Here is a 53,548-nt window from a genome sequence, read left to right on the forward strand (position 1 = left end):
TTAAAAGGGCGGTGCATGGCCCAAGCAATATATGAAAGCGATGCAAAGGGCGGTGCGCATCCCATGCATCATATGAAAGGCGGTGCTCAGCCTTATGCAGAAATTTAAAAGGGCGGTGCATGGCCCAGGCAATATATGAAAGCGATGCAAAGGGCGGTGCGCAGCCCATGCATCATACGAAAGGCGGTGCACAGCCTTATGCAGAAATTTAAAAGGGTGGTGCATGGCCCAGGCAGTATATGAAAGCGATGCAAAGGGCGGTGCGCAGCCCATGCATCCTATGAAAGGCGGTGCGCAGCCTTATGCGAAAATTTTAAAAGGCGGTGCATGGCCCAAGCAATATATGAAAGCGATGCAAAGGGCGGTGCGCAGCCTATGCATCATATGAAAGGCGGTGCACAGCCTTATGCAGAAATTTAAAAGGGCGGTGCATGGCCCAGGCAATATATGAAAGCGATGCAAAGGGCAGTGCGCAGCCCATGCATCATATGAAAAGCGGTGCACAGCCTTATGCAGAAATTTAAAAGGGCGGTGCATGGCCCATGCAATATATAAAGGCGATGCAAAGGGCGGTGCGCAGCCCATGCATCATATGAAAGGCGGTGCACAGCCTTACGCAGAAATTTAAAAGGGCGGTGCATGACCCATGTAATATATGAAAGGCGGTGCACAGCCTTATGCAGAAATTTAAAAGGGCGGTGCATGGCCCAGGCAATATAAGAAAGCGATGCAAAGGGCGGTGCGCGGCCCATGCATCATATGAAAGGCGGTGCACAGCCTTATGCAGAAATTTAAAAGGGCGGTGCATGGCCCAGGCAATATATAAAAGGCGAACGAGCTTAAAATGCCCTATTAAAGGCGGACTAGCCTAAAACGTCCTATTGAAGGCGGACGAGCCTAAATGTCCTATTAAAGGCGGACGGGCCTAAAGTGTCCTATTGAAGGCGGACGAGCCTAAAGTGTCCTATTGAAGGCGGACGAGCCTAAATGTCCTATTAAAGGCGGACGGGCCTAAATGTCCTATTAAAGGCGGACGGGCCTAAAGTGTCCTATTGAAGGCGGACGAGCCTAAAGTGTCCTAGTGAAGGCGGACGAGCCTAAATGTCCTATTAAAGGCGGACGGGCCTAAATGTCCTATTAAAGGCGGACGTGCCTAAATGCGGTGCTTTTGCGAACAATGATGATGTGCCTTTGCAGGGCATTTGAAAGTAATAATGTAATGCAGGTGCGGTTGCTTTTGCAGTGCGGGGCATTTGAAAACAGTAGTGCAGTGCGGGGCATTTAAAGCAATAGTGCATGCGCATTGTATTTGAAAGCATTTATGCAAGGCATTTGAGAGCAATAGGAAATGTTTGTGCATCGCCACGTTTGAAAAATCATTTGCAAGACTCAGGCATTAATTCGTTGCGAATCTCGTAAATTATTGATACTCGAGAGGCATAATTGTTATAAGCAAGATCAAACCGTTCGACGTACAATCCTTGCAAGGTTGCGAACATTATATATTTTGACTTCTGCAACTTGGAAACATGGTGATAAACAATTTCAGCCGAATTTGGAACTGTGATATATTGTGAAACAAAACGAGCGTCCTTTCTCCAAAGTATTCCTTTTGCCTGATGACTTTGTTGGCCATATACTCTTTCATGTTTCTCGATATCGCCCTTAAAATTTTGTCCCAGTTTCTGGCATAGGAGGACATTGAGTTTTACGATGACGCCCTTAAAATCTGCCCCAGTTTCTGGCATAGCGAAAGGTTGAGCTTTTACGAATGACGAAATCGAGCCTGACATAGGCTTATGCAGAACATCAAGAAGGCGGTGCTCAGCCTTTTGCGGAAATTACAAAGGGGCGGTGCACAGCCCATGCAACATATAAAAGGCGGTCAAGCCCAAAATGTCCTATTAAAGGCGGACGAGCCTAAAACGTCCTATTAAAGGCGGACAAGCCTAAAATGTCCTATTAAAGGCGGACGAGCCTAAAATGTCCTATTAAAGGCGGACTAGCCTAAATGCAGTGCTTGATTTATGATTACTAAAATTAGTGTGGAGCGAGGAGCTTTTGCGATGCTTTATTTGTATGCGGTGAGGCGAGTTTGACGCGGTGCGTAATTTGCAGCAGCAAATATTCATGATGTAATGCCGAAGATTTGGGGACCTTCTACCCTGCCAAAATTTGCATCTAAAAAAGTTCCTGCACTCAAAGAAATTTGTAAGTTTCAAATTTAATTAGTATTAAGTTGACTTTGCCCTTTGCTCTATCCGAATCTTGCAATTGCCGACTTGATACTGTGCGATATCCTTCAAAAATAGCTAAAATATGCCCCTGCGTTACTCAAAGAAGATTTGTTAGTGTAAAATAAAATGGTTGCCTTGCACTGAACACCAAAGCTTTGGCGTTGAATCTGCATTTCTTGAGGTGATTGCATTGCAACAATCTAGTGACGCTAATATATTGCTCGAGATTTCGATTCACGTTTTTGTCGAATAATGATAGGCCATTTGCAAAGCTGCCCCAGTGTTGCTTTTCGATTCGTGCTTTTATCGAATAATGATAGGTCATTTGCAAAGCTGCCCCAGTGTTGCTTTGTGGGAAAAAAATGGAATTTTTCACTATATTAAGACCGTGTCCAAGAATGGACTGCCTACTTATCCCGAAGGAATCAGGTCAAAAGTAGTTCATAACAAAGCTTTAGCAAAATTACAAGAAGGAAAGCTGATCATGAGTCAAGTGGGTGGAGAATGCTAGTGACAGTAGATCCTTTCAATCATCTTACTTAGTTCCGCGCTTCCTTTTCAAATGTCTCGGCGCTAATTTTGATGGATCACCGGTAACAATAATTGCATTTTCAACTGGAGGGTCATCATCGTTGCACAATTTATTTTGTTGCACGCTTATCTTATCCTTTTCGATCATGTTCTGGATCTTATGCTTAAGTGCCGGGCAATTTTCTGTGTCATGACCTGGAATATTAGAGTGGTAAGCACAACTCTTGGACCAATCAAAATCTGGCGGTAGGCTTTTAGGGATCCATCCTTTCTTTGGCTTCAGGAGTCCCTTGGCTTTCATTCTCTCAAATATGCTGGTTAATGACTCTTCAAACGGGGTAAAAGTGCGAAATTTTACGTGCTCTGACTGTCGTAAGCTAGATTGTGCTTGATCGGGTTGATATTGAAAGCCTCGTTGATGAAGAGATATATGATCACACGAACATTGATAGTTCCGCCATGATTGCGGCCGATGTGTAGACCTGACAGATGAGTCGGTTTCTCTGTTTTTTCCTTGCAAGTTGTTGAATGTCTCGGCTTGAAAAGTTGCTTGTACCGATGAAGTGTCAACAATTCTTCCTGTTCGAACGCCCGCTTCTACTTGCTTTCCAACTTGAATTAGATCAGAAAAGTCACGTAACCGCGCACATAACAACTTTTCGTAATATATGCCCTTTTGTATTTGGGTGAAAGTTGAAATCAACTCATTCTCGGGCAATGGAGGGCGTATTTTTGAAGCTTCCAATCTCCATCGGATGGCATATTCCTGAAAAGACTCATGTGGCATTCTTTCTATCTCCAGCATGTCATAAAGATTTGGACTAACCCCGATGTTAAATTTGAAATGTTCTACAAAGTCGCGGGCCATGTCCTCCCATGTGTACCATTTGCGAAAGTCTTGATCTGTGTACCAATCTAATGCTAACCCCGTTAGGCTCTGAATGAACAATTTCATTCGTATGGCTTCATCTTGTCCAATTCCCATTAATCTACTACAATAGTCCTTCAAATGTGTAATAGGATTTCCTCTGCCATTGAAGGTGTTGAATTTTGGCACTTTGAATCCTGGCGGCAACTCAACATTTGGGAGCATGCACAAGCTTTCATATCTTAAACTTTGGACATTTCTTGCCCGCATCTCTTCTTCGACAATTCTCCTTAAATTGTGAAGCTCTCCATCCGAGTCATCCCAATTGATTGCATTTGTTTCATTTCTCAATCTCTTGTATGGGCATACCGCTAGCTGATTTTGCTGGTTTTCTGTGAAGGGTGCTGCAAGTGCAGGCTTTTGAACATTAGGCATCAACGTGACTTGCAAAGCTTCCGGTTTAATAGAGTATCTTGGCGGTATATATGTAGGAGCTGGGTGAGGAGAAATAGTGAAGGAAATGTTTTGGGTTGAGCTGGAAGCTGAACTTGTGTTAGGAAGAAGACTGAAGGTATTTCCCAAATTGACCAACACGTTTCTTTGTACCACATTTTTCTCGCTATCCTCATTTTGCGCTTGCACCAATCCCACACCGACGTTGAATGATTCAAATCTTTTTTCCATTGTATTTTGTCCTTAAAGCAGATTCGCAGCCGACCCAATGTTCAATGCTAGGCAACCTCTAAAATTTAAAAACTAAACAAGTAGAAAATAAATTCAAATAATTCTCTTAGCATCCAGTAATCACAAGTAAATTCAAGAGCGAGCATATTACAAATAAATTCAAGTAAATCACTTAGCAAGTAAGCAAGCCAACGACTTACAAAGTTTTAACACAGACATTAATAACACGTCCTAAGATGCAGGGACCTCTTTATGCCAGAGGTCGGCCTAACGCCAAACATTCGAGATTATGATAGAGTGATCCAAGCCATTTCATCAAGACACTTGAGTTTGGAAATAAAAGGCTAAATTTCATTAAAATAACAAAGCGAGTACATTGATGAAACAATAAGCCAAAATACATAATGTAAAGACAATCCTAAGACTTAGCTAAGAGCTTTCGCACTTGATCATGTTGGCGGCTGATTAGTAATCATTTCAGTTAAATAGCTCTTACGTATGTTTCCAAATCCAAGATAAAGGATTGGAAGAATTGGAATATCTAGTGAATGACTTTCGAGATGCTATTGATAACTAATAACTTTTCCAAGGCAGTCATACTATTGGTTTTTCCTGAAATGATCGTTGCACCTTTCCTTTTCTTCACTTCTGCATGGAGGTTGATTAGTTATAATGACTTTCTAGCCTCCTTGTATGCGGCAAAAATTAATTGATTTTAGACAGATAGCGTTTGAGGAACTGTTAAACTTTTGTCTGAACTCGATTTGTTTTGAAAAGTTGCTGAAAACAAGGAATGTTTGTTTGCATGTGCTTGCTCATCTTTAATACCAAAGTCTTCTTTCGATTCTGTTTCCAGTTCTTTCTATTAGTATGCATGGAGTATTGTTACCGAGCTACTGTAATATGATAGCAAGCGTACGCACTAATATGTTTAACATCATTTATAAGAAATAATTCACTTCATGTAGCTGCTGATATCTTAATCCTTCAACTATGGATATTTTTATTTACCATCAATAATATGGACTATTATAGGAAGTCAAATGAATATCCCAAACATGAATGAAGAATTTCTGAACACATTTTTTGCAGCACAAAACTGAAAATTTTGAGCACAACAATTTCAAGAATCCCATGCCAATCTCAATCTGAACCAATCAACACATTAAAAATTGAATCTCTTTGGGACCCATTACACCAAATAAGATTTCAAACAAACCCACCCTTATCTTTAACTAAAACTTAACCAGAATAAACACCACCCCATAAGTGTAGAAATCTGCTCTTTTAAAGAACATAGCAGCAACAACTGCTTTGCTTTCATCAAGTGTGGCATCTTTGTAGTAGCAATTTTCAGCAAAGAAATGACATTAGTTGGCCCAAGTGTAGTATCAAGTTCAAATTAGTAAAATTTCATCAGGTGTAGCAATCAGTTTTTTAAAGAACATAGCAGCAGCTGAATAAGCTGTTCTTAAGTATAATAGTTGAAGCATCAAGCCTAACAAGTATTCTCAAGTGCAGCAACTATTTAGCTTAAAACACAGCAGCATTTTGGTTCAAATCAGCTCAATCGAAGCAGTAGTGGGCACAAAATGCTAATGATTCGGCTCAAGATGTGGCAGCTACTAACACAATAACTCAAGTGTAATATCTGTTCATTTTCCCTCAAAATACAGCCACCTTTTGGCTCAAAAGTACAGCAATATAAAGGCCAAAATTAACAGTAGTTTGGCTCAAGCCATAACAGCAAACTGGTTCACAGTTGGCCGGCAATTTAATTTGAAATGCAGCAGCAAAAGGGCTTTTAAAACACAACAACAAATGGTCCAAATGCACCAGCAGCAGCAACTTACAGCAGCAGCAACAAGATAGCAATTCAAGGAGATTTTAGGATGTAAACTCCCCAGATCATGCAAAGAAAACATAGGTAAAGGATGAGTATCAAACAAACACAAAGGAGTTTTATCTGTTATTTCATGTGCTGGAAGATAGCCGCTTCTTGATGGTTCAAGACTTTAACTTATGCACAGAATCTCAAGCTTGAGGAGACTAGGCAACAATGGGAGTCACTACCTTCATATTTTCGATGCCGCACAAGATCAAACGGTTTCTAGAACCCCAAGCATGGCAGGCTATCGGAAAAGGTCTAACCAATCCCATAAGTGTTCCTCGACTTTCATTTAAGATCTTAGTAAAAAAAAACTTCAGCCAAGATGCACCAGTGAAACACCTTCAAGAAAAGGTGTAAACGACCAAAATCTCAGCAGCTTCTTACAACAAACATAACAGCCAAGTAGCAACTCAAAAGTGCAGTAGTATTTTAGCTTAAATCTACTCAGTAATGCAGCCATTTTCAACCTCAGAGCGGCAACCATTTATAACCACAGTTTGCCTTCGAATAGGCAGCTATTTAGCATAATGTGCAGTGATGGGCTTTAGCAAAATGTGCAACACCATTCATACAATCATTATCAAATGCTTATGTTTCTTTAAAACTCAACAGCACCAGAAGTGCATCTTTTGTGAAACAAAGCAATAACTCAAGTCACACACACAAAAAAAAAAAAAATACATTTGTTCTTTCCAGAATTCAAAGTATAGCAAGTGTGATTTTAATGCTCCGGAACACAGCAACAATTTGTTTGCCAATGTAGTTTCATCATATTTTACCAAGATAATGCACACAGAGCAAACCTAGGTTGACAGGACCAAAGCAGAATTTTTTATGTATTTTAAAGCTAAGAGATATAGTCACACAAGGTTTAATATTCAGATTATTTTAGCTTCCTTTAACTGGGCTGAACATAATATTCATTTCCTTTACTTTTCACAAAGCAATTTATGCATTAAAGGATAAGAAGAAACTTTATTCACTTGGTCATATTCAATGGAAGCTAGAGATTGTGAGGCATAGGATGCTGCACATATACATAAGTTAAGGAATTCAGATATCACAACATAGCACCAACAAACAAAGTGACAGCTACACCAAATACAAAATGGAACAGTGTCATACTGATGGTGGACACAGGGTTGATCAGGCACCAATGAAAATTATCTAGGCATGCTAACTACACTAGAAACAAGTTTAAAGAAGAAGGAAAGTAATGGGATCATGTCCTAGTCAACAATCACTCAAGCAGTTTGAAAAATTGAGAAGATGTAAGATTTATGTCTTCAAAAGACCTGTGGTCCATTAGAAGAGGGCTTTGACAGTTTTAGACCTCTTACTCATATCTAATGTTCATTTTTCAAACATATATATAGGGAACAGTAGGTCAAAAAACTGGCTTTATACCTGTTTATTGTGTCTAGCAACTCAGCAGATTGAAACATCTCAAAGAGTAAGACAAATACATAGTAAACTAACTGGACATGTCTTCTTATAAACACAACAATTAAACTAGGCAGTCCATCAAGAGGGGCTAGCATAGCAAAGACTTAAGGGAAATTCTTAACATGGCATACTGCATAGATGTGGTACCCAACACTTAATCACAACAACAACAAATCAGTCAATTCTAACTATAGGAATTGGTTTTCTCAGAGCTTACATTTGCTAACACACCTCGATTGGAACAAGCCGTTTCACAGCCCTATCTTTAAAACTTTAAAACTTCATTAACTATTTCTTGAAAGAGAATACGCACCAACGAGAGATCTATAAAATAAAGTCAAAAGCGGGTATCTTGAAGCCTTGAGCATGCTACAAAACAGCCAGTTTCCTAGCTAAACCTCTTAGTGTAATAACTTTATAATCCTATGTTTGGCATTCAACCCTTATCAACCACATCCTACCTTTATAAAGATAAAAGAATCAGCAGCCCTTTCAAGCCTCTTAGATCCCAAACAGGATGATTCATTAACTATTAGGGCGCCTGAGTGATATAAATAAACCACTACCTGCAAACACTCAATATTCTGAAACTAAAAATGACATATGGATCATGCCCAGGCTTATTTACGACCAAAGGAGACAAGCAACTAACTTCCTCCTCTTTATCTAGCATCCAGCTACAAGTGCTCCTGATCTCTGCTACTATTATGGAAAATTACAAATAATGAAGTGAAACAACTTGCTTCTCAAGATTTTGGAAATAAGAAAATGAAGCATGAACTTTACTAATTCATTGGACATAAACAAGTAGGAGCTATGAACATCCTGTTTAATGGCTAACAAACAAAGAGTTTTTCCCAATAATAGTTATCACAACAAAGATCATCTCCCAGAAAGATGTTAAACATTAAAATAAGGGGATGGACCACCCCAACTTCATCAAATAGCTTAAAAGGAATGAATTAGTTAAAACATTTCCTATTCTAGGATTGGTTAAAAGACAGCCAGACCAAGAAATGCTCGCTTACACCACAAAACAACCTGTTTTAAATACTTCACTAGGCTCACTTATCTAAATAGCTTGTTTCATATCAAGTCACCTTAACATCTCTAAGAGCATACTTAGATTATAATGTAAATAGGAAAAGGCTGATTATGTCTCAAAAGAATACTTACATACAAGCAACATAAAATAATAAGCAGGATCTACCAAAATCATTAGGTACAAATGCTTGCATGCAAGAAAAGAAGGATTATAGTTAAACATTCAGAGTTCTTTAATTTCAAGTTTTTTTTTTCTAGTAAGATTGCATATCACAACTGCAAATTTCAAAAAATGAAGCGGGGCAGCAACAGAAGTACTTGGGACTTCTAGAACATATTACCAAACTCAAAAGCACTGGGAAATCATTCTTCAAGCAGGCCATTGGAGAAAAAATAATTTTGAACTCAAGTTATGAGCAATACCTATCTAAACCATCTTGAACTTGAGCAAAATGGAACTGAAAAGCTAAACTAGACAATAATCTCCATTAGATTGATATTTTACTGATTCACCTTAAGTTCAAGATCATTACAAATGAAATAGCAACAAACACTTACAAAATTAAGACCATCTAAAGACTACTTACACTTAAACCTGAAGCAGATGGTTCACGACTGATCTTTATTAGTTAAAATCTAAGGAAACTATGCTAAGTTAAACCAACAAACTGCCCCAATCAGTGCACGAGACTTTTATTTTTAGCTAAAACAGGACCAACATTAGCCACTAAATACCAACAAACCAACAGTAGACTGTCCAACACAATCAACAACAACCACTCAAAATAGCAGAACAATACTTCACGATGTGATTTTAAAATAACTCATGCGCATATTAGGATGCCAAGATATCTAGACACACTTCACAGAACATTTTGAACCTTTGAAGCCTAAAGCAGCACCTAATAACAAGAGAGAATACTTGCCTACAAACAGCATATGAAGAGAAACCAACTCATAACAGCAGATCTGCTAAAGCCATGTTCACATAACTATTCCCGAGGTTAAAACATAGGCAGACCATGTAATTTAGGATTGACTCTACCTTAAACCATTTTGGGACCAATCACAAGATAAACAATCCACCAAATCCTCTCTAAACTGTTATATTTTAAATAGGAATCTCAACCAAGCTTAAGCAGCTAAATAGCCCCCCTAGGTACATACTTAACTGTTACCTTTGGTTAAAACAGAGTGCGACTCAGACGACAACACTAAGAATATTGTAACTACTAATCCACAAACTCCACTAATTATCAGAATGGACTGAACAAGGCAACCATCAGCTAGAGACTACGTAAGGAGCACTTAATCAAATATGAGATTCATGTCAATCATTAATCAAGCTACTCAAAACTGGAGCTATGTTACACCAGCATCTATATCACATCAGTGCACAAACGATAGTTTTGTTTTCCTGATAAGCAATTTCAACACTGTAACCTATTCTAATTCAAGCAGCTAAGCAAATAAGTACTGAAAACTCACTACTAACATGAACATCAAACAGAGATGGAACTAATCAAAACTGCCCCAAACTAAAGCTGTGAACCTGAGGGAAAAGAGAAAATGAAGGAAAGGTGATAGGCTCATAATGTTGAGACACATAACCAAACAAGCAACTCCAATTAGACTCCTAACATTGAGACACATACCCAAAAAAGCATTCTAGTTCGAATTTAATCGATCTCCGGCAAAATACATATATGCTTGAACAAAGCTAGGCTAAACAGATATGAGGCATGCTAATAACCTAGCACTAACTTGAACTAACACATAGTTAAAGAAGGAATTTGAGCTCTACTTAGCATACTTGTAATCATTTAAAAAAAGCACACCATTGACTACACAACCAAATTAAAACTAACATATATTAATCACATAAAAAGGGTTAGTTAGTACAGAAACCATACGCATGATAACCAAATTTATCTAACAACCAGCTATACTAAAAAACAATCAATGACATATTGAAGATTCGTAACTAAATAGCCAAACAACTTCAAAAGCCTAGACGTGGTGTAGCTTAATAGATAAACACTCAAAACTTCATAGATAGATGCTTAAACTAAGGCACTCAAACGAAAATGCAAACAGAATGAACAAACGTTTACTGGACTGAATAGCTAAACTAAGCAAACATGCGACAAAAACTGACATAGACTGACTGACAAAGCCAATGAGCACACCAATTTAGGTCTGATTTGTACTAAACAGGTCTGTTACGATTGGAAAAGTAAACTAAGCAATCCCTATCAGCTGAGTACTCATCTAATTACAAGACAGATCAAAGGTTTCAATTGTAACAGACCTGGAACTCAAGCTAACTCTTCCTTTGCATTTAAACACGTCGAAGTTGTGACTAAAGTGTATTAACATTTGAAAGAGTATTCTTATCAATTTTAAGATATTGCTAATCCTCACAACTTTAAACTAAAGAAGCCTCGATACTATGTTGAATACTGTTTCAAACATATGAATCTAATCTAATCTAAGACACATTAAACAAAGCACATAAAGAACACATAATGCTACACTATGACAGAATTATCCTACAAAAAGAAAATGATTCCCAAACTCGACATGTCATGGTTAGGCTCGGATCCTTCTATCATTATCACGGTACACATAATATGCTTGCTGGTCGGTGGGTTATGAAACCTGTCGACAATTTGGTAGGTTTCCTAATTGTGGAACCGATACCTAGGATCGACCCACCTAAGGCTTATGCATGCATGACTTAAATAAAATTGGTGGCAAAGCTCTATCTTAAGTTTCTAAGATTTGGCTTGCTAGACACAAGGTTCCCGAGCGGACTACTCGAGTGAGAAGGCTACGCAGTCCCCGTTACTCGGGCACCCCGCGCATACGCCAACTCTCCTAAAATTTGGATTCTACGAAGAAAAATTTGCGGGTGCGCAAAACACACCTCGCGTGTACGTGTGATAGTGTGAGTTCTCCAAAAGTGGAGGAAATATGACCGGAATGCCAATTTAAGGAAAGCAGTAACATATTATTACATAGAAAATTTCACATAATAAAGCAATCACTTAAAAGAACATAAAAGAAAAACAAATGAAGCAACAATAAAAGTAAACATAAAGAAAACAACCAAACATCCAACAAATTAATTATTAACCTAAGTTTGTTATGATTAGAACCTTTATTATCCCCAGCAGAGTCGCCAAGCTATTATACCCCATTTTAACCCGGGTTAGAGCGGAGTACAGCATATTGGAGATTCCTATATTGCTTTGTTTTAAGGAGTCGCCACCTAATTGATTTTACGGTGAATTAGGACACCTGATTATTAACTAAGGTAAAGCCGATTATACCTCCGTTAATAGCCTGCTTAACCAGTGTGATTCTAGGTAAGGGTTCTATATTATCCTAAAGGGAAGGGGTTAGGCATCTTTTAGAATCCGTTAACTTACGGTTATCCGACCAAACTTAGGTTAATTAAATAATATTTAAAATTTAAGAAAATAGCCTTGAAAGAAAAAGAAAAAAAGATGACTTATAATTAACAAAGTTTGAAATATTATTGTGTGAATGAGGCGCTCTATATGGTGAAAAGCAGGTATTTAACGTTCAGAGCGGTAATCCTAAATGAGAAAATCTACCCATTCTAATCCTACGTGAATCATAAGTTACACACATACTTTCAAACCACAGACAAATTAGCAATCATAAAGATGGATGAGAAGAAATGAACGATAAGAAAAAAAAGAGTAAAATGTTGCAGGGGATCTCTAACGAGTTTCGCCTGCCCGAGATGATTTAAGAATTGCGACACGAGAGGACCACGTGGAGGGATGTGTCAAGTCTCATCTTGAGACTTTGTTTCGATAAAGTCCCGAACTAAGACTCCGTTTGCTCCGATGTGTACATGTAAAAGAAAGGGAAATAAGATCAGTATCTGAATCGAGACCATTTAAACTAGTCATTTCTCAATCAAAGTTAATGAGAGAGCGGCAAAAGAAAGGGTCAAAAATACCACATTTAGTGGGCAGCAACATGACACTAGAAAGTACTTCAAACAGAATATATCCGATATTGCTAAACCACTACAACAAGGACTTTAACCGAAACAGACATATGAGAGCATGCTTTATATCGTATTGGATTCAACTTCTTCAACAAAATCATAACTATGCTAGCAAATAATTCAAGGATTTCAAGGGAGATACATACAGCATGTATTCATAAAATTTGACCAAAATAGGACCTCAAACGGGTATCACAAGTTTCCCAGAATATTAGATGGATTCATAGATGCTACAAGTTGCAATTTAACAATCTTTCTATGCATACTCTGCGACTTTGGAATACCGAATCAATTGACTTAGACTCATATCATGGATATAGACTTAGCAAGAACTACAATAAGACTATACACTGAACAGACGAAAGACCAGAAACTTGAACTACTCTATCATTTAACAACCAGGTTTGAAGCTACACCCAGAGGTTATTGAAAGATGGGTGTTCAACTGCCTCTTAACAAAGTAAGCATATATTCATGACCACAACACACATTTGACATAAATTTTGCAATGACACAGACTTACAGGAATATGCTTGATCGCACAAGTTGAATCAAAGGTAAAATCATGGTTGTCTAGGACTGCTTCAAGCTATAATAGCACATAAGACGTGACTAAACTAATTAAAGCAGGAGTATGCATAATGCTACTAAGCTAAATTAAACTGAGACTAAACCCGCCGAGACCACAGACAGGTATAAACACATAAACACATTTTGATTAGATTAATAGCTTCTTCATTATACCAATCAGTCACAGGGCTAAGATCTAAGGAGACAGCCAATTAGCAGGACTACAAATCATACATTTAAAGCGGGAATGAAAACTAATTGCATGCTAATCGTACAGGCACCAACAACAGAGCTCTAAAACTGGCAGTATTAGCTAAAACACACGATGCCAAAACTAGCATAAAATCAAACCACATATTTAACTAAAATCTAAAACATGTTGATTACTCGAACTAAACATATAATTAACACTTTAGATAACACAAAAGCTACAGAAAATACCTTCTTCGGGTGCAGCGAAGTGGGTACGGGGTTTCGATATCCGCTCGAACACTTTTAAAACTCAATATCCAGAAGTAAACAAGACTGCTAAAATTTAATTTTTTGCTTAAGGGATTTTTAGCGACAAAACGAAAGCTTTCAATTTCTATGGAATTTGAAAGGATAAAGGACTCAAAAAAAAATTAAGGGATTTTGTGCGGCTGAGAACTTAGTTTCTTGGGGAATTTCATGAATCAAAAAAATCTCCAGATTCTTGGGGGGTTTTCCCTAATCCGAAAATCCTCCTCCTTTCCAATCTCTCCCCTTTCTTTATAGTTGTTTGAAGGAAGCGAGAGAGGGAAAAGCGTGGGGAACAAGGGTAGTGGAAATGGCAGAAGACGTGGGGGAACAGGAAGGAGTGGGGTGACAGTGGCGCGGGGGGACAGGGGTAAGTGGAGAGGAGCGGCAGTGGCGTGGAAGAGAGAAGGGAGAGAAAAGAGGAAGGGAGAGAGCCATAGGGGGGGTTGGCGGCGTGAAGGAGATTAAAAGGAACCCTAGTGGTTCCTTTTTGTTCAAATGGAATTGGGTCGGGTCAAATGATTTAATGGACTGGGTCGATTTTATTTTGGGCTGGGTATTAAAATGTGGACTGATTTGAAAATTGAGTTCAAAATATGGACTGGTCAAAAATGTTTATGAGTTGATTGGGCTACTACATTTAAATGAAAGACTAATTTAAATTACTTAATGTGCAATTATTAATACTCGGATAATAAATTATGCCGTCATAATAGCAGTGCAATAATATTTGAAATTCAACAGTAAGTAAATGCAGTTATTTAATTATGCGAAGATAAATGCGATGCGTGTGCGTAAGGCGGTAAAAATATTGAAATGATAATTATGATAATACTAGTAATAATAAAAAATAGTAACAAAAATAATAATAATAATAATAATAATAATGATAATAATAATAATAATAGTAATAATAATAATGGTAGTAATGACGGTAGTAAAAGATAATGACAGGATAATGAAATGCCGGTATTAATAAAAGCTAATTATAGTAAAAAAATGCAAATAATTATTTTTTAAAGTTGCCAAAATATTAGAAGCGAAAAATAGGTATTTTGGAGGAAAGGTGGGACAAAATTGGGTGTCAACACATGCCACACCTCTTTCCACTAGGGGTGGGCGTTCGGTTCTTCGGTTCGGTTTTCTCATACTGCGGTTTAGCTATTTCGGTTTCGGTGTTTTGAAAGTGAACACCAAACACCGAACCAAACTAATTCGGTTCGGTTCTTTCGGTTTCGGTTTTTTGAAGTTTGGTTCGGTTCGGTTTCGGTGTTTTCAATTCAGGCTTTCAGCGGCAGCAGCAGCTGCGCAGTAGACAGCAGCAGACAGTTTTCAATTTTTAGTTCAGCAATTTTCAGTTTTCAATTCAGCAGTTTCAGCAGCTCAGCAGTTTCAGCAGCAGTTCAGCATTTTTCAGCAGCAATTCAGCATTTTTCAGCAGTTTTCAGCAGCAATTCAGCAGTTTTCAACAGTTTCAGCAGCAGTATTTTTCAGCAGTTCAGCAGTAACATAATGTGAACCTGAAGCCTTTACGGTGACCAGCAACAAACAACGTACAAGACAAAAACAAGCAACACAAACAACATAACGATAAAATGAGTAGCAGCCAAACGGCCAAACAACATAAATGTCCTAAATTTTAGCTCCAAATACAAAACATAAGTTGTAACACCAAGTGTTAAATCCGTCGTCTCACATAACAATCATAATTAAGTCCGAAATTTACCAAATTCAAAACATAAGCTTAAAGTTGAAGGTGAATCCGCATATCTTCAAGAGTCAAGACATTTCTTAATATGCTTCATTAAGCTAGATGTGTCTTTTGCTCTATTACAATTAAGTATCGCACCGCACAAAATGTTCCCAAACTTGTGAGCGAGCTCTAGAAGGCATGGTTGAACTTGAAAATAACAAAAAATAGATAAAACCAAACGTTAGAAAATAACTTTCAAGATAAAAGAACAAAACTACAAAATAAAGTATTGAACTTACCACTAGTAACAAAGAAGCAAATTGCAATCATACATCAACAATGCAAGGATCTCTTCCACTATTTGCCATGTCTAAAGATAATTTAATCAAATATGTCATACAACATAAAAAAGTATGTAATTTTTTCACTAAAACACATAAAAAAAATACAAAATCTTACCAAGTTCAAGTTCCTCAAGATGATCCAAACTTTCTTCCACACTAATAGATTTAGTCTCTTTCCTAAGCCAATCTTGAACACAAATAAGAGATTGGAAGATATATAGATTTCATGCATCTAGCTTCCAGATTCTCTTTGGTCAAATCAGTTCTTTCTTAAATCGACTCTTTTCATAAAAGTTGGTGAGCAGATATATAAAGCTTGTACATATTTCTCGAACATGGAATGTGCTAACCTATGATCTAGCTAAATTCTCTATTGTCCTCTTATCTAGTGTTTATTGGAATTATGCTTTTCCAGATTGGATTGTAAATAATGCCTATGAACGTTTGACATGGAAGTAATACACTGAAGCAATATAATTTACTGAAAAAAAAATCCTATGCGGGGTCCAATTCGGAAGCTGGAGAAGTAGTTGCTATGTTATATTAAATTATATGTCAATACTGAATCCTAAAACATGAATAAATAAACTGAAAATGGTCATACTTATCTTTGAAAGCAATAAGAATCATAACTAATTTAGATAAGGTGTCAGCATTTTTAACAACAACAGCAGTAGTTTTCAGTTTTCAATTCAGTTTTCAGATCTCAAACAACTACTCATTTAATTACAACAAATTCACAACCACCACATATCATGTTACAACAATCAAAACAGTAGCAAGAAGCTCACATCAACTAGTGAAAGAACAGATGAAGTCGATTAGGAGAAGTGTGAGTGTCACGACCCAGCCCAGTGGGCCGCGACTGGCGCCCTTCTGGGACACCCCAAACGAACTCACACCCAGACCATCGTAATCAGACTCGTCCAAACTCAACGTACGTTATTCGAACTCAACATCGTAATCAGACATCTACCGAACACTTATCCTAAGCAGTCGCCCGTACAGATCAGACAAATCACAAATCAGAAAGGAGGCGGAATATACATCACCAAATCTCACACACACACATCAGAAGGGTGGCGGAATGTACATCGCCCCCAAATGCATACACCTACATACAACTCAGGGGCCGACTTGGCCATAGTAGCGTACGGGCCGCTTAAGAATGCAAAACAGACTCACATGCAAACACACCGGACCCACGACCCACCAATCTGACTACAGGCCTCTAGACAAAACAGAACATACGAACATAGGACGGGACAGGGCCCCGCCATACCCACTCATCCAAATATACAGAATACAGACACAACAAAAGATATGTACCAATCGTTAGGCTCCGAATCAAAGGGGAGCTCTCCAACACAGCAGAATGAGTAGCCTAGACTGGAGGACCACCCAAACGAGCTTCTGTACCTGCGGGCATGAAACACAGCCCCCGAAGAAACGGGGGTCAGTACGGGAGAAGTACTGAGTATGTAAAGCAGAAGGTACAGAAATCACAAACACAGCTGGAGTCAGAAAGAACAAACACACCAACATCGTAAACAAAGCAAACCTACGCGGGAGGCGAACGTACAAATGCAAATCAAATCATGTATAGGGTTTAGGAACGTGGTCACCCCCCGACGCTGGTGCCACAACACATCATAACTCCAAAAGTTTTCAAATATCCGTACAGTCTCCAGACACATCATATCACACACACATCATATCATCAGAACATATCAAATGCCATATCACATCATAACTCCATAAGCGGTAACCGGCCCTATGGCGAGGCCTCGGAAACCGTAACACATCATAACTCCCGAATATATTTTAGCGCGCACGATCACAAAGTCGGCCCGGGTACCGACGAACGAAGTCATAGCAGACAGCACGAACAGAGTAGTGCAGAAACCATATGCATATCAAAAATAATTTGTCGGACTCAACATATAGTTTACGTATAGGTATATACTGACGCCAGAAGGCTCTGAGCAGGAATCAGATTGATCAAAGTTTATGTGTAAAAGTTACGAAGTTCCAAACTGCCAAATTCTCAAGAAAAAGCGTTCATAAGTCATTTTCCGAAAATCTCACATCATTCAGAGGGGAAAACGTACATTAATGGCATAGGAAGTTTCAAACGCATCCTTGGTCATAAACAGACGGTCGCAGATTATAACGGACACAAACGGACCAAACAAACTGAATAAGGGGAGCCTCGGGGCTCGCGGGCCCACCTCGGGTCAAATTGAGGCGGCGGACACAAATCACAGACTTTCGGCTCCATAGGGCCATCTACGAAAGTTTCGAGGAGTTTCGGACACAACAGCACAAGTTATGGAGGTACGAACATTCTTCTAACCAAATGCGACAAAAAGGGTTCAATCGCGCTGAATGAATAGTGCTCGAACTTGAACTTCGATTTCCAAGAGCAGGGTTATTCCCGAGGGGCCGATCTTAACCTAGTATGTCTAGGACATGCCAAAAGAATGATAGGTAGGCTTTACATACCTGGTTGGCACCTTACGCTCCTCAAATCGCAATTCCCGTTTCGTCCAGAAACTGCAAATGGTCACTTTTACCAGTTACTATTCATGAGAATTAACATTTTAGTCTTTGGGCTATATTTGGCTACCGGAATTTCGGCAGCACTTCCCCTATAAATCTAACACCCCCGAGACTTAGCTCGGCTCAAAATACAACAACAACAACAGCCCAAACATCATTAAACCATACAAACCACAATCATACTACATTAACTTCAAAATTTCACTTTAATACATAAGTTGGCAAATTCTTGATTCAACTTCAAAATTCCAAATCTATTTCCACATTAGTCCATTCATTCACTCATTCACAATTATTCAAACACACCACCAACAAGTTCCAAACCACAGACAAACATCCCCAAAGTTCACTACTTTCCAATTTTCATTCAAAATACCAAAAGTTACGACGAACGCTCTAACTTGCGTCGTTTCATTCCAAATTCGTTATCATCAACCATAAATCTTATTTAAGGTCTTTAGTATCATAAATATACTATGATATACACAAATATACCAAAGGTATACACTTCCCGATAACGTCCGAAATTATTTTCTAACACCAACTCAATTCTTTAATCAATCCTTTACAACATAAAGATCACAACAACACATTATTCAAACTAAACAAGATAAAATTCTTATGCCTTGCACTACATGGGACTCACGGCCAAACACACCCTTTATACACACACACACCATGCACAAACACAACACCATCCCACAATCCTCATGCAACATCAATCACTATAACATGTAAATCCATTTCATAACACAAAAACATAGATTTCTTACCTTAATCTTAAGATTCCGATTCGCCGCAAACGTCGTCCTTTCGTCGAACTAATTGTACCACCACGAAGAGGGTCTTGAGTACTTCACCACTAGGCAAAACTCAAGATTTTTAAGGCTAAGATCAAAGCTTGCCAATTTTTTTCTCTTCCTAAACCCACTTCGGCCGAGAGCCTTATTTGATGCCCCTTCTCTTTTTTTTTTTTTTTTTTGATCTTAATTCTTGATAATTCAAAGGGTAAGTTGATATATATCCACATCTAGTCATGTGCTTAGCACATGACATTATAAATGGGTTTGGGCCAAAGGCTATGGCCGGCCACCCTCAAGGACTTGGGCTTCAATTTTTTTTTTGTTGTCCAATTCTTGGCCCAATTCCTTAAAAGTCCCGTTTTGTAATTCCCGAAACTAATTCTAAAATTCCAAATTTACCCTCGGCCTTCCCCGAGGTCTTGACATCAATGATTTCATAATCAACATGAGCCTAGCAACTTGAATCAAAATATCTCCTCAACACACACAAGTCTTATTTATTTCTCGATTTCCCGTTATACGAAAATACGGGACATAACAGTGAGAGAGAGAAATACTTACTCTGTCGCCGTCGGAACTTGGAAGAGAAGTCGCTGCCGAGCTTGGAAGAGCAGTCACCGCCGCCGAGCTTGGAAGAGCAAACTTTGAGCTCTGAAGCTTTTTTTTTTTTTTTTTTTTTTTTTTTTTTTTGCAGTGAACCAAGCTCTGAAGCTTTGAGAAATGAGAAGTGAAATTAGGGATTGATACATTGATACGTTATGTCTGATTGATACAAAAGATGAAAAGAATGAAGTGGGCTTGGGTTATTTTTGTTTGGGCTTAAATTAAATAGGGCATGGGCTTGGACTATTAATAATTTTAGGCTAAGACATAATATTTCGGTTTAAACCGAAAACCCGAATACTAAACCCCGAACACCGAACCGAATCCCGAATTTTTTGCAAAGTGAAACCGAACCCGAACCGAAAACCCGAACACCGAAAAACAGAATTAATTCGGTTCGGTCCGGTTTTTCGGATTTCGGTATTTATGCCCAGCCCTACTTTCCACAGCTACCACAAAAAGCAATACACCTCTTTCCACAGCTACCACAAAACTAAGTCCTAGCCAAAGAGACAATTTTTTTGCCAAATTTAGGGCATTACCCGTGCTGCGCCCCGACCCAACATGAGGCGAGAATTTTAAGATTTTGACACAATTATCGTCCCTTTTGGTCATAGGCAGGCAATGGATTTGAAACGAATCACTGTAAAGGGATTGGTTGTAAAATTATAAAGCTGTTGGTTTAACATTTTAGGTACGTATGTCAAATTTCCTCTAGTTTTAGAGATTGAACCTCTTAATGTATTGATGCACAAATCTGAGAAAAAGAAAATTTATGATGATTAAAACAATGACTCCACTAATACATTCCAGCAAGAAATGTGCACAGATATTCTTGAAGCACCAATTTTTTTCAACAAAAGACAGTGATCAACTCTGGGGACATCAGTAGGAATAAAAGGTGGGGGCTCAAGAAAGTTAGTTACCGACAACAACAACAACAACAACAACAACAACCCAGTGAAATCCCACATCGTGGGGTCTGGGGAGGGTAAAGTGTACGCAGACCTTACTCTTACCAAGGTAGGACGGCTGTTTCCGAAAGACCCTCGGCTCAATAAAAGCATAAAAAGAAGTCAGATAAGGTTAAGAGATTCAGATAAGAGATTCAAAGCGATATGGAAATGAAATAATGCAAGCGACACAGATAACACAGGATAATCAAAGCACAGGAAATAACAGATAATAGCAGAAATCGGAGCAGATAACACAGGATAATCAAAGCACAGGAAATAACAGATAATAACAGAAATCGGAGCACAAGAAATTATATTGCAATAATGCGACTACTAATAAGAACGGATAACGAGACTATATACTAGCCTTCTACCCTAATTTGGGTCCTCCAAACCCTCCTATCTAAGGTCATGTCCTCGGTAAGCTGTAGTTGTGCCATGTCGTGTCTAATTACCTCTCCCCAATACTTTTTCGGCCTACCCCTACCTCGTCTGAAACCATCCATGGCCAACCTCTCACACCTCCGCACTGGGGCATCTGTGTCTCTCCTCTTCACATGTCCAAACCATCTCAATCTCGCTTCTCGCATCTTGTCTTCCACCGAGGCCACCCCTACCTTATCCCGAATATCCTCATTCCTAATCCTGTCACTCCTGGTGTGGCCACACATAGAAAGTTAGTTACCATCTTAACAAAATAATCAAATGCGAAAGAGCAAACACACTTCCTTGTAGTAAAACTACAGTCTCAGTCGGAGGAACAACCAAATTGAGGCTCAGAACTACTATGTTGACGATCCAAAGGGGAAGTTATGCCATTCGACAACAAAGCATAGTACTAACAATATACTTTTTATTTGAATTTCCAGTGAAAATAAATAATGAAAAGTCATATACATAAGATGCATGAAATGCTTTGACATGATACACCAGCACAATGTAAGTTAATACTTTGGTCTTTCACAATTAATGGTAAAATGAACAATTACTTCTTCATAAACCATTCATAGAAACCAACATATTTTACTCTTTCTACTTCCCGTCGAATATAGCCTATTCTAATAGCTGGATTGCTACATACCACCTATAACATCACTCTTCTTGCTTTCAATAGCTTCAGTTTTCCTGTAATCCAAGATCATTCCTAGATAAATCGAAGAAAGAGGATTTTTGCAGGTTCGAAAGTGTAAATTCTCTGTAAGATCATCATGCCAAACAATTGCGCAGTTTGGCATGCTTTTAGTTGGAAGAAAACATGTTTAGCATTTTTTTCCCACACCTTCATGCACATAATAATGACAGGATGGATTTTAGCAGGAATTATTTGCGTACATCAGGATTTCAGATTAGAAGTTTGGACCTTTCAAGCATATGATACGTTAAGTCGATACGCCACTAACCTTTGGACTTGCCTTTTGACCACAATTAATCACTTGCTTCCTACAAAGAAATACAAAATGGTTACAAATTATAACTCAGTTTCCCTCCCGTTCTTCTTTTTGCAACTAAGACTTTTTAGTAATTATCAAGTAATCTGTACAATTTCATAGCTGAGTTAACATAGCTTGACATTTGTCAAACCGATTTCCCTCCCTTTCTAAGAGGTCAAAGATAACAAATCATAGTACAAGTATAGAACCATAATGAGCTTTTCCTGCTAAGACTTTACCCGTTTTTCATTGCTTGATTCAGAATTCAAAGTACACGTGGACTAAATGGAATTAGAAAGGAAGAGAAGTCAGAGAAAGAAATTATTGGGAGGAAATATTAAAAAATGATTTAGGAGCCGCTTGGATAATTTGAAACCATATTTGGACATGTAATTTAACCAGCTCATCAGTATCTTTCAAGACATGACCCTATCTATTTTAGCTTTCTCAAAAATGGAGAAAGAAACCCGCAAGGGTGGCTCAGTTGATTGAGCATGGGGCTTTGACAATGGAGGTCTCAAGTTCGAAACCCCCTACCTACGACAGCAGGAGATTTTGCCTTATGGGTCGAGCTCGTCGCACCGGGCTTGCCTAGTGCGGGTTACCTCTCTTGTGTGGTTTGCGAGCTATTGCACGGGAGCTGGGTTTACCCTGTGCGCACCCGAAGGGTAGCGGCTGCGGGTTCCCATGCCATAAAAAAAAATAGAGAAAGAAGATGCAACATGTTAACGTTACAATCTCAGTTTGATATAAGATACCATTTCAAATCTTTTGTCCCCAACTCTGCAAAAGGTCAAAGATTGAAGCACTAGTAAATTAATACATATAGTTTTTTAGTTTTTTGTCCATGTGAACCACTGTGTCCCTCGATGTAATATAGCTCATGATTTTTGTAAAGGAAGAAATTTACAGAAGGATACAACTAAGCATATTAAAAGAAGCACGGACGGAAAGCTCAAAAGTTAAACTAAAATTTGACAGGAACACTGATACAGCTGTAATTAATAAACTATGCTCAACCCAAAAAAGAAGATATAGCTACATTTCAAGTGTCATGAGAAGTTTGTACAGGAAGTGTGAAGATGAAATACAACAGAATGTAGTTGTTTCATCATTCCTACAGAGATACAATATTCAGTTAAGAGCAGTAAGAACATTAGCAGCAACAGTAGTACAAAGTTGGCATTTCCTTTTGCTGTAGGAATGGTCCATTTAAGTTCGACCAGAAAGGAACATTTATCAAAACTAAAAGCATAATGCTTCCTAAATAAGCATGGTCTAATCTGTATGCTTATAGCTGAAGTGGCTTGGTGGCAGTTTAGATGGCCTGTATGAAGTCCCTGGAAAAAGTCACAACAGAACAGATCATTTACGCACCTGTTCTAAACGTTTTTTAACTTGAGGGTAAAACTATATAGATCAGAAGTTTTAGTATATCCACTAAATAACCCTGTTCGCATTTTCTCATGCTTTTGTTAAAAAAAAAAGTAGATGCATGCAAAACTCATTGAATAACACCAATTCACTTATATAAGAAAACATATCCATGGATCCAAGACTATGAAAATGCATTTTCAGTAGCTAGAACGTGTAACTCATTACATGAAAGTCGATATGTCAAGGAAACTTTACTCACTCACTTATCACTTAACCACCAGAACAACATCAACTACATGGAGTGAATTCTATTCTACTTACCAAGTCTAGTAAACACTTCAAATTTAGCCGCTACACATTAATAGCAGTAAAGAAAAACATCATCAGTATATTTCTCAATTACCACTTAAACCACCAGAACAACAGTAACTACATGGAAAGACTTCAAATTTAGCACAAATTCAACAACAACAGCAAATACATGGATTGAATCCCTGCATCATCAGAGTAATAAAAACTTCAAATTTAGCACAAATTCTACCAAAAAATCAACTACATGGACTGAAAAACGCCATTTGGTGGTAAAGGACAGCCATATATAGAATTTGCACAGACAGAAAAGTTGCACACGAAGAAAAATAATCGTAAAACTACACAAGTTTATACACTGATATAATTAATGTTAATCAATTTTAAGTTGTCAATATCAGTTAAGTTGTATTCAAACAAATACCCTCAAATAAGGAGAGATCCATCAAATTTAATGTACTTGCCTGAAGATAAACAACTATAAACATTGAAAGAATCACACGTTTAAAAGCTATTTCAAGATAAATGTTAATTGACCTTGGGATACAATATGTACTACCCGTCCTAAAGATGGTTTAAGTCGATGTATGTTTCATATATGTGTCGCAGCTCCAAGGAAAAAATACAACTTAAATGACCGCTCATTTATATTCCAAAGTTTGCAATCATTATCACCATTGAGATTAAGTAAAAGAGAGAACCTCCTCAAACCATGAGAAAAGATATCTGAGAAGCATAATGTCCGAATCTTAAAGGTCACAAATAACATAATGCACAAACAATGTCACTGGTATGGCATTATCTTCTCTTCTAAATATGGTAGCTAGTTACATAAGCAATGTTCTTCTCAAGATATATTTTGTAGTAAAGCTTTAAAATAAAAAATAAGAACAATTTGATTATCACCAGCAATACGATCACAACCCATCAGAGATTAAGCACACATCACCCGTATCAACCTACATCGAAAATAATAAAAAAGTAAGCACAATTCTTTTCCAATATTTTGACAATTTGAAACAAACCTTTGAATATCTGGGGACAATTTCAATAGCTTTAGCTCCGTCCTCTATTACGCTGCAATATTCCTTCAATTTGATGTGAGCAAACACACGATTAGCCTAGTACACCACATTCTCACTGTTCAACTTAATCACTTGTGTGTACAGAGCAATAGCTTGTGAATACTTATGCCCTGAAACACATTGAAATCAGAAATAGACTTACTATTTAGGAATATGCATAAATGCCGCACAGTGAAATAAACTGCAAAAAGTTCTCAAGTTTACCACTCTGAGTAACAATTAACAAAGTGCAAAAAGCCCTAATCAAGCAACTATCTGCTTCAGAGAAAAAATATTTTTTGTTGGGTTAAAAGTTGACATTAGGTGCTGGCCTATAGCTGATGATAACTTTTAATTTACTAATGAGTTGCAGACATGCCATCCCATGTGTGAAATATAACCTTGCACAAAAATTAGTTCAAGCACTAAATTATTATACCTCCACTAATAGGTCCAAAGATGGAAATGGACGAAAGTCAAGAGATGAGAACCAGAAAGTTACTTTTTTCTTCGTCTGAAACAACAACAAAAAAAAAAGCAATCAGATTGGGTATTCACATAATTTGAACTAACATTTGTGAAATTCGAAAAGAATTCTAAAGCAACTACTATTACAACAATAATCTGCCTCACCTAAAAGTTTTATCTTTCGTTCAATAGCCATGAAATTCAACCAAGAAAATGAGAAATCTGAACAGAACTTGAAAATGTAAAAAAAGATCAGAAGAAGAAATAGAAGATTTGGACAAAAACTTAACAGAAACATATACCTCAACTTGCAAAACCAGTTGAAGGGGTGAAAAAAACTCCGAGTATTTTCTGGAAGCAGGCAAACTGAGAGATGGGTTTGTTTGGAAGTCGGCAACTGTTATGGTAAAGTGAGTCTTCTAGATTTAAGTAGTAAAGTGAAATGACCGAAATGCCCTTGAGCTAAATGACGGATTTGCCCTTGGATGGAGGACGACGGACGACCAAAGGGACCCAACTGGTATTTCTAATATAGTAGAAATAAACTACTCCCTCCGGTTCAGGATGAACGTTCACTTAGAGTCTGTTTGGATGGGCTTATGCTTGTAAGCTGAAAACAACTTATAAGCTAAAAAAAATAAGTTGGGGTAGTCTAACTTATTTTTTTTGGCTTATAAGCTGTTTTCAGCTTATAAGCTGCTTTAGATAAGCTAAGTCAAATGGGCCCAATTATTTTTTTGAGCTTATTTTAAGCACAAAATGACTTTAAGCTGGCCGGCCAAACACTCAAAAAAGCTGAAAACAGCTTATAAGCAACTTATAAGCCAATCCAAACGGGCTCTTAGTCTTATTAATTTGGTCCAAAAAAGTGTCTGCTTATATAATCAAGAAGAAATAATTATTTACTTCCAAATTTGCACTTATTTAGATAAGTGAGTTTTTGTGTCATCAAGAAACTATATTAACTACACCTTCGTCCTAAAATAAGTATCACCTTAGTGAAAATCATGCTCATTACAAAATTAATAAATACGATGTGGAGTTTACTAAACTACCTTTATTTATTAGATGTTTTTTTGATAATTGAGCACTAAAGAGGGCTAATTTTTTCATAAGGTAACACTCATTTTAGGACGGATGGAGTATGCAGTATTTGACGAAAGATAGTTTAATAAAAAATCTAATTATTTTAGGTGTTAGTATCTTCTTAAGTTATGTTAAAGATTTAAGTGAACAATCACTTTGAACCAGAGAGAGTAATTAAAAGTGGATGTCGTACTTAATTAATTTTACAATAGGGCAGAGGGAAATTAAACTTGACCATGTCAAACTGGTGAATTGGAGTGAAACTTATAGAGATAAACTACTCCCTCCGGGTCAGGATGAACGTTCATTTAGTCTTTTTATTTTGGTCCAATAAAATGTCTGGTTGTATAATCAAGAAGAAATAATTATTTACTTTTAAATTTGCACTTATTTAGATAAGTGAGTTTTTGCTTAATCAAGAAATTATATTAACTACACCTTCGTCCTAAAATAAATGTCACCTTAGCGAAAATCATGTTCCTTAAGAAATCAATAAATATAATGTAGAATTTACTAAACTACCCTTATTTATTAAATGTTTTTTAAGAATTGAGCATCAAAGAGGACTAATTTTTTCATAAGGTGACACTCATCTGAAGAGTATGCAGTATTTAACGAAGGATAAAAATATCTATTTTTTTTTAGGTGTTAGTATCTTCTTAAGTTATGTTAAAGGTCTAAGTGAACAATCACTTTGAACCGGAGAAAGTAATTAAAAGTGGATGTCGTACTTAATTAATTTTACGATAAGGCAGGGGGAAACAATTCATCAGATGATGGTAGGATTAAAATAGTCCCTTAACTATGAGGGTAGGTTTAAAATAGTCCCTAACTATGAGGCTAGGATCAAAGTAGTCCCTTAACTATGCAATTAATAGTTTTGGTCCTTTAAATTTGCCACAACTTAACAAAAATGGTCCCTTAACTATGAGGGTAAGTTAAAAATTATCCCTTTAGTATGCACTTAACAGTTTTGGTTCTCTGAATTTGCGAAAAGTTATCGCTTTTAGTCGCCGATAAAATATTCATTGAATTTTGTTTGTTAATTTTGACGGTAACTATGAAAAAAAAAAGAAAATTAGTGAGAACTCACACTTAAAAGTATACACTGCTAAATAAGGGTCAAATACCTCGAGTAAGTTACATATATATAAAGAATTTTATACTATTAGGACCCTTTTGGCAATGAGATTTTTCACAATCATTCGTTTTTTGATGATTTGATCTTTCATCTCATGAGATAAAATTGCATGTCCAAACGCCTGCTAAGTGAATATAAAATGACCAAAACAGCCCCTTACCTACCCCAACCAGAAGAGTTTAATGACCATGAACCATGCCTTATCTTCATTTCTCTTCTTATATTATAAAATATAGCTCAGTAACACATCCATCCTATTTCTATCCACTTTAAACACACACACACAAAAATACACATCTGTCTGCAATTTTTTCTTTGGTAAGTTATTTAGTTTCTTGCTTAACAAAGATCATGTATTTTTGCTTGAAATTGCAAACAAATGTTTCTGTTTTTGTCGCTTGTTAGCTTAAACAGTGCATTCATCTGCAATTTACACAGTACCTTTCTTTTGTTTAACACCATCTTTTCCAGATCTTGGAAAACATGTACTCGCGTCCCATATTAGTTGTTTTGTTTCACTTTTTGAGAGCTCAGTGGACTAATTTTTGACGTTAAATAGAATTAGACTAATTTAATATTTTAAAATTATAATTTAAATTTTAAAAAGCTATATGAAAAGTAATATATTAGTAGAAGTTTATATAGCTTGACTTTTAAAAAAGAAAATTGGACTAAGTAATAAGGTTCGGAGCATTATCTTTTTTGATATAATTGCTGTAGAGGGTTCTTTCTCTGGGATCTCTTAGCTTAAACAGTATATTACTTTCAATTTTGATACAAATTTACTAGTTCTGTTCAATCAAAATTGTACCTTTTTATTCAAATTGCTATAAAGGGTTCTTGCTCTAGGATTTGTTAGCTTAAAAATAATATTTCTCTGCAATTTTGATATTTTTTCTTTGTGTCAAAATCAGATCTTTTTCTTCAGATCGGTAGAAAGGGTCTCTCTTTCTTGGATTTATAGATCAAGATTGTATCTTTTCCTTCAAATTTTCTCTAAAGGGTGTCACTCTCTAGGATTTCTAAGCTTAAATTTTTTTTCCCCCCGTTTTTTCTAAGCTTAACTAATGATAGTTTATCTGTGCATGGTAAGTATACATCACGTTACGATTCGATGTCATCTTTCTCCGACGACGATTTTGTTTTGCAGGCAGAAGAAGCTCTGATTCAGCGACAACATAGACATAGGGACAGTGTCTTCAAATCAATTACCATTCAAGAAAATATGGTCCTCGGTATCAAGTGCTCTGAGTACATAATGGTGGAGAATTGCCACCGAAATTATTCCGTCTCAAGTCTAGCACCAATAACTGAGCAATGTGGAACCTATTTACTGTAGTAGTTGTGTGATAAATCGAGAAATTTACTGCTACTCACTCCGGCAACCCTATTCTTAAGGTTAAGGCAGCTCCCATTTCACAAAGGCATCTTGAGTACCCTTAAATTCCTGGATTTATCACACAACAACGACTTTGGTTCCCCGTTGCTTTGCTCTCCTTGGTCCTGAAGTTGATGTGCAAGTTTTATTTGGTCCTGAGTTAGGCTTCAGCCTCTTCCGTTTCAACCCAATGTATATATGCAGCCCAACTTAGATATGTCTTAGCATCAATTTCATCCCAACTTAGATTTTGTGAATCAATTTTTTGTTGATGACCCTCCGGTTGGAGATGTGACTTCAAATAATTTCAGCTTATCTAAGTTGGGCTGAAATTGATGCTACGATAGATATAAGTTTGGCTGCAGATCTACATTGAGTTGAAATGGAGGAGGTTGCATTCCTAGGTTAGGACCAAATAGAGCCTGTAGATCATGGACTTGACAAGGAATAATTTTGGTTGGAGTCTTTCGCTGTTATATACTTGGAGCACTTCATATTTGAGATCCATCGTCTTGGATGGTAATCAATTTAAAGGAACTGTCCTATGTCCTCTCCTCTATGATTCCGATGGTTTGATACAAGAAACATGTAGCGCATATTGCGTTTCTTTAACTTATTTAGTAGGTAACCTATTTCACTTTTTCATATTATCAATTCTACTTTTTATGGACAATTACTTGTTAGTATCTTTATTAGTTTTGGTAGGGTAAAAGTACTTATATATTGTCAGTGTATAGAAGTTAAAACTCTTTTCAATAACAGTGGTATCTGATCAGTTTGCACGTAACTGTACTTCTGTATTCTCCCATGGGTATAATCCACTAAGACTTAGGTTGATGATAAGAAATCTATCTTATTTGCTGTGTCTCTATTAGGCCTTCTACTTTCTTTTTTAGAATTCAGTTCTGTTGTTCCTTTTACTTAGTTTTCGATCATTCTTATCAATCCAAAAAGAATAATTGTGGATCATTCTTGTATATTGGTATACAATTGGGATTTGAATAAACATTTAGCCTCTATGTATATATGTATATTTGATTATCTGAGGTCTATCTCCTACACCATAGTTCTGAATTAATTGGAATCCATAACTTGATATCTACTTCATTACATTTAGGTTGCTTTACACTATATTTATAGTAGCCCCTCAACCGCATAGGGTATTGCTAGATAATCATTCAATAATAGACATGGAGTAAAGGAAAAGAACATGTGCTTTCTATAATCCAGTGAGCATGAGTAAATCAAAGTCAGCCAACATTTGTTATTCAAGTTGCAGTAATTTTTCATGATCACAGACGCAGGCTGCTTATTTGTTGATTTTCTACAATTGAATGGGTTTGACCACTTTGGGATCAGCTTGTGAGGTCATCAGTATTCTTTCTGTATTCTCCTTATTACTGCATCCGTCCCAATTTATGTGGCATCGTTTGACTAAGCACAAAGTTTAAGAAAAAATGAACGACTCCTGAAATTTGTGGTCTAAAGCAAACTAAGACATTTGTGTGGCTAAAAATAATTTCATTAATTAAGGGTAAAAAGGGAATTTTGAAGTTGAGTTGTTTTTAAATATAATAAGTGACATTCTTTTTGGGACAACTAAAAAGTAAAGTGTGCCACATAATTGGGATGGACGGAGTAGAATCTTTGGTATCAATTTCTCAGCAACAGCCCCAGGGGTTGGTTCTAATGGCAAAGGTTGAGGGGACTTGTATCTTTGGTCATAAGTTCGAGCCCTGCATCAAGCAAACTCAGTCTAGTATTTAAGTGTGTTAGGGTAGAGGGCCGGGCCCATCATCCTCAAATTTCGAGAGCTGCGGTTAGCCCAAAGGCTTGGCTTCAAACAGATTTCTCGAACATAGCGGTGAAATATATGCCTTGTTGAACTTGAATCCAGGCATATAGTTCATCTGATATTGGTCTCAAAATTTCTTTTACACTTTGTAATATTTTACCATACTAGTGCCATCTTTATAGTTGATTTTCCCTGTTCATTTATTTCCTCTTTGCGTAAGTGATGATAACTCAGTTTAGAAGACACCATGAGGCTAAGCAAGTATTTGTCTGACAGAATTCGTCTGTTTTGCAAGTATCTTAATGAACACAAAGTGGAGGTAGTTGCAAAGCAGATCCAGGATTTTAATTCAATTAGTTCAATCTTTAGGTTCTTATCACTGAACTCATTATATATTTGAAATTATGGGTCCAAAAAATAATATTTGTGAAGATTTTGGTTTTTTTTTTTCTCCTACACTTGTGGGTTTTCCCAACCTACTACATAAAGGTGTTAGGTTAAAAAAACCATATGCATATATAAATATATTATCTGGTCTATTCAAAAATATTGAACTCATTCATTTTTTGGAAAAGGGTCAAAAATATCCTTCTACTTTGTTTTAATAGATAAATTTGTCCTCCGTTACAATTTTGGGCTATTTATGCCCCTGCCGTCACTAAAGTATTAAAAAATACCCCTATGTAGACGGAAACCCCCAAATCCCCCAAAATAACCCAATTTTAAAATTAAACCGCTTCATAAGTAAAAACCTCCCAACTTAATTAATAACCCATACTAATATTTACCCTCAAACGTATTCTATCTTGTCTTCTCTTTCAATTAGGGTTCTTCTTAGGTGTGTTGGCCGAAATATTTACCCCCAAGTGTTGTCTTCCATTGCTCAAGTAGTTTTCCCTTCTTAATAGATTTTCCCTCTCATCAAGTAGTTTAGTGTATGAAAATTGAGCAAAATAGTTGTTCATCGCAAAAGATGTGCAATTGTGGTTTGGTTGCAAAAGTTCTGACTTCCACACTCCCGCTAATTCGGGAAGAAGATTTTTCAGATGTCCTCGTCTGGATGTATGTCCATTTAAGGAAACGAAACTTTATAGTTAAATGGACATACATCCCGACGAGGACATCTCAAAATTTTTCTTCCCAGATTAGCGGGAGTGATGGAAGTCAGATTTTTCGCAATCAAACCACAATTGCACATCCTAACGAACAACTATTTTGTGACATTTTCATACTCTAAACTACTTGATAAGAGGGAAAATATATTTAGAAGGGAAAACTACTCGAGCAATGGAAGACAACACTTGGGGGTAAATATTTCGGCCAACCCACCTAAGAAGAACCCTAATTGAAAGAGAAGACAAGGTAGAATACGTTTGAGGTAAATATTCGATCGTATGGGTTATTAATTGAGTTGGGGCAGGTTTTAATGATGGAGCAGATTATTTTTGAAGTAGGCTTATTTTGGGGGTTTTCGTCTACATAGGGGTATTTTTGAATACTTTAGGGACGGCAGGGGCATAAATAGCCCAAACTTGTAACGGAGGACAAACTTAGCTTTTAAAATGAAGTAGAGGTTTTTTTTTTACCCTTTTCCCTTTATTATATACTCCATCCTCCTCAGGGTGGTTGGCTATTTTAGCATCCGGGTGGTTGTTGAATTCAGTGAATTGGAAGCAACTTTGGCCATTGATGTTTGCAATTTTCCTGGAATGAATTCCAGAGAGCAGTAAATATGTTCACGGTTTTCTTTTTTCAGATGCAAAATGGAAATGCATTATCCCTCAATTTTGGGTAGTCAATGTGCAGTTTATATGGTCTTCGGGCACTTTATACTTGATGATCATTGTCTTGAATGGTAATCAATTTGAAGGAACTGTTCCTATGTCCTTTTTACTATGTTGTTGATGCTTTAATACAATAAACCTTTGATTCTTTTGTGTTTCGTTACCCCGCCCAATGGTATAGGCAATACAAATCTTCCTTCCATCCCAATTTATGTGAAGATGTTTTGGGCTGGAGTTTAAGAATGAAAGGAAGGCTTTTAAAACTTGTGATCTAAAACAAGTCATAGATATTTGTGCAACTCTAAATCATCTCATTAAGGATAAAAAGGAAATTTTAAAGTTGAATTGTTTCTAATTAGTAGGTGACTTTATGGTTTTGCTGGCTTCCAGTGTCAACTCCGCCAGAGCTGGCTAGTGCTCCTTATTGTGAAGAGAAGCTTGTGGTGATATTGGTAGAGTTGATTGCTATATTCTTGTAAGATTATTCTTGTTCTCAATAACAGTAGTTTCTACCAGCTTGTGCACATCTCGGGTTATCCACTATTACCTATATTCTCCCACTAGTACAGCTCAAAAAGACTTGAATAGATAGAAAGAAATTACCCTATTTTTTGTCTCTGGTAGGCCTCTTTTTTTTTTTTTAGATTTCTGTTTTTAAGCTTCAATTCTATTGTTTCTGTTAGTTAATTGTAGCTCTCTTTCCTTGCTTTTACTAGTTGCCTTGGGGTTGACTCCATGAATATTATGCTCTTGGATATCGCTTTATTTGTGTTGTCTTAGTCTTATAGCCTGTTTGATCAAACTTTTAAAATCAACTTATTTTAAAAAGTTTTTTTCCAAAAGTACTTTTCAAAAAAAATACTTTTGGTGAAAAGTAGTTTGTGTTTGGCCAATTGATTTAAAAAGTACTTTTGAACAGCAATTAGTGTTTGGTCTAAACTTTTAAAAAGTGCTTCTAAGATTTATTTATTTTTCAAAAGTACTTTTCAAAAAATTGTTTTTGGGCAAAAGCTATTATTTTAGCTTCTGAAAAAATGTTTCCTGCTACTCCCCAAAAACACTTATTTTTCTCCCAAAAGTTTGGCCAAACACTTCACTTTTTTTAATATAAGCACTTATTGAAAAAATAAATACTTTTTTGAGGGAAAATAAGCTTGGCCAAACAGGCTATTAGACTATTTCTACATTGTTCGTCAACGTACTGAAAATCTCTTCTTTTATCCAGTCTCGGCACTAGGTATTCTTTGCTCACATAAGTGTATATTTGTACATTGATGTGTATTACTTTCTCTGAAATGACCTCGAGAGAAAAGAAGTGTTATGATGCTTATTTTTAGGCTGCAAATGGAAAACCATAGTTCATCAATTTGTGCAGTCAGTATGCTATTTATATGGTCCTCGAGGTGTCACGTTACTGATAAAAATGAACATGTTAGTTAACATTTTTAATTATGTTACTATACCTTTTTTATTTTTTTATTTTTATAATAGTGGTGTTCGAGTCAGCTAAAGCGTACCTCGACTAGTTTACTAGGTACCTGCTAGCTCCTGCCAGCGCTTGTTCTGGGTAACTCTGCCTGCAAGGCTTAGGCAGATGAAACAAAATTAAATCGCCTAGCGTTTTTTTTTTCTGCCCACTGCTAGGTCGGACCCTTGGTTGCTTTATATTACTGTACATTTTTCATTCTGTTACTATACTAATAGTGGTGTTCGAGTTAGTTAGAGCGTCCCCCGACTATTTCACCGGGTATTTGTTGCTACTTCCCACCAACATTTGTTCTAGGCAACTCTGCTCACAAAGCTTAGGCAAATAGATAAGAAAAAGTTACCTAGCGTTTTTGTTTCTGCCTATTGCTAGGCTATACCCTTGGGTGCTTTAAGTTACTTTACATTTTTCATTATGTTACTATACTTTTCTTTTTATATGACAAATGTGTTCGAGTCAGCTAGCGCGTACGTCAATCATTTCGCCAAGTAGCTGCTACCTCCATACAACGCTTGTATTAGCTAACTCTGTCAGCAAGGTTAGGCAGATAGGAAGAAATTCTAGTGTTTGTCTTAGGCCACTGCTATTGGGTGCTTTATGTTGTTGTACAATTTTCATTATGTTACTATTACATTCCAGCACCTATGTGTTGTGTAATTGTCATTTTTCAGCACAGTGCCTCATCCTGCGTACTGCTTCAAACAGCCAAGAGCTAACCTTGACAAGCAATGTGGTCGAAGTCATTGCTTCGTCGCTTACTGAGATGAAGCTATGCGAAATGAGGGGTTATCAGTTTCTTGAATGTTAACTTTTGGAGCTGAATTTATATTGACGTTGTACATTGGATGGTGAAATTAGTTAATTTAATTGGAATTTGATCATTACAGTACTAAATTCATATATATTTGAAATTCTTGTTATTTCTTCATGCGCTTCACTTGAAAGAAGCATGTGGTTCACTTCACGTTTTCCATACAAGGCTCATGGACGTTGTGTTTTTTTCTTTTCAAACACTACGAACGAACTTCTCTTCGGTGGTTGTCAGAAAAAAAAAAAAGTTCTTTGGCGATTTTGATTGGGAGGACAGTGTGACTATTAGAAATTTTAATGGCTCAAGTTTTATCTTAATGCCGCGAAATGGACTTTCGGCCCAATCGATTGACGCAAAACAGCCCAGCAGCCCAATCAAGAGATCAGTCATAAAGATCACAAAGTAGCCACTAAAGATTGCTGCATGTACTACTGTTACTAAAGGTTTGTTTTGACGAATCTAAGTGGTTGCTACAAGAACTGCACATTTTGTGGCGACTAAGCTTGCCACAAAAACAAAATAAATATGCAATGAAAAAAATTCACAAACATGAGAAATGAAGAAGAAAGAAGAAGTAGTGGAGGAAATCGAACCTTCAAGAAATATCTCAAAACATGTATAATATGTGTATAATAAGGGATAACTAGATGGCATAATTAACTCTACCACATATTTATATTTAGTAGCTATAGTTTAAAATAATTACATCTCATAGCTAATTATAATATGTTAAATACAACTTATAACTACATATATATACAAAGTAGAATACCTCATATCACATTATTCACTTCCAAACTAACTTTCTCATCTCTATTTCTCCCCTCTCCCCTCCGCCCCACCCCGCTACCCACTGCTCCGGCGAGGAGCTTTCGGCGCCCTCTTCTCCGGCGAGAAACAGTCTACCAAGAGCTACACGTAAACCAAACTCAGGCTCATGTATGGTGGGATATCTTTTATGCTCAGGTGATATGAAAAGACTGAAAAGATTTACAAGAGAAATCTATGGTTCATGCAAGCATATGAGTATCTGTAAAGTTTAAGCTAGAATATTTGTTGAGCTGAAATCAGATCTTCATTGCTTCATTGATCCAACAGTGAAATTTGTTGTTGTTAACGCGGTGGCTTTTGCGTTTTCACGGTCAGATCCGGTTAGATTTTGGCCGGATCTACTTAGTTCTGGTCAGATTTTGCTTTGTCGGAATTGGCCGGCGGTGACTTTTCCGGTCAGATTCCGGTGCCGAACTTGGAACATCATTTTTTTTTTAGTGTATTCTTTAAACTTTTAGCATACAATTCAGTGTATTTATTAATTTTTTGGCATACAATTCAGTGTTTTGTGTATTTTATTTTCTTGTATTTTGTTTTTGAGTGTATTCGTTAATTTTATTTCTTGTATACAAATGAATACATTAATTTTTGAAGTGTATACAAATGAACGGAGTGAATTTTATTTCTTTGTATTTAATTTTTTGAGTGTATTTGTTAACTTTTTTAGTGCAAAATTTTGTGTTTTGTATACAATCGATTAAATATAATAAAGTGAATACACTGTAAAAGTAATTATAATGAATACAGTTGATTTGAATACATTTAAATTGAATACAAAATTTAGCAAATTTTAATGGCTGTATTCATGAATACAGTCACACTTAATAGCGAATACAACATGAAACAAGCGCTTAGCTATATGTTTGCCACGAAAAGTAAATAGCTAAACTGTAGCTATGCGGAAAAAAAAACAACCAAATAGTAGTCATTTATGAAATTTTCCCGTATAATAATTGATAATATGTGTGGAACTAGTAAGTATACGTTGATTACACATTTATTGTAGGGATACATATTCTAGACAATAATGATATAGTTTCTATACATATGCTACATTTTCTATGTATATACAGTAGTGATAGTATATTTTATACAACAATAATACAATTTCTATACATATGCTGGAATTAGTTGAAAAAAGATTACGAAATAAAAATTGTTTAAAAAAAATTAAAAAATATCTTTTAAACTTCTTGGGTCATCCCGTTGTCAATAGTTTAGCCGGATGGCTACTTGTGTCATTTTCCCTTCTTTTTTTTTTACACATCCGACATTCCACTATGTAGTGTAAGCCCAATAATATTTGGAGAAAGAAACTAAAAGGCCACAGTGGGAGAGGGAGGGAGGGGCTATGATGGGGGTAGAGAAAGCCCAATACTTGCTCCCGGTTTGTGCGTGGGGGCGGGGTTGGAGTGAACAAAACACCTCTTGATTTTTGATCATTTCTTAAGTTATGTCCTAAGTTTATAAAATTTTGCTAGTAAACTTACTTCGGAAGTAATCCATACAGAACTTGAAATTAGGCTCAGCAAAATGTCTGAATTTTCTTAACACAATATCTGAAGTTTGAACTTAATATATGGTTGGAAGTTCAGTCGAACTTTGAAAGTTTATTGCACATAAGACTGAAGTTCAAACATTTTTACCAAAACTTCAATCACTCAGATGAATAAATGTTTGATTGGAGGTGAGGGTCACTTTAATGTCCTAAATTGGTCTTTCTATGTTTTGTATAGTTGGTTATATGATTCAACTAAATGAAAGATGATGCAATGTAGAACACACAAGAAACAAGAAAAAAAAAAATAGAGAGAAACATATACTAATTCAGCCTAAATAATTACGTGTCAAACTTTCTATCTTAGTATGTTAAAAAAAATATTTAAAAATATTTTTTTTTAGGCTTAATACGATGATTTATGGCCACATAAACATATAGGATATGTTTAGGCACAAATTTCAACGATCTTCCTTAACCTGCAGGTCAGTCAAATAAAGTCACATTTTAAGTTTTGAGAGCATTAGTAAGCTTACATTTTTAATAAACTAAATTAATTTGTTGTAGTTGATGATCTATCTAATTTTTTAGATTACTATCCCACTTATATTATAACCGGTCATCATCTTTTAGACATTTGATAGTGCAATTTGTTTTTTCAGCTATCACCGCATAGAAGTAATATCAAGTAAAGCAGACCCTTTATGATTAATTAATTGTAGTTAATTTATTCAACACAAATATATGGCCCTTACCCATTTCTTTATAACATGATTTTCTTTTGCTCTTTCTTTTTTCAATATTTGCAAGATTTCTCAGCCTCAAACTTGCCAAAAGGTTAATTTGGAATCCCTCTAATGCAAATCTTGTTCACGTCCCATTGATAATATTCTTGTCCCTTTAACACCTGACCATATAAAAGTTGATGGAATCATAAATAATAATTATTAATAAAAACAGGTAGTGGATTAATTATACTGATGGCACACACACAACAGTGCATATACAGGGTCAAAGGGACTATTAGAAAATGCAAATATGCAATGTAACGAAAGGCCGGGATGAACTCTGTTTACCCCGAAATCGGATAATCAATTGAATTTGTAAGCAGGTATAGGATAGGTGCTTGGGTCTTAATATATATATGAGATAGAGAAAATATATATGCAAGAGTTCTTTAATGAAATGGCCAGTGATGGCGGTTTGTTTACGAACACAAATGCTTATGAACAGCGTAGAAGGCTTGGTGGATTAAATATGCTAAAAACGTGAACAAAACGGTCGTGGCCGGATCAGAAATTAAAGGAAAGATTGTATATATGGGCTATTCTATTACAAGTGTTCTTGGAGAAATGTAGGAACCAACCCCCATAAGGAAGGAGGACATGCCCTATTTATAGTGCCACCCTGAATCTCACACAAATGAAGACTAATAAAATAATCATGACAATGACAGCCCTGCACGGATTTGGTGGGATTAGACTGACGGCGCCGTCTGACACACGCATGGTAGGTAGTTGACTATGACAGCACGCCACTGGTGCGGGGCCCGCAGGCGACGGTTACGCGGACCAACGGCCACCCGGTCAAACGGCTATTCGGTCAAACGGCTATTCGGGGCAACGGCCATAGACGCTCGGATCAGCAGACTTGGCCGTTTCGATGACGGAGAAGACAGACTCGTTTAGCTCCGGTACAGATGCCTTCTCCGGGTAGGACTGAACAGCATCTTGTATGTTCCCGCTCCTTTTCCATCACCAATTTACCTTATCACCGTTCTGGCTCATATCCGGTTTTTACCGTATACAGATAGCCCCTCCACTCCCCGGATCCCCGATCTATCGGAGTAACGGGGAGTGGATAAGTTCCTAAATCGGTGGCTCTCTCATCCCGACCTCACCTTCGTATTTTGGCGGGAACGAGCGCGTAACGCATGCCCCTTACCTGCCACGTGTCTCAACCCTGGTGGTCCGCTTCTGTCAGCCGCCTTTTTCACGTCGTTTCGAGTCGCTTCAAATTAATGATAGGGCACGTGGTGCCATCTGATTGGCCGTCCTCGGGAGCCGTTCCTCCCCTAACATGCCTATATAAGGCCTTCTACCCCTTTATTTTGCCATTTTCACGTTTTTGCCTCCTCTTTAACCTTACTTCAATTCCGTGTTCTTCTTTTTTCTTGCTCAACACACAACCTAACTTCAAATCTGGTCTCCCTATTGATCTGTTGCTTCATATCGTGTGCACAGGAGTCAACCTCATCACTGCTGCTGTCGAGTATCCTTTGTTCGAGCGTTGCTGTTTCAATTTTGCCTTCTATCGAACCACCAGTTCCTTCGTTCTTCTTAAATCCCTCTCTTCGGCCTTCTTTCTTTCACATTTTCAGGATGTCCGAATCGACTTCCCATGATGCCCCATTGATATCGTCCTCGGGAGCCGAGCCTGCGTCTCCGGTTAAATTCGAGCCCATGGCATCGGATATCATACCGGCCAAGTTTAATTTCAACAAAGACCTTGAGGTCGAAAAGCCTTCCTCCGTTTCAGACAGGGGATACGACGTGAGGCGGTATCCCTCATCCATCACCGAGGAGAAGCTTGACACAGTCCGGGCCGATTGCGGGTGGGACACCCGTCCTGTTCGGGTCTTCGCTCCCGGACCTGATGAATCCGTTACCGACCACCGTGAAGGATTTTTGTACGTTTACACATACCCCTTCACTCTCAGACTAAACCCTCCGGTGGATCTGGTCATTCTCGACATGTGCCGCATCTACGGCGTTACACTGGCCTAGATTGGCCCAAATGTTTGGAGGGTCGTAGCGTGTCTCCGGTCATTGGCCAACAATGCCGAGAAGGAGTTCACACTAGCCCACCTCATACGCCTATACTCCCCGAGGATGTTCCGGGGTGGCGTAATGAAACTGGCCAAGCGCAGCCGGAATCCTTTTTTTGCGAAAATGGACGAAGACAGAGACCGGGGATGGTTGGAGCGATTTGTCCGGGTGAAGACCGAGGACATAATTCCGGCCGAGCATATGACTTTCCCGGAGAAATGGAATAACAAGCGTAAGTTCCAAGCCCCGAATAATTGCTTTGGCATTGCCTTGTCAAATTTTGATTATTCCTTGAAATTCTTTACTTTTGCTAGCCAATGGGTACGTTCCTCCGGTCATCCGGGATTTGAACGACTGGGTCACAGTGCTTCTCGCCCAGCATCCCTATGAAGACCGGACATGGGCCCACTTGTCCCGTGGCCGATGGATTGCCCAAAATCACGGTAACCCTCTATTCTTATCCTACCGTATTCTTCTTTTACTCGTTTCGCCCTCTGGTTTCTGCTAACCTCTCGTCTTTTCAGGTTTGCCTAAGGGCTCGGTAGCCCCCAGGTCAGAATCGGGGACCGCCCCATCAGTATCGGCGCCCGAATTTGACACAGCAGGCTCTTCCCGCGTCCTCTCTGAGGCCGCAAAAAGGAAGCGGCCCTCCGAAAAGGGGCAGACACCGAAAGGAAAGAAAGCAAGGAGCGTTGCCCGCCCCTCGAGGGAAGAGGCAGAGCTCGACATCATTCTTCAAAGAGTCGGCTCCGTCCCCACCGTGGCTTCCATACCGGAAGAGGCGATCTCCGTTCCGCCCCTTCCTTCCATTGGCGAAGGCCTCTTGGTTCCTGCTCCCCATCCAGGTGCGGAAGAAATACTTTCACCAGCTCCTCTTCGGTCGATTGACTTTGTCGACATTTCAGGTGAAACTTCTTCGGAAGATGCTCCCCTTCAAAGAAAGAGGTCCGGGGAAGCGGTTGCTGTTGAAACCGAAAAAAGGACCGAACCAGTACCGTAGATCGAAGCCCCCACAGGCGCGCGTCCGTCTCCCGAGCACGTGCCCGCTACAACTGTGGAGCCCTCGGCCTTTGCCGAATTTTTCGAGGCTGCTCCAAGTTCATCTACCCCGGCTACGCGGGTGGATGACTTTGACGATATGTTCTCGAGAACTCCCTCCGCGTCCTGTGAAGCAGCGGGATTCGGTCACCTTCCTATCCCTCGAGCCACGAGGCCGGCATATCGGGCCTCCGATTCCGGTGCCAGGGATAGCTTGGTGAACATTTTCCCAGCCCCGAGCGTGGAGCCAAGGAGAACCCGATCAGCAGTATTCACCGTCCCCGAGGATTGCAGCTTCCTATCACGTCCGGTGGGCGTAGCAAGCTATTTGCGTCCCCTTGTATCAGATTCGGATAGACGCAAAATGACCGGGGTTACTTGGGAATGCCTTATTAACGAGGGCATGCACGCGGGCAACCGGGTAAGATTCTTAGCCCCCCCTTATACATTTCATTTTGAGAATGTCATCCTTTCCTTGCCTAAGTCTTTTGGTTTGTTTCATCTGCAGAGTGTGGTGTTGGTCAATGAGGCCTTCATCCTTGCCCGACATGAGATAGACGATCTTCGGGGCCAACTCGATGCTCAGGGCTGAGAGACAGAGAAATACCAACACCTTCTTCAGGAGAAGGAAGAAGAATTAAACCGGGCGGTCATGCTGGCCAACCTTCGCCCTGAGCTTGATGCGGTTAAGGACGAAAACCGTCGATTGAAGAGTGATCTGGCCGCCATGACTGATTACAATCGGAGCCTCGAGGCCGAGAAGATCGGCCTTTGCCGGGATAAAACCCAATTTTCTTTGCGGTTAGATGAACTCGAGACCACGGTTTCCCAACTTCGGGGAGAACTTGACTCGGTGAAGGCCGATGCTACGGGCTTGACCGAGAGGAACCGGCAGCTTGAGTCTGAGGCTGCTTTGTTCAACGAGCGCAGCAGGGTACTCGAAGAGAAAGCCGAGGAGCGGGCTCGGATATGCGAGAGCCTTAGAACTGAATTTGAGGAGGCGATTAACGCTAATGATACCCTTAAGGCAGAGCTGGATGCGGCCAATCTTACGAGGGATGATTGTAACACCTCGTAACTTCGGACGAAAGTTTGACTCATAAGATGATAATATAATGGAACCAATATGAGGATTATAGGAAGTGTTTTGAAAACCAATTAAGTCATAAGAAATGTCTTTGGGCAAAGCAAAGTTGAAAACCACTCTACGGAGCATGTTTGCAAGAGAGTTTATAGAAGGTCATACTTCCAACGATTATAACCCCATTATTAATTTGGAATTTGGGAAAACATCCTTGATTAAAGTTGTATCCCTTTGAAATAGCTTTCCAACGGTATATTATGGAGGTCAAACGGACATCTTTGCAAAGAGTTATGCCCATTTTACTGAAGCCTGTCTTCGCTGGAAAATGGGTGACTTCGACGGGAAGATCGACGTTTCGTCGATCTGATCGACGGTTCTTCGATCTGATCGACGGTTCGTCCTTTGAACCGTCGATTGTGCATTGTTCACTGGAAATTTGACCAATTCGACGGAGCAGATCGACGCTCCGTTGATCTGATCGACGGTTCGTCCTTTGAACCGTCGATTGTGCATTGTTCACTGGAAATTTGACCAATTCGACGGAGCAGATCGACGGTTCGTCGTTTGAACCGTCGTTTGGTCCGTTAAGTACGTTTTCGGGTCAAAAGTCGGGTTTACGCGTTTTAAGCTATATTTAGGACTTGGGGTTATTTCCCCAGCCTCCCCATTCACGAAAATACTCTCTAAACTCATAGAGAACAAGTCCCAAATCTCAAGATCTTCCAAGGTAAGTTCTATCATGATTCTAGATTGAATCCAAGTCCCTAATCCCGTTCTAACTTGAGTAAACCCTTCTAATCTATAGAGTTATGATTGGAACATTATAGTTGGAGGTGAAAACCCTAGAACCCGAACTCAAGAGGATTGGACTTCGAAAAGGTAATGTTTCTACTCTCTGAACATTTATAGTTGTGAATTGATGAGTTCTTGGGAGAATAGTAAATGGGTTTGATAAAGAGGATTATATGAACAATGCTAGAGTTTTGGATTGTTGACTTGAGATTGTTGTATTCATATGGGTGATGAAGGATGATGTTAGTTACATCTAATTAAGATTGTAGAATCACCTAGAAGTAATAGAATGGGAATTGGGTGAAGAAATCACCATTAATGAAGGTTGTGGAGCTTCATGCCCACCAAGTGTTTGATAAAATGCTTAGATGAACAAAATATGGATATGATTGCTAATATAGAATCCCTATGACTTGTATTGCTATAGATTGAAGTTGAAGGGGTTGAAGTACATTGTGATACGCTCAAAGGCGGAGGTTAAGGTAAGTAGAACTTCCATCCACATGTGGGAATCTCTACATTCTTCCCCATGATCCGTTTCATAAAATCCATGAAGTTCAAATCCTAGGGCATTAAACCTAAATATTGGTAGCCCGTAATTATGTATTTATGTACATGAAGTTTGTATCCTTATTCGTTATTGTATTCCTAATCTTCCATTACGGTTATTAGGAATCCTAGCTAAATCCGTGAATCATGAATTCTTCCTCATGCGTTCTCATTATGTTTATATGAAACTTTATGATTTCATCTAGCAAGTTACAAGCATGTTTTCAAGACAAGTATATATATATATATATGATTTCGAACTATTGTTATTACTCATGAACGAAAAACATGTTTTTGCAAGATTATGACAAGTTATTTTATGAAACCATGTACAAGCAAGTTATGATTCATGATATACCATGGGCAGCAAGTGCCACTATTTTCATGTTCATGTTTTGGGAGTTGCATTAATTACCGATGAGGGCTTCAGATAGCCTGAAACTACGTAGCCACCGTAGGATGAGGATCGCTCCACCCATGTCCCGGACGATCTCTCATAATGACTGGATCCTTTCATATTTTATTAAGTCTCATGTTCCCTGGCAAGGACTGAGTGTTCTGCTGGCGGGACGCAAGCACCAGACCATGGATCGGTTATAAGTTATTGCTCTCCCTACTTATGATATTTTTACCGTGTTTTTATATGTATATGTATGCACTCATGTTCATGTCCAGGTTTGCAGTTTCAGTTCTCATCATGTTATTCCATGTCCCATGTTATTTCTTTCAGTTGCTATACATACCAGTACATTCAATGTGCTTACGTCCCCTTTTTATTGCCCGGGGGCCTGCATTTCACGATGCAGGTACGAACTTACAGGACGACGCCTCTGCTCATTAGGATCTGCACGTATCAGCTTATTGGTGAGCCCCATCTCATTCGGGGTTTAGTTAATTTTTGTTTATGATTAGTTATGCATCTGAGGTATGCTGGGGGCTTTGTCCCAGTAAGTATGTTTTCCAGACAGACTCATGATAGAGGTTTCATAGACTAGACAAGTCAGTTATGTCATGTCAAACATTTGGAGTCGTATAACCATTTTGGTTCACTCATGTTTAATCAAGTATTTTATTTAGTATTGTGACTTACCATGTTTTATAAAGGCTCATCATGCATTCACGCTATATTCCGCTTATGTTATGTATTATGCTGATTCAGCAAGCCATGTGGTTCGCTCGGTCATATGCAGTCAGGCACCGAGTGCCGTGTTACGTCTAGGCCATGGTTCGGGGCGTGACAATGATCTTGAGAGGAACCAAGCTCATTTGGAAACCAAACTGGCCAAGGCTGAGGCCGATTTGGAGGAAGCTTGGAAAAGTGTGGAGGCGGCCGAGGCTCATACCGCTATTGTCGCTGAATATGAGAAATGGAAGTCTCGGCGTCTTACTCTCGAGCAAGCTGAGCACGGCCTGGAGGATCTTCCGGCCCTGATACTTGAAGCCAAAGGAATGGAGAAGGAGGCTAACCTTGCCCTCGGGTCCGAGTCAGAAGACTCCGAGCGGACCGAGTCCGAGCATTCATCCTCTTCTAGTCGTGCCAGGTAGCATAGGGCCAGTACTTTGGTATTTTTGTTTTCATAGCGCTTTGTTCTTCTTTTGATGTAAAGAATCATTCGTTTGTATAAATGAAAAGTGCATCTTTCTGCTTCCTCGTTTTGACTGTTTGTCCTTATTTTTGCTGTTTATTGCTGGTCCGTTTTGGGACGAGGTGACTCGTAGTCATTGATTCATCGGTCCTTTGCCGAGTTTCGGCCTTAGTAAAAGCTGCTAACTTTAGTAAATTTTGACAATTTTGATTTTGCAAAACGCTTGTTCATATGAGAGTTTTGACTCTTTCTTCTTTTGCCGTAGCAAGTGTAAAAATGGGACACGATTCACTATGATCGTTTGGTCCTTACATCGAAAGCTATGGCCGGTGACCGGTCCTTTGTTTCGCCGTAGCAAATATCGAGTAGGACACGATTCGTTATAATCGTTTGGTCCTTACATTGAAGGCTATGGCCGGTGGCCGGGCCTTTGTTTTGTCGTAGCAAATATCGGATGGGACACGATTCATTATGATCGTTTGGTCCTTACATTGAAGGCTAAGGCCGGTGGCCGGGCCTTTGTTTTGCCGTAGCAAATGTTGAGTCTCCCCGTCTACTTTGATCGGTGTCATCTTCGGTATGGGCATAGTATTCCCCCAGCACTGATCCGAGCTTTTTAGGTCGGGTGAGTGCTGTTATGTTCTTCTTGTTTGTGCAGTAACACGTTGTACTTGTTGCCTCATTAAAAACCTTGTCGGAAAACCCTTTTTGGGACAAAACCGCACCAAGGAAAAGAGTGCAACACGTGTTTTCAGACCTAAATTCTATTTTTCTCCTGTTCTCGACCCCCTGCAAAAGAGAAAAGTCAATGAGAGAGTACGGGCCATACCTTAGCAGTAGTATCTCTTTAGATGGGCCACGTTCCAGTTGTTGCGCAGACGCTGCCCATCCATTGATTCCAATTGGTACGATCCTTTGCCTGTTATACCGGTTACCTTGTACGGGCCCTCCCAGTTCGGACCCAACTTTCCTTCGTTGGGGCTCTTGGTGTGCAAGGTAACTTTTCGAAGCACCAAGTCCCCGACTTGGAAATGTCGAAAGTTCGCTCTTCGGTTGTAGTATCTTTCCATTCTCTGTTTTTGGGCCGCTATGCGGACAGGCGCGCTTTCGCGTAGTTCATCTGTGAGATCGAGTTTCACGGCCATGGCTTCCTCGTTTGACTCTCCGGTGGTATACCTGAAACGGAGGGTCGGTTCACCGACTTCTACGGGGATAAGGGCTTCGGCCCCATAAACCAACGAGAACGGAGTTTCCCCGGTGCTCGATTTGGATGTGGTTCTGTAAGCCCACAGCACTTCCGGCAACACGTCTCTCCAATGGTGCTTTGATGTTTCAAGTCTCTTCGTTAGATTTTGGATTATTGTTTTGTTCGTGGACTCTGCCTGCCCGTTCGCACATGGGTGATACGGGGTTGATACGATTTTCTTGATCTTCAAGCCTTCGAGGAAACCGTTGACCTTGCTGCCTACGAACTGAGGGCCATTATCACAAGTTATCTCGGCAGGGATGCCGAATCGGCAGATGATGTGGTCCCATATGAAGTTGATGACTTCCTTTTCCCTGATTTTTTCAAAGGTCTGCGCTTCAACCCACTTATAAAAATAGTCAGTCATAAGTAAAATAAAACGGGCCTTACCCGGTGCCCGTGGTAACGGGCCCACAATGTCCATTCCCTATTTCATGAAAGGCCAGGGCGAGACCACCGAGTGCAGTAGATCCCCGGGCTGGTGAATCATCAGGGAGTGTTTCTGGCATCCGTCACACTTTCGGACGAAATTCTTAGAGTCCTCGTCCATCCGGTTCCAATAATAACCGGCCCGGATGATTTTTCGGACCAGAGCTTCGGCACCGGAGTGGTTGCCACAGGTTCCTTCGTGCACCTCTCTCATAACATATTCCGTTTCGCCGGGGCCCAAACATTTAGCCAGGGGTCCGAGAAAAGATCATCGATACAATTGACCGTCTACTAAGCAAAATCGGGCTGCCTTTGTCCTTAACGACCGTAATTCTTTTGGGTCGTTTGGGAGCTTACCATCACACAAGTAGTCAATGTACTTGTTACGCCAATCCCAAGTTAGGCCCATTGTGTTTATCTCGGCGTGTCTGTTTTCTATGGCCATGTTTGACAGGTGCACCGTTGTCCCGGGGTTGATTTCCTCCCCGTAGGCCGAGGATCATAAATTTGCCAAGGCATCGGCCTCGCTGTTTTGTTCCCTCGGTATGTGCTGCACGGTCCATTCTCTGAATCGGTGAAGTACCACTTGGGTCTTCTCAAGGTACCTCTGCATTCGCTCATCCTTGACCTCGAAAACGCCGTTCACCTCGTTTGCGACCAGGAGCGAGTCGCATTAAGCTTCGATGACTTCGGCTCCCATACTTCGAGCCAACTCCAAACCTGCAATCATAGCCTCATACTCGGCTTCATTGTTAGTCAATTTAGCAGTTCTAATGGACTGTCGAATGACATCCCCGGCTGGACTTCTAAGGACGATTCCTAGCCCGGAACCTTTAAGGTTCGATGCTCCGTCCGTGTGCAGGGTCCAGATGCCCGTGCTTTTTCCCGAGGTCAGGAAAAGTTCTTTTTCGACCTCGGGGACCATAGCTGGGGCAAAGTCTGCGACGAAATCGGCCAAGATTTGGGATTTGATGGCCGTTCGTGGTTTATATTCGATGTCGTAACCGCTGATTCTACAGCCCATTTTGTTAACCTACCGGACAGCTCCGGTTTGTGCATGATGTTTTTCAAAGGGTAAGTGGTCACTACACATATAGGGTGACATTGAAAATAAGGTTTGAGTTTTCTGGAAGCGCTCACCAATGCTAATGCCAGTTTTTCCAGATGAGGGTACCGGGTTTCCGCATCCCCCAAAGTTCTACTTACATAATAGACAGGGAATTGCGTACCTGATTCTTCCCGGACCAAAACGCCACTCACCGCTACTTTGGAGACAGCTAGGTAGAGGAAAAGCGGCTCGTCGTCCTTCGGCGTGTGCAGCAACGGAGGGCTGGTCAGGTACCTTTTCAACTCCCGTAGAGCTTCTTGACACTCCGGTGTCCAAACGAAGTCGTTCTTCTTCCTGAGCAAGGAGAAGAAACGGTGACTTTTGTCGGAGGACCTTGATATGAAGCGACTTAACGCCGCTATTCTTCCGGCGAGCCTTTGCACCCCTTTTATGTTGTTCACAACTTCGATGTCCTCGATGGCTTTGATCTTGTCCGTGTTGACACCCAATTTTGTCCCGTCTCTCTGCCAAAATACCTATTTTTAAGCTTCTAATATTTTGAAAAAAATAAAAAAAATACATTCTGGTTACTATAATTATTAGCCTCTTATCAATACCGACATTTTATTATTCTATTATAATAATAATAATTATTATTATTATTATTATTATTATCATTATTATTATTATTATTATTATTATTATTTATTAATATTATTATAATTCACAATTCTTATCATTTCGGCATTTTACCAGTTTACGCATTTATCTTTGCATAAATAAATAATAGTATTTATTTAGTGCGGATTTTCAAAGAAAAGTAACATATATTATTACACGGCTATTATAACACCATATGATTTTATTACCCGAGTCTAGTAATCACATATTTTTTGGTATTAAGTAATATTTTGTCACCCTCGGTATGTTCATTAATTAAAATGGGTCTCTTATTCAAATTTAGAAGTCAAACTGTTTCTTGCACTCAGTCCGTGTTTTGACTTACCGGGCTCCAAATCAAAGTCCGATTAACCCCTAATATTTTTTTGGACTAGTCCATATCTCTTATCTCGATTTTTAGAATAACCTGTGTTTTAATTTATTAGCCTATTCTTCTAATACCCGGTCTAAAAATTGACCCAGTCCATAAATGGACCGGGTCTGACCCGTTTCGCACCAAATAAGGGAAACCCTTTTAGGGTTTCCCCTCATTTCCGCCGCTCGTCACCTTCTCCACCCTCCTCCTCTCTTCTCCTCTCCATCTCCGCCCCTTCTCCACCATCCTCTCCTCCTCGTCGCCACCCGTCCTCACCGCCGCTTCACCTCCTCCGCCTCCTCTGCTCCACCTCCTTCACGCCTCCACCTCCTCCACCACTCAGCCTTGTCCCCCACTCTGCTCCTTCATCGTCATCGTCGCCTCACATCTCTGCTCCCCACGTTACTCTCCACTTCATCACCGACACCTCTGACACACCCCTCTGCTACACCCACGCTCTGTCACCACACCACACCTTGTCCCCCCCCACGCTCCTCTGCCACTCCACTCCTTCTTGTCCCCGCTCCTCTCAAATTCAAACAAAAATTAGTCTATAAATATTGGTTTCATCATCCATGTTAAAGGGGATTTTTTGGAATTCAGGAAAACCCCCACCCTTTTCCCTTCAACATACGATATTTTGGAACCCAGGAGACCCCCTGAAAAGAAAGATTTTCGGATTCAGGAAATTCCCCAAGAAACAAAGTCCTCAAATCATCAAAATTTCCCTTAAAAATACGAGTCTTTGATTGTTCCAGTTCTTCTTTTAAAACATCGATTTTTAATTTTCTCGATATCGGCACAAGAATATCAAATCTGGTTCTGTTCTTGCTTCGAGTGTTCGTTCAAACTTGAGCACCCACGATTTCGAATTTCGAAGTGTTTCGAGGTATATCGGAAGCTCGAGTCCCATTTCGCTGCACCCGAAGGAGGTAATGCTCCATTTCTTTTTTTTTCCATCTCTGTTGCATTTTTCTTTGCTCTGTGTATTTTAGTTATTGTTCCATGATTCAAGTATGTCAGTTTGAGTTATTCTAGTTTGATATATAAGTCGCTTTGCATGTTCTTCTTTGTTAACCTGTTATACGTTTAAGTGTGCTTATATATGATAATTTGGTTTAGTTTGCTTGAGTATGAAAACCACTTTTCTTTAGTCAATAATTCCAGTCGGGTAGCTAAGTAGGTGTTTCATGTATCCATTATTGATTGTTATTTCAGTGGCTTATTTTCAGCATTAGCTTGGCTTGGCAGCATTATACATATTCCTGTTTTAGTTAGTCTGGTTTCGTTTTAAGTAGTTAAATTGTTTAGATACTCATGTTTAATGTTGGTTTAGTTTCTAGACTGGCAGTTGATTTGTTGGTATCATTTGTTGTTCAGCAGACTTAGGATACGTTAACAAGGATGATAAACATCTTAGATTCCGTTTTCAGTATCTTCAGATGTATGTTGGATCTCTGCTAAATTCCGAAAGTACATTTGAGTTTCCTTATGGATAAAACATGCTAATTGTGTGCTATGTGATCATTCCCTGTGGAGTTGAATCTGTCTAAATTTGCTTCGGAGCATTGTTGAATCATATGAGTATACATCCTTAGGGATGTTCATTTAAACTTGTATGAATGTTGATATCGCTGCATCTAGCTAACATGTTGAATGGAATGCCAAATGCTTGTTTGTTGGATTACCTATTTGAAACATATTAAGACATCTGGGTATCCTCTCTGTTCCAGTTAGCTGTTGCTCGCATGCTTCTAAGAATCGTAGTAAATAATTCCAAATCTCTTTAAGTTTCAGTCTAAACTGTCGCTGCTTTGGTAGGTTCACCACTACGGCTTTGTTGTTTAGTCTGCTGAACCTTAAAAGAAAGAGTAGTTTTTAACAGATCTGGTTACATGGACTACTTAAGGCCTGTCTTTCAAAATGTAATTGATTGCCTGTCCTTTGCTCTTTCCTTTGATTTACAGCAAGTGTAAGTCTTGAATTTACCTGCGCACTTCCAATATCATTTTGAATCTATCTAGAACTTGATGTTGGTCCTATTATCATGCCAGAATAATTGAACATGTCTGCCTCTGACCAGTCTTGAGATGTTGAAAATTAGCTATCATCCTGTTGTACTCATTTGACCTCTGTTGATTCGTTTGGGTCTGTGACCGTAGCTGATGATTTTTGCCTGTGTTTGTCTTCAGAAACTGCGCACCTCTCCCTTTGTTTGCTTATAGCTGCTGCTATCACTTGTTTCCGCCCCCCTCCCCCTCTAAATTGGTTTTGCTCACCCATTCATGCCTAAATCTTCGAAAGCTCGAATCTGTGACATCCCTTTCTCGAACTTAATTGTCGTCACATGCATATCTATGGAAAGAATTGATTTGTAACATTGGTTTTCTGTTGGTGGTATGATATACTTCAAGGTATATATGTAGTATATGAATCTTAGTATATATCAAATGTATACCGAGATCATATATCAGTGTATACCTCTTAGGCCTATCCGATATATTCTGAATACTGCGCATATATTAGTCACTGCATATGATCGAACTCTATATAAGTCTAATACCCAATGAAAGGTTATACAGCTCGATTCAGTTATATTCGGTCATTGCTCCGTTATATTATAATAAGTATATGGTGGCTGAGTCACGTATATACAAGATATACTTAATATATATAGTACATACATAATCCATCAAATTGTTTGAATTCACATTTTTACATGTTTAAGCCTCATTCATCGTATACTAATCTTTTTCTCTCATATCTTTTGTGCATGAACCTCATACGCGAGTCCGAGGGACTTGTCTTCCGTATTCGCCGATGTTGGGCCAAGGCCCAACGAAGCAGCCTTCTCTCTCGGTCCATCCCTGTCTACAGCAAAAAAATAGAAATCAATATTCTGGGCCAAAGCTCGATACACAGGAACAGCAACAGCAGCCCAGAATCATAAATTAAAAAAAAAAGAACACTGCTGGGCCGGCCCAACAGTAGCAGATCAGTCATCCCTCAAAATGGGCTGAGCCCATGTCCGACTGCAGCAGCCCCTTTCTTACAAAAAAATGGGCTGAATCCATCTGAATTATTTCCCCCTTTATTTATTTATGCATTTAATTTGTATTATGCAACTAACTCTTTGTTTGTTTTGTTTTCTTAGTTTAGATAAATCCTAATAAATTAGGAGGTTAGTTTTAGTGATGGGTAGTTAGTTTAAGGAATACTAACAATTAATTTCATAAGTTAATACTATTCTTTTCATGCTTCATTTTATTTGGGATAATTAATTTGCAAAATGGCATGACTATATATTTTAAGTAAAGGGAATCATGTTTTCATTATAGATGTTTCAAAAACGTCACTAATATGCAAGTATAAATTCAACTATATTTTATAGATAACTCTTCAAGTTTGAATCAATCATGCATATTTTTTAACTAAGCATAATTAATAAGCAAATTCAATTCTATTTATAAGCTTAGATTTTCTACATTGCTACATTCACAGAAAGTTCAAAATTGCTAAATCTCTTTCTTGAAAGCTATTATTTACAGGCAAAAATTGTTATATTTCCTACAAGTTTTATCTTAAAATGCATTTATTATATTTCATATAAAGTCTTAGCAACATTTTAAGCCTTGTTTAAATAGCATCTAAAATCCTCTTTTATGCAAACCATCTTTTTATAAGTTTTATTGTCAAATTGCATTTGATTTAAAGCCTTAGTTATATTTATGAGTTTTATTTAAAATGACATCCAAAGTCCCTTTTTTTATATGAATTTTCATCTTAATTAATTAACCTAAGTTTGGCCGGATAACCGTAGTTAACGGATTCTAAAGGATGCCTAACACCTTCCCTTTAGGATAATATAGAGCCCTTACCTAGAATCACACTGGTTAGCAGACCATTAACGGAGGTTTAGTTTTAACTTTACCTTAGTTAATATTTAGGTGTCCTAATTCACCATTAAATTAATTAGGTGGCGACTCCTTGAAACAAATAAACAGGAATCACCAATACGTCATACTCCCTAAATCAACCCGGGTTAAAATGGGGTGTGACAGCTTGGCGACTCTGCTGGGGACTTTAGGCTCTTAACCATAACAACTTAGGTTAATAAATCATTTGTTGGATGCTTTGTTTATTTTGCTTTATTTTGTCTATATTGTTGCTTTATATGCTTTTAAGTATTTTTATTCCTTATATGTATTTTCTGTGTAATATGTTATTACTGCTTTCCTTAAACTGGCATTCCGTTCATATTTCCTCCACTTTTGGAAAATTCACACTATCACACGTACACGCGAGGTGTGCTTAGCGCACCCGCAAATTTCTTCATAGAATCCAAATTTTAAGGGAGTTGGCGCATGCGCGGGGGTGCCCGAATAACGGGGACCGCGTAGCCTTCTCACTCGAGTAGTCCGCTCGGGAACCTTGCGTCTAGTAAACCCACTCTTAGTCTACCTAGGGTAGAGCGAAACCAAAACCTTGTAAGGACATGCATCATTTTAAACCTAGGAAGCTTAATACCCTTGGTGTATTAAGTTCATTAGTCAATCTTACCAAATGTCCAAATGAGTCTATGACTCTAAGTGACACTACTCACTATCTATGTGCATTATTTGAAGGACAAATATGTGGAATATGTGGACCTAATACTCTATAGATAAATATTTCAA

The 53,548-nt window shown here is 38.6% G+C and overlaps 1 protein-coding gene and 2 long non-coding RNA genes across 12 annotated transcripts; 1 reads left to right on the forward strand and 2 right to left on the reverse strand.

Annotated features, from left to right (window-relative positions):
* Positions 1-15,375: 15,375 nt before the first annotated feature.
* LOC132605597 (uncharacterized) lies at positions 15,376-22,224 on the reverse strand. Of its 5 annotated transcripts, XR_009569236.1 has the most exons (5): positions 22,179-22,224; positions 21,266-21,432; positions 19,781-19,930; positions 15,810-16,041; positions 15,376-15,717 (listed from the first exon to the last, which is right to left on the reverse strand). It is a non-coding gene; the product is annotated as an uncharacterized LOC132605597 (long non-coding RNA). The 5 variants fall into 5 exon arrangements; XR_009569235.1 differs by having other exon boundaries at positions 15,810-15,880; positions 21,266-22,216; XR_009569234.1 differs by having other exon boundaries at positions 15,810-16,031; positions 21,266-22,216.
* Positions 22,225-23,223: 999 nt separating this feature from the next.
* LOC132605596 (uncharacterized) lies at positions 23,224-25,904 on the reverse strand. Of its 2 annotated transcripts, none has more exons than XR_009569231.1 (6): positions 25,729-25,904; positions 25,592-25,648; positions 25,398-25,472; positions 24,920-25,089; positions 24,801-24,853; positions 23,224-23,548 (listed from the first exon to the last, which is right to left on the reverse strand). It is a non-coding gene; the product is annotated as an uncharacterized LOC132605596 (long non-coding RNA). The 2 variants fall into 2 exon arrangements; XR_009569230.1 differs by having other exon boundaries at positions 25,592-25,658; positions 25,729-25,901.
* A 1,814-nt stretch (positions 25,905-27,718) lies between these two features.
* Positions 27,719-35,080, forward strand: LOC132605598 (uncharacterized). 5 transcript variants are annotated; one of them, XM_060318738.1, is made up of 4 exons: positions 27,823-27,971; positions 28,804-29,655; positions 32,583-32,681; positions 34,768-35,060. In XM_060318738.1, the coding sequence occupies exons 2-4, from the start codon at positions 29,463-29,465 to the stop codon at positions 34,902-34,904; spliced, it is 429 nt and encodes a 142-aa protein (XP_060174721.1). In that variant the 5' UTR covers positions 27,823-27,971; positions 28,804-29,462; the 3' UTR covers positions 34,905-35,060. The 5 variants fall into 5 exon arrangements, 2 of the variants coding, with proteins under 2 accessions (XP_060174721.1, XP_060174720.1); XM_060318737.1 differs by having other exon boundaries at positions 27,878-29,655; XR_009569239.1 differs by having other exon boundaries at positions 27,879-29,655; positions 32,973-35,072.
* Positions 35,081-53,548: the final 18,468 nt, after the last annotated feature.

Source organism: Lycium barbarum, chromosome 8 (genome assembly GCF_019175385.1).
Source record: "Lycium barbarum isolate Lr01 chromosome 8, ASM1917538v2, whole genome shotgun sequence".
Lineage (NCBI taxonomy): Eukaryota > Viridiplantae > Streptophyta > Magnoliopsida > Solanales > Solanaceae > Lycium > Lycium barbarum.

Coding starts and splice junctions, on each gene's coding strand:
- LOC132605598 (XM_060318738.1), top strand. CDS start 29,463: ATGGACTTGACAAGGAATAATTTTGGTTGGAGTCTTTCGCTGTTATAT. Junction 29,656..32,582: donor TTCTTTAACTTATTTAGTAG/GTAACCTATTTC, acceptor TTCTTTTTTCAG/ATGCAAAATGGAAATGCATT. Junction 32,682..34,767: donor GATGATCATTGTCTTGAATG/GTAATCAATTTG, acceptor GTCATTTTTCAG/CACAGTGCCTCATCCTGCGT.